The 66,068-nt window shown below is 40.1% G+C and overlaps 2 protein-coding genes across 2 annotated transcripts; both read left to right on the plus strand.

The window, feature by feature from the left end:
• The first annotated feature begins 223 nt into the window (after positions 1-223).
• LOC131640126 (uncharacterized) lies at positions 224-2,128 on the plus strand. The gene is made up of 2 exons (XM_058910530.1): positions 224-307; positions 416-2,128. Exons 1-2 carry the CDS (start codon positions 224-226, stop codon positions 2,126-2,128), a joined length of 1,797 nt encoding a protein of 598 aa, XP_058766513.1.
• A 38,091-nt stretch (positions 2,129-40,219) lies between these two features.
• Positions 40,220-41,330, plus strand: LOC131640133 (uncharacterized). The gene is made up of 2 exons (XM_058910536.1): positions 40,220-40,285; positions 40,375-41,330. Exons 1-2 carry the CDS (start codon positions 40,276-40,278, stop codon positions 40,905-40,907), a joined length of 543 nt encoding a protein of 180 aa, XP_058766519.1. The 5' UTR covers positions 40,220-40,275; the 3' UTR covers positions 40,908-41,330.
• The last annotated feature ends 24,738 nt before the right edge of the window (positions 41,331-66,068 follow it).

A 66,068-nucleotide genomic window follows, 5' to 3' on the forward strand; every position in this document is an offset into this window, starting at 1 on the left:
TCTTCTAACCTTAGCTAGTACTTGCTCTCCTTTGCTCTTCTACTCACTTTGGCATCGGAGTACCTTGCAGGTACAACCCCCCTCTCACTTCACGAAGACCCAGCATCCGAGCAGGCCTTGACGACCCTTCTGATCAGGTACGATCAGTGGCGCCGTTTGTGGGAAACAAGCTCCCCCTTCTTTAAAGAAACAAAGATCAAAGCTAATCCATCCTTCGATCGTAATGGCCGGCAACAACAACAACACCGTCCTCGTCCCGACCCCCGATCCTTTCCGTCTCACGGAAATGATCGAGGAATCCAACCTGGCTCTGCATCGACGGGGAGGACGACGGCGCTCTGCTGAAGGGAATGGGAGGTCAGGTCATGAGACCCCCCAATCCATCAGAAGACCACCGCCTTAGCACGTCGAGCAGGCTCAGAATGACGAGGCCGAGCAGCTCCAACCTCAGAACAACGGAGAGGAAACAGCTCGGAACGATCGGAACGCCGAGTTGATCCCAACCCAGCTTGAACAACCGCAGACTCGCGTCCGACACGAGACTGACCACAGGGACGGGCAGACTGCCTCCTCCTCCACCCGTTCCCTTGAGAGACCGAGAACTCACCATCGGCAAACTCGGGATGCTACAGATGCCCGTGGAGAAACCGACCCCTCAACCCTCGTCATCCTCAAAGAGCTGCAGCGGACCAACCGCCTCATCCGACTCCAAGGCGAACGGATTGAGAAACTGGAGAAGAGGCATCGTCACCGCTCTCCCCCGCGGAGGCACCGTCGATCGCGTTCCTCCTCTTCGCGCTCCCCGCCTAGGAGGACTCGCCGACGCTCACCATCCTCCTCTCGATCTCCACCGAAAAGATCCCGCCGCCAGAGGTCCTATTCGCGCTCCCCTCTGCGAAAGAGCAAGAAAAATCGGAGGCCTGAGCCCGCAGAGGAGGAGAGCCCTTCTCCCGACAGAGAGGAAAGAAGGCTCGCCAGGAAAGGGAGGAAACCTCGCAAGGAGGAACCCGCCCGGCGTAACACACACTCGATTTCTCCGAGTGCCAGCGACGAGGAGGAATTCCGCAGCCCCTTATCCGAAAGCATCAGAAGGGCCCGCCTTCCCCGAGGAATGGAAAAACTCCCGACTTTGGATGCGTACGACGGGACTACAGATCCCGACGATCACATCAGGAACCTGGAGGCCGTCATGGAGTATCACGTCGTCCACGGCTCCATCAAATGTCGGATCTTCCCGACCACGCTCCGGAAGGGGGCAATGACCTGGTACAGGAATCTCCCTCCTAACTCCATCACGTCTTGGGCCGAGCTCAAGGAACTCTTTCTGAGTCACTTCACTGCTTCCCGCCGTCAACCGAAATCAGAGGCAAACCTCGAAGCTGTAGTCCAAGGGACCAACGAGCCTCTCCGAGACTACCTCGACAGATTCAACAAGGAGGCCGTCCAAGTGGAGACGACCGACTACATGAAAAGGTATCTCCTCGAGCGAGGGCTCCTCCCCGGCAGCGAACTCAGGAAAGCGATAAAGATCGAAAAAATGCGATCTATGAACGCCATCTTGAAAAGGGCGCAGGCTTTCATCTCCTTCGAGGAGGGCGAAGCGGCCGCAGTCAAAGCATCAAGGGGAAATGGCGTTACTCGGAGCTCGAGCCAAGACCCGTCCTCCGCGCCCCGAGCAAACGAGAGAAAGAGGGACGACAGGTCCCGCGACACAAAGGAGCGCAGAGGGCCAGCAGGGCGCTTCAACGACTATACCCCCCTGAAAGTTTCACGGGAGAAGATCCTGGCCGAGTGCATAAACGCCGAGTTCAGAAACTCCAACATCAGGCCCCCGAAGCCGAATCCCTCCCGGCCGGGGACCGACAAGTCCAAATACTGCAAGTATCACAAGAGCCACGGGCACCTGACGGACGAGTGCATACACCTGAAGGACGCCATCGAGACACTGATCAAAGAGGGTCACCTTTCTAAGTACACAAAGAGAGGAGACCCTCCCAGAAGGAATGACCGTCGGAGTTCCGACGAGGGCAACTCACCGAATGCCAGGCCGCTGCAGGTGGCGTCATCCGTCACCCGACCAGAAGACTTCATACCCTCGGTCGGAGTGACATCTGCCCTCAGCGTCTAGGAAGGGTTCCCGACAGCAATGCTGATATCCAACGGCGGGGACCCTGGCTCCCTCACAATCGGCTCCGTGAAAAGGAAGTTCGACGAGTTGATCAGCGCCACCACGGACCTGACCCCGACCCTGAGGAGGTTCAAAGGGAGGTCAGAACCGATCACTTTCTACTTGGAGGAGCTACCCGGCGGCGCCCCGAACGCCACAATCCCACTGCTCGTGCGAGCGAGGATGGCGAACTTCGATGTCCGACGAGTCCTGGTCGACGAGGGAAGCTCGGTCGACATCATGTACTCCCACCTCTTCCAAACCCTACAGCTGGACGACTCACATCTCACTCCTTACGTGGGATCCGACCTCCAAGGATTCAACGGAACAACCACAAAGCCGTGGGGTTACGTCGAACTACTCGTCTCCTTCGGGGAGGGGGAAGCTTCCAGGCAAGTCAAGACACGGTTCTTGGTGATAAACTGCAAGACCCTCTACAACTGCATCATCGGGCGCCCCACTTTGGCCGAACTCACTGCCGTTCCCTCAACCGTTCATCTGAAGATGAAGTTCTATACAAAGAGGGGACGAGTAGTCACTGTCAATGCCGACATCGAAGCTGCTAGGAGGATATTCGACGCATCAGTAAAGGGACTGGAGCTAATCGCCCCACCCTCCAGCTCCAACAAAAAACCAATAGCTGAAGATAAATCCCCTCCTGAAGATCGGCAGACGACCACAGACGTCAGCTCAGTCGACCTCGACGCTCGGTTCACAGAAGAAGAGCTCAAGAACGGCGAAGAGCCACAGCCGAAGACAGCTCACCCTATCCGGCCCATTCCAGACGGGGATTTCGAGCTCATTCCTCTGGGTGATAACCCCGACAAGGCTGTGAAGATCGGCAAGAACATCCCGGATACACCGAGGAAGCAGCTCATAGCTTGCCTGAGGAACAACACCGACTTGTTCGCCTGGAGCGCTGCAGAGATGCCCGGACTCGACCCTGAGGTCGCCTACCACACGCTCTCCATCAACCCGACCGCAAAAGCAGTAGTTCAACGTAGGCGTCGGCAGTCTCCCGAGAAAGCGGAGGCTGCCGAGAAAGCTGTAAAAGACCTCCTAGAGGCAAATTTTATTTCCGAGGCCAAGTATTCAACTTGGCTCTCAAACGTTGTACTAGTCAAAAAATCTAATGGAAAATGGAGAATGTGTGTTGATTATACTGATGTTAACCAGGCATGCCCCAAAGATGCATACCCATTACCTAATATTGATAGGCTGGTCGACAACTCGGCCGGCTATAAATTATTGTCGTTTATGGATGCTTATTCAGGATACAATCAAATCCCCATGGCGAGATGCGACAAGCAGTGCACGGCGTTCATGACCGAGTCGGGTAATTATTACTACAACGTAATGCCCTTCGGACTCAAGAACGCCGGAGCCACATACCAACGAATGATGAACAAGGTTTTCCGAGGAGAGATCGGCGACACCCTCGAGGTATACATGGACGACATGATCGTCAAATCTCGAGAAGATGCCGATCACACGGCACATCTTGAACGGGTGTTCGAGCAGGCCAGATCCTGCAAGATGCGTTTTAACCCAGAGAAGTGCACCTTCGGAGTGAAGGATAGAAAAACACTTAGAAAGGGGGGGATTGAATAAGTGTGACTTAAAATCTTGAGCGATAAAAATAAAATGCACAATTATTTTTATCCTGGTTCGCTGTTAACGAAGCTACTCCAGTCCACCCCCGCAGAGATGATTTACCTCAACTGAGGATTTAATCCACTAATCGCACGGATTACAATGGTTTTCCACTTAGCCGCAACTAAGTCTTCCAGAGTCTTCTGATCACAACCTGATCACTCCAGGAACAACTGCTTAGTTCACTCCTAAGACTTTTCTAGAGTCTACTGATCAACACGATCACTCTAGGCTTAGTTCACTCCTAAGACTTTCTGCTCAGCCAACTGCCAAGACTTCCTGCTCAGCCAACTGCCAAGACTTCCTGCTCAGCCAACTGCTAAGACTTCCTGCTCAGCTAACTGCTAAGACTTCCTAGAGTATACTGATCAACTGATCACTCTAGTTCCTTACAACTTAATGTAATCTATTCAAGAGTTTACAAATTGCTTCTTAAAAGCGATAATCACAACTGTGATATTTCTCTTACAATTTAAGCTTAATCTCACTAAGATATTACAACAGCAATGTAGTGAGCTTTGATGAAGATGAAGATTCTGAGTTTAGATTTGAACAGAGTTTCAGCAAGTGAATTTGAATTGTATTGGTGCGAAAATCGTTAACCTTGCTTCTCATCAGAACTTCATATTTATAGGCGTTGAGAAGATGACCGTTGAATGCATTTAATGCTTTGCGTGTTCCGTACAGCTTTGCATTTAATGTTATACGCTTTTGTCAACTACCTCGAGCCTTGTTCACGCTGTGTCTACTGACGTAGCCTTTAGTAGCTTTAACGTTCCTTTTGTCAGTCAGCGTAGTCTGCCACGTGTACTTCCTTCTGATCTGATGTTTGTGAATACGACGTTTGAATATCATTAGAGTCAAACAGCTTGGTGCACAGCATCTTCTGATCTTCTGACCTTGAAGTGCTTCTGAGCGTGATACCATCTTCTGATCTTCAGTGCTTCTGATCTCATGTTCTTCTGATGCTTCCATAGACCCATGTTCTGATTCTGCTTCGACCATCTTCTGATGTCTTGCCAGACCATGTTCTGATGTTGCATGCTGAACCATTTGAGACACATCTTCTGAGCGCTGAATTATGCGTACTCTTTATATATATTTCCTGAAAGGGAAATTGCATTGGATTAGAGTACCATATTATCTTAAGCAAAATTCATATTATTGTTATCATCAAAACTAAGATAATTGATAAGAACAAATCTTGTTCTAACAATCTCCCCCTTTTTGATGATGACAAAAACATATATAAATGATATGAATTTGCGATCAGAAAGAGTAGACGGCAAAAGACAAATTACACAGCTATAGCATAAGCATATGAATATGTCTCCCCCTGAGATTAACAATCTCCCCCTGAGATAAATAATCTCCCCCTGAAATAAATACTCGAAGAACTTTAATAAAAGACTTCCCTGATTATTTCGGTAGAGACGATCATATGAGCTTCTGCCTTCAGAGAATCCATAGCTTCTGACTTCTGCTTCCATTGGACAGCTTCAGAACTTGAATTTCTTTGATCTTCAGAACATTCACAGCTTCTGATTTCTGCTTCCCTCGGATAGCTTCAGAACTTGAATTTCTGGATCTTTTAGAACATTCACATCTTCTGATTTCTGCTTCCCTCGGATAGCTTCAGAACTTTGAATGTCTACTAACATCACTTCATGCTAGATTTGTATCAGAACATTGTTGAATGTACCAGAGCATCATTTGAGCATCTCTACATCCTGAAATGTTACAGAACAAAAACTAAACGACAAAAGTCAGCATGAACGAGTTAGAACATAAAATGTATATTCAAATACATGATATGTATCAGAGCCAAATGTATCAGAGCATTTTAGGCTAAAAACATGTATCAGAGCAAATAATGTATCAAAGCCATAACATTATGTGTATCAGGGCAAATAGAATTTTGTCAGAACAGGAATGTTCAAATTCTATTATCAGTGCTTCTGATTCATTCTTCTTTCTTGCTTCTGATCTCTGAAGCTTGACAGCACTCAGCTTGCTTCAGTTTCAATGGTTTTGCTTCTAGTGTTTGCTTTGAAGATTCACTTCACTTCTTTGTACCTGCAAAACACTTAAACCATATAGAACTTGCAGTTCATGTTAGTGAATGTGTGGGAGCCTTTACCCAGCAACTGATAGATTTAATCAAATCATTTATCATTTATCTTTCTCCCCCTTTTTGTCATAACATCAAAAAGTATATTTAAAAAAGATTCAGATGTATAACACGACAAAAGAAAACATTTACTGGAATGTAAAACACAAAGAAACTTTTTCATTGATAATCAAAAGATATTACAAAAAGTTCCTATGTTTAACAAGATGAAAAACATTCCTAGCAAATACAAAACAAGCAGAAGCAGCAAGGAAAAGAAAACTACAAAGTAGAATTTCCAAAGAGGAAATGACTACAAAAATTAAAAAATACACAAATCGGTCAAGAAACTCAACATAGAAGTTGAGTATATCTTCCCACAACTCAAGAAAGTCTTCTGTCTTTGGATGAAAGTTGATAACAACATCAAAGAAGGATCTGACTTGAGCGGTATTAGAAGAGCCATCCCGAGATGCACAGAGATCTGTCGCCTTTGAGTCATGGAGCTTCAACAGGCTTGAGGTGAATGCTAGGTTTTGAGAGAAGAAAAGAAAAACGAGAGAGAGAGAGAGAGAGAAAAATTTTAAGAGGAAAACAAAGAGATAGGAAACCGAAAACCATTTTGAAGAGTATTTAAAGGAAAATAAAATGAAACGAATGATGAAAAGCATTTAATGTTACGTGACGTGAGGAGAGATAATAAAGACAAATGAAGTGACTGGCACAGTTACCTATGGTCGGCGTCCCTTCAACTGCACGCGCGCTTATCCATGAATAGTAACGGCAGGTTTACCATCCCGAGATAAAGCGTAACAGCTGTTTTGCTTTACAAGATGTTCTGAATCAACTTAGACAATGAAACGTTAGTAATAACCGAATCATAATTTCTAAACGAATTCAATCAGAACTTCTGATTAAAAAAAATGTTCCACATTCATTTCAGAAGATACTCATACATGAGAAATTCTCATCTTCTCATTCTGGGCATAAATCCATACTGATGTTCTTCAGAATGAACTTAAACCTATCTTCAGCCAGGGGTTTTGTAAAGATATCAGCCCATTGATGGTCTGTATCAACAAAGTTTAAAGATATAACACCCTTCTGAACATAGTCCCTTATGAAATGATGTTTTATCTCAATATGTTTAGCTTTTGAATGAAGAATAGGATTCTTAGATAAACATATAGCAGAAGTATTATCACAGAATATAGGAATGTTACTCTCAAATATCTGATAATCTTCTAACTGACTCTTCATCCAAAGCATCTGTGTACTACAACCAGCAGCTGCGACATATTCTGCTTCTGTGGTTGATAGAGCAATGGTTGCTTGCTTCTTGCTGTACCAGGAGATTAAGTGACTTCCAAGAAATTGGCAACTTCCTGAAGTACTTTTTCTTTCAATTCTGTCTCCAGCATAATCAGCATCGCAGAATCCTACTAAGTTGTATTCTTTAGATTTTCTGTAAACTAAACCAACATTAGTAGTACCTTTCAGATACCTTAGAATCCTCTTAACAGCAGTTAAATGAGATTCTCTAGGATCCGATTGGAATCTAGCACACAAACAAACACTGAACAGAATGTCAGGTCTAGAAGCAGTCAGATATAGAAGAGATCCAATCATACCTCTGTATAGCTTCTGATCTACCTTCTTACTTACCTCATCCTTACCTAGGATGCATGTTGGATGCATAGGAGTTTTGGCTTCTTTGCAGTCTAGAAGATTGAACTTCTTCAGAAGTTCCTTCACATACTTGGTTTGGTGAACATACGTTCCTTCTGATGTTTGATTTATTTGTATTCCAAGGAAATACTTGAGTTCTCCCATCATGCTCATTTCAAACTCAGCCTGCATAGACTTAGCAAACTCCTTTCCAAGTGTAGCATTAGATGTTCCAAAAATAATATCATCTACATATATTTGACAAATTAAAATATCCTTTTCAAAGGTTTTACAAAAGAGAGTAGTGTCCACTTTTCCTCTAGTGAAACCATTATCTAGAAGGAAAGAACTTAAGCGTTCATACCAAGCTCTGGGAGCCTGTTTCAATCCATACAATGATTTCTTAAGTTTAAAAACATGATTAGGAGACATAGAGTCTTCAAAACCAGGAGGTTGATGGACATAAACTTCTTCATCTATATAACCATTTAAGAAGGCACTCTTAACATCCATCTGATAGAGAGTGATGTTATGTTGAGTGGCAAAAGAAATTAATAGACGAATAGACTCTAACCTGGCCACTGGTGCAAAGGTTTCTGTGTAGTCAATCCCTTCTTGCTGACTATAACCCTGAGCCACCAGTCTGGCTTTGTTCCTTACCACTTCACCTTTCTCACTAAGCTTGTTTCTGAAGACCCATTTTGTACCAATTATGTTGAATCCATCTGGTCTAGGAACAAGATCCCAAACATCATTCCTTGTAAACTGATTTAGTTCTTCTTGCATAGCAATTATCCAGTCTGGATCTTCTAGAGCATGATCAACAGAAGTTGGCTCGATCAAAGATACAAGACCTAATTGACAGTCTGCATTGTTCCTAAGGAATGCTCTTGTTCTGATTGGATCATCCTTCTTTCCAAGAATGACATCTTCTGAATGACCAGAGATGAGTCTGGATGATCTTCTGACAGATGGTTCTTCAGAAATACTTAGATCCTCCAGAGAAGCTGTTACTTGATCTTCAGATTCTTTGCTTCTGAGGAGCTCTGCTTCTGATGCGTTGCTTCTTGGCTCAACAACTTCTGATATGTCAATATCACAACCTGCAAAATTATCAACTTGCTTTGGTTTTTCAGAACCAAGCTTATCATCAAACCTGATATTGATTGATTCTTCTACAACCAATGTTTCAGTATTGTATACCCTGTAGCCTTTTGAGCGTTCAGAATATCCAAGAAGGAAACACTTTTGAGCTTTGGAATCAAACTTACCAAGATGATCTTTAGTGTTCAGAATAAAGCATACAAATCCAAAAGGATGGAAATATGAAATGTTGGGCTTTCTATTCTTCCACAATTCATAGGGAGTCTTATTTAGAATAGGTCTGATAGAGATTCTATTCTGAATATAACATGCAGTGTTTATTGCTTCTGCCCAGAAATGCTTAGCCATATTGGTTTCATTGATCATGGTTCTGGCCATTTCTTGAAGAGTCCTATTCTTTCGTTCTACAACCCCATTTTGCTGTGGAGTTCTAGGACAAGAGAAATCATGGGCAATACCATTTTCTTTGAAGAATTCTTCAAAGGATTTGTTCTCAAATTCACCACCATGATCACTTCTGACCTTTATGATTTTACACTCTTTTTCAGATTGAATCTGAATGCAGAAATCAAAGAACACTGAATGAGTCTCATCCTTGTGTTTTAAGAATTTTACCCATGTCCAGCGGCTATAATCATCTACGATGACTAATCCATATTTCTTTCCTCTGACAGATGCTGTTTTGACTGGTCCAAACAGATCAATGTGCAAGAGTTCTAATGGCCTTGAGGTAGAAACAACATTCTTAGACTTGAATGCAGGTTTGGAGAACTTGCCCTTCTGACATGCTTCACAAAGAGCATCTGATTGGAATTTCAGATTAGGGAGTCCTCTGACAAGATTCAGTTTGTTAATTTGAGAGATCTTTCTCAAACTAGCATGACCTAATCTCCTGTGCCAGACCCACTGCTCTTCAGAAACATACATAAGACAAGTCACCTTCTGACTCATAAGATCTTGCAGATCTGTCTTATAAATGTTGTTCTTCCTCTTGCCTGTAAATAGGATTGAGCCATCCTTCTGATTTACAGCCTTGCAAGACTCTTGATTAAAGATTATATCATAACCATTGTCACTTAATTGACTGATAGATAAAAGGTTATGTGTTAATCCTTCTACAAGAAGTACATTAGAGATGGAAGGAGAGTTACCAGATTTTATAGTTCCAGAGCCAATTATCTTGCCCTTCTGATCTCCTCCGAACTTGACTTCTCCTCCAGACTTAAGCACCAGGTCTTGGAACATAGACCTTCTTCCTGTCATGTGTCGCGAGCATCCAGAGTCCAGGTACCATGACATGTTGTGCTTTGTCCTTCTTGCAGCCAAGGATATCTGCAATAGGAATAATCTTATCCTTAGGTACCCACATCTTTTTGGGTCCTTTCTTGTTAGATTTTCTCAAGTTCTGATTGAACTTGGGTTTAACATTGTAAGCAATAGGAGGAACAGCATGATAATTCTTAATGTGAGTTTCATGATATTTCCTAGGTTGTGTCACATGCTTCTTAGTGTGTGTAATGTGAAAACTTTGTGCATGTGAGGTGTGCCTAATATCATGTGAGTGGCCATACTTGAACTGATCATACAATGGCTTGTATGTAATTTTCATTTCATTAACAGGTTCAAGTTTGTATGGGGTTTCACCCTCATAACCAATGCCAACTCTTTTGTTTCCAGACACAGCATATATCATAGAAGCTAGCTGACTTCTGCCAATACTTCTAGATAAGAACTTTCTGAAACTTAAATCATATTCTTTCAGAATATGGTTCAGACTAGGAGTGGATTTTTCTGAATCAGAAGGAGATCCAACATTATTGGATAGTTTTAAAAGTTTTTCTTTTAATTCAGAATTCTCCAACTCAAGCTTCTTTGTTTCAAATTCAAATTGCTTTTTCAGCTTTTTGTATTTGAGACTGATCTGAGACTTGAGTTCCAGAAGTTCAGTTAGACCGGAAACTAACTCATCTCTAGTAAGTTCAGAAAATACCTCTTCAGAATCTGATTCTGATGTAGATTCTGATCCGTCATCTTCTGTCGCCATCAGCGCACAGTTGGCCTGCTCATCTTCTGAATCATCTTCTGACTCATCCCAGGTTGCCATAAGACCTTTCTTATTATGAAACTTTTTCTTGGGACTTTCCTTCTGAAGATTTGGACATTCATTCTTGTAGTGTCCAGGCTCATTGCATTCATAGCACATGACCTTCTTCTTGTCAAATCTTCTTTCATCAGAAGATTCTCCACGTTCAAATTTCCTTGAACTTCTGAAGCCTCTGAACTTCCTTTGCTTGGTCTTCCAGAGTTGGTTTAGCCTTCTGGAAATCATGGACAGTTCATCTTCTTCTTCAGATTCTGATTCTTCAGGATCTTCTTCTCTAGCCTGAAAAGCGTTAGTGCATTTCTTGATATTAGATTTTAATGCAATAGACTTACCTTTCTTTTGAGGCTCATTTGCGTCCAGCTCAATCTCATGGCTTCTCAAGGCACTGATAAGCTCTTCCAGAGAAACTTCATTCAGATTCTTCGCAATCTTGAATGCAGTCACCATCGGACCCCATCTTCTGGGTAAGCTTCTGATGATCTTCTTTACATGATCAGCCTTGGTGTATCCTTTGTCAAGAACTCTCAATCCAGCAGTCAGAGTTTGAAATCTCGAAAACATCTTTTCAATGTCTTCATCATCCTCCATCTTGAAGGCTTCATACTTCTGGATTAAGGCAAGAGCTTTTGTCTCCTTGACTTGAGCATTTCCTTCATGAGTCATTTTCAAGGACTCATATATGTCATAGGCCGTTTCCCTGTTAGATATCTTCTCATACTCAGCATGAGAGATAGCATTCAGCAAAACAGTTCTACATTTATGATGATTCCTGAAAAGCTTCTTTTGGTCATCATTCATTTCTTGCCTTGACAGCTTCACGCCTCTGGCATTTACTGGATGTTTGTAACCATCCATCAGAAGATCCCATAGATCACCATCTAGACCCAGAAAGTAACTCTCCAGTTTATCTTTCCAGTATTCAAAGTTTTCACCATCAAATACCGGCGGTCTAGTATAACCATTGTTACCGTTGTATTGCTCAGCAGAGCCAGATGTAGATGCAGGTGTAGGTATAGTCCTTTCACTTTCATCAACCATCTTTTAAATGAAGCGTTTTTCTCTTCCTGAATCTTTTCTAAACACGGTTAAGTGCTTGCACCTTAGAACCGGCGCTCTGATGCCAATTGAAGGATAGAAAAACACTTAGAAAGGGGGGGATTGAATAAGTGTGACTTAAAATCTTGAGCGATAAAAATAAAATGCACAATTATTTTTATCCTGGTTCGCTGTTAACGAAGCTACTCCAGTCCACCCCCGCAGAGATGATTTACCTCAACTGAGGATTTAATCCACTAATCGCACGGATTACAATGGTTTTCCACTTAGCCGCAACTAAGTCTTCCAGAGTCTTCTGATCACAACCTGATCACTCCAGGAACAACTGCTTAGTTCACTCCTAAGACTTTTCTAGAGTCTACTGATCAACACGATCACTCTAGGCTTAGTTCACTCCTAAGACTTTCTGCTCAGCCAACTGCCAAGACTTCCTGCTCAGCCAACTGCCAAGACTTCCTGCTCAGCCAACTGCTAAGACTTCCTGCTCAGCTAACTGCTAAGACTTCCTAGAGTATACTGATCAACTGATCACTCTAGTTCCTTACAACTTAATGTAATCTATTCAAGAGTTTACAAATTGCTTCTTAAAAGCGATAATCACAACTGTGATATTTCTCTTACAATTTAAGCTTAATCTCACTAAGATATTACAACAGCAATGTAGTGAGCTTTGATGAAGATGAAGATTCTGAGTTTAGATTTGAACAGAGTTTCAGCAAGTGAATTTGAATTGTATTGGTGCGAAAATCGTTAACCTTGCTTCTCATCAGAACTTCATATTTATAGGCGTTGAGAAGATGACCGTTGAATGCATTTAATGCTTTGCGTGTTCCGTACAGCTTTGCATTTAATGTTATACGCTTTTGTCAACTACCTCGAGCCTTGTTCACGCTGTGTCTACTGACGTAGCCTTTAGTAGCTTTAACGTTCCTTTTGTCAGTCAGCGTAGTCTGCCACGTGTACTTCCTTCTGATCTGATGTTTGTGAATACGACGTTTGAATATCATTAGAGTCAAACAGCTTGGTGCACAGCATCTTCTGATCTTCTGACCTTGAAGTGCTTCTGAGCGTGATACCATCTTCTGATCTTCAGTGCTTCTGATCTCATGTTCTTCTGATGCTTCCATAGACCCATGTTCTGATTCTGCTTCGACCATCTTCTGATGTCTTGCCAGACCATGTTCTGATGTTGCATGCTGAACCATTTGAGACACATCTTCTGAGCGCTGAATTATGCGTACTCTTTATATATATTTCCTGAAAGGGAAATTGCATTGGATTAGAGTACCATATTATCTTAAGCAAAATTCATATTATTGTTATCATCAAAACTAAGATAATTGATAAGAACAAATCTTGTTCTAACACGGAGTACGGGCGGGCAAGTTCCTCGGATTCTACCTAACCGAGCGAGGAATAGAAGCCAACCCGGATAAATGCCAAGCGTTCTCGGAACTTCCTACCCCTAACAATAAAAAATCTATCCAAGTACTAAACGGAATGCTCACAGCACTATCCCGCTTCGTCGCAAAATCCGCCCAGCATGCCCTCCCATTTTTCAAGTTTCTTCGGAAAGAAGCGACCTTCGAATGGTTCGAGGAGTGCGAACGGGCATTATCTCATCTCAAACAGGTGCTTTCCAAACCGCCCGTCCTATCCCGACCAGATGGCAACGAGATCCTATATCTCTACCTGGCTGTCTCAAACGAGGCGGCCAGCGCGGCCTTAATCCGAGAAACGGAAGACGGACAGAGGCCCGTATACTTCACGAGCAAAGCCCTACAAGGGCCCGAGGTGCGATATCAGCAGATAGAGAAAGTCGCGTTGGCCCTAATAACGGCCGCCAGGAGGCTGAGATACTATTTCCTCGCCCACACCATTGTCGTCCGGACAGACCAACCCATCAAGCAACTCCTCAGCCGACCAGACATGGCCGGGAGGATGCTAAGATGGTCCCTCGAACTATCCGAATTCGATATCCAATACGAGGGAAGAAAGGCGCTTAAAGCTCAGGCGCTCGCCGATTTCATTGCCGAGATGACCTCAATTTCTAGCTGCCCGGCTCCCGCCAAAAACAAATGGACCATCTACGTAGATGGAGCCTCGAGAAACTCGGGAAGCGGAGCCGGAATAATACTAGAAAACGACGAGGGGCTCGTCATCGAAGTATCCCTGGTCTTATCTTTCACCACGTCAAACAACCAAGCCGAATACGAGGCTCTCCTGGCAGGCCTACGCCTCGCCGAGGACGTAGGTGCTCGCGAAGTCATGATCTACACTGACTCCCAGCTCGTCGCATCCCAAGTCAGCGGCGATTACCAAGCCAAAAACGACACACTAGCCGAATACCTCATGCTCGTCAAAGAAAAAATGAAAAGATTTGCCGAAGCGGAGGTTGAGCATATTCCCCGGGAACATAACTCACGCGCCGACATATTATCCAAACTCGCGAGCACAAGGAAAAAGGGTGGAAACAAGTCGGTGATCCAGGAAATCCTATCCAAGCCGAGCATAGACAAAAGCGCCCAAACTCCACAAGTATTCGCTATCGGGGACGACCGCTGCTGGATGACCCCGGTATACAACTTCCTCACGAAAGACGAACTTCCCGCCGACCCAAAGGAAGCTTCAGCCATTAAAAGGCGAGCCTGCTCGTACACTATCATCGAAAACAAATTATACCGACGAGGCTTCTCCATTCCTCTCCTTAAATGTGTCGACGCCTCCCAAGCGCTCGAAATACTCCAAGAGCTTCACGAAGGGATCAACGGTCAACACCTCGGCGGCCGATCACTAGCGAGGAAGGCCCTCAGGGCCGGCTACTATTGGCCGACCATGCAACAAGACGCCAAAGAACATGTCCGTAAATGCGACAAATGCCAGCGTCATGCCGACATGCACTTGGCTCCTCCCAACGAACTTAAATCTCTATCATCACCTTGGCCTTTCTCCACCTGGGGAATGGACCTCCTCAGACCATTCCCGGTCGGCTCGTACCAAAATAAATATCTCGTGGTCGCCGTCGATTACTTCACGAAATGGATAGAAGCCGAGGCGCTCGCCAAGATCACATCTCAAAACGTGCTCCGTTTCTACAAGCGAAACATACTCGCCCGGTTCGGGGTGCCTCAGGCCATAGTCACTGACAATGGCACCCAGTTCACTGACAAAAAGTTCCAAGAGTTTGTGGCCAAGCTCGGCACGAAGCAACATTTCACTTCAGTCGAGCATCCACAGACGAACGGGCAAGCCGAGGCAGCCAACCGAGTCATCCTCCGAGGACTGAAGAGGAGACTCGGCGAAGCTAAAAAAGCCTGGGTCGAAGAACTACACAGTGTACTATGGGAATATAGGACGACGCCCCACTCGAGCACAGGCGAGACTTCATTCAGGCTAACTTACGGCACCGAGGCCGTGATCCCCGTAGAAATCCGCGAACCCTCTCGGCGGACAGAATTCCCCCTCGAGGAAGAGCTCAACGACGAAGCCATGAGGGAAGAACTCGACCTGGTCGAAGAGATCCGAGCAGCGTCTTCCCTCCGAGAAGCCAAATTAAAATAACAGATAGCTCTCCACCACAACGCCAAAGTTGTCAAGCGCGAATTCGAAGTCGGCGCCCTAGTGCTCCGCAGAAACATGAAAGACTCGCGCGAGGGCAAACTAGCCCCCAATTGGGAAGGCCCATACCGAGTTTATGATAAAACCGAGAATGGCGCGTATTACCTCGAGAATCTCCTCGGAGAAAAACTTGCTCGACCTTGGAACGCTGAAAAACTCAGACGCTACTATAGTTAGAACACGACCTAACACTTCCCGAATAGACACACCGAACACAGGCGGTAGCCGGGCACGGACCCGCGTCATTGGTACGAACGCGAGGCTCCACGACAGCAACGGTCGGATTTCTTAGTCAAATGGAAAAACCGACTACACGGCGGATTCTACACCTAGGTCCTCCGCGGCAGTACCTGCACGGCAGAACCCCAGCTCGCGATGGGATCGTTCACGCCGCGAGCACTTGGCCCCGACCGCGGTCTCGTGCCCGCTTATGGCGCACACCCGCTCTGCGCACCCCGGTCCGTACACCACACGCCCGGGCAATCAACCTTGGTCCGAGCAGAAGCAATAAGTAATTACGAAAATTCCTAAGTACTGAAATATCTCCCAGGAACAAACATAACCCGGGTCCACAAACAAGCAACAAAGTAGAACACTAAAGGAACAAGACGATAATCAAACATAAAAGGCATATTAATAAAAGCCGACCAGACCGGCCGGTGATGTCCAAATGTTACAGCAAAATGTCGGGCACGCAGGCCCCAAATATATCAGGCATAAGCCCCAAAAATCTTAAAAATCAAAAAACGGCACGCAGGCCGAGAAGACAGAAGGCACGCAGGCCCCAAACAAGATTACTCGTCATCGGGTGTCCCGGGCACCAGATGGCCGTCCACGATCCTGGTCGAAATTCCAATGTTGTCCGTCTTCAGACCCGGATTCAGAAGTTTCAACTGCTGAACGGCACATTTGAACCCCTCCTCGGCCATGTTGGCAAGCTCGATCTTCAAGTCGTCAATCTTCTCGACAAACTCGGCCCTCGACCTCAAGGCCGCCACATCCGAGGATTCTTCGGCAGTCGGCTCCCAAGCCTGTTCGAGTTCAGCAACCTTCTTCTTCTCTTCCTCTACCTCCTCATTTTTCTGCTTCAAAAGATCCTCCATCTTTTTCTTTATCTTCTCCCGAAGAGATTTTTGCCGGGCAGCTTCCTCCTCGGCGGCCTTCTTGTCGTCCTCCGCCTTCTGCAGGACCTCAGCAGAAGCAGCACCCCCTTGGGCAAACATTTGAGCCATTCCGACAACCCTCATTACAGCAGCGCTGTCGCTGGCCAACTGCCTTAGCCGGGCCGGGGAAGACATCTCCTCAACTCGGCGAGTCTCATCCGGAGATATGGATAGAGGAAACTTCTCGAAAAACTGACCCTCTTTGAAGCAAGGAGGGAGTACAAATCCGCGCTCAGCTCCCGTGACTGGTGGATCTTCCCGGGACATCTCCGACCGACGCTGCCTCTTCGGCGTCCCCCCTTCCGGGATCACCAGAGGAGAACCAGCAGAGCCGGAGTGTTCACCTGAGCCCACCCCCCGATTCTTGTTTTTTAACGCCCGGATCCTCCTTCCATCCTGGGCCGCCTTCAGGACCTTGTCCTCCTTCACTGGCATAGCATCTGAAATACAAAACAAACAGTTAGCGAAGAACATTAACTGAAAAATCAAAATAAAGGATGAAACATCCACCTAACAACGCCTTGGTTTCCGCCGGCATCCTACACGTCAGGAGAGCCTTAGTGTTAATGGCCCGAACCTCAGTCTTAAGCACGCCCTCCTCGTCATAAATAGGCTCCCCCGTCCTCGTCACCCACTGGCTAAGACTAAAGCTGTCCACCCACTGACAGAGACGGAGATACGACGCCGTGTCTTGCTCGTCTAGATCCCCGTCATCCCGAGCATAGTACTTAGGGGGGAAGTTGAAGTGGCCTTTCCACCAGACAAAAGGGAACACACTGCAAAGCCTAGTCCTGACTTTCCCTTCCTCGTCCCTTTCCGGGATACCATTCTCGCCGCACACTGTCATCATCTTCGACAGCGAAGTATACGCTGCCCGACTATGCAAGCGGATAATGTAATAACGGTCTTTGAAGTCCTTGACCGAATCGACATACATTTTGAAAAGCTTCCGATCAGCGTTCCTAAAGGAAACCCAGCTAAAGCGCCCGCCCGCCATCTTCCGTTGGACCCAGAAGCAACGCCAGAACAAGTCGGTCGTAGCTCCGATACCCAGGTAGTCGCAGACAATCTCGAAAGCCCGCATGAAAGCAAAGGCGCTCGGATGCAATTGGGACGGAGCCAACGCAAGACGGGCCAATAGCGAAATTTGGAAACTGGTGAAAGGCAAGCGAAACCCTAGCTCCCTGAAAACATACTCGTACATAGCAAAGCTATCCCCAGGGAAGTGGGAACAAATACGCTCCTCGGCCCTCGGGCAGATCACCTGGAAATTCAACTCGTCACTGGGCCCTCGATCTTCGACCTCACGGAAAGCACCGACCAGTGATTCAGTATATCGGGACACCTCGAGCTGAGGCTCCTCGGCCACCCAATCTAGGTCCACCTCGAAGTCATATTCAAAAAGCGGAGTTAAATGACTCTCCTCATCAGATCCCGAGGGCACCCCTTCCTCGTCGCCCTCTTCTATCCCGGTAAGGTGCGAGCTCTCAACCTCCACTACCTCAGCTTCAGAGCTGCTCGCGGTCGTGGTATGCGAACCACCCCACGAGCTAGAACTAGAACTGGACCCCGAGCTGGACCCCGAGCCTGATTCACCTGCACGCAGAAGGAAATAGTGAATTCGATGATCATCAAATCCACCCTTCCACCGCGATGCAAGTGAAAGGGTGAAACGGTGAGCGATAAAGCCACCGACCAAACCCCCTCGAAGAATTCGTTGATCCTCGGCCAAGGTCATCGCCCGAGAAAAGATTAACTTATCGAATGAAACACGAATGCTCGGATCTAGCCCGGCAAGGCACGAAGAACCCTAGAGTACATCGGGCATAGTTATGAATAAGCCAGCCAACAACTCAACGTTACCGGCCAGTATATGAATTTGACGGGCTAGGGCATAAAGAGGTCGAACAGAATCAGTAAAAGTACAACGTCTACGTTGACATCCCCCGGGCATCGCATGAATAACCCGAGGAGAAAGTCAGGTTCTTGCATCTGTTTGCCGACTTAGACGGCAAAAACAGTAGAATCATTACGTAGATCCTCAATAAAATTAAACAAAAGACATTCTAAACTAGAAAGAAAACTCAAACGCACCTGATTGAGACATGATCTCGGAGAAACTCGATTACTGAAGAAACGCTGGCAGAAGCTGGGTTTGCAGATTGACCTAGATGCCGAGCATACAACCGGGAGCAGAAAAATTCCCAAATGAGGGATTTTACTCCCTTTTATAGGGGGTTTTTCCCGGAATACGAAACGTCACCTCGGCTGACACAGATTCCCTAGGCGCCGCCTCCTACCCCTAGGCAATCATTACCCTGCCACGTCAGCGAGTGTCACCCACGCGCGACTTATCGACCCCTCCTCGAGATGATGACGCTCGGACAGTCAACGGCGGACGAGGACCACCACGGCTCCGACTTGGGGGGGCTCCTGTTCTGGAATGGGCCAAGACTTGGCCCAATCCAATTTCGGCCCACTGGACCTTCGAGGCCCAAACCAGGTTGCACCCTCCATCACGTGAAATGGTGCTCGTCACCCCCTTGCTCGGCAAAGGTGCTCCTCGCTGACATCCCTATCGAGGACCATGCTCCCCGCGAGCACCCTCCTCGCCAAGGATCCTGCCCCTCGTGGGACTCCTCCATATTCAATCCTCCGAATACTACGGAGTACACGTGGCCCCTAAAAGACCGCGTCTCCCTTGGATTCCGGAGCGGTTAACCAGGACAGGGGGCATCACGCACCTCCGATATTTCCGCCTAGGAAACCTGGCAGTCTCCTAGTTGGGCCTGGAAATCCAGTCCACTAGCGTGATCATGGCCCAGCGCTGGGGGCTATAAATACCCTCTCTCAGTAGAGGGTCAGGTATTCAATTCTCTTCTAACCTTAGCTAGTACTTGCTCTCCTTTGCTCTTCTACTCACTTTTGCATCGGAGTACCTTGCAGGTACACCCCCCCTCTCACTTCACGAAGACCCAGCATCCGAGCAGGCCTTGACGACCCTTCTGATCAGGTACGATCACAAACCTTAAATACAAATAATTTTCTACTCTTGCAATCCATCATAGATAACTCTTCATGGCAAATACTTTTGCAAACCTTAAAGTGGAGGATATAGATAATTCCAAGTGTTTCATGATGTTTCATTAACAATTTTTGATATTTATAATGCTTTTATAATGTAATTTTATTATGTTTCACACGGATCACTAATTTTTTAAGGTCGGTGATCAATATCCTCAATTATAACACTAAATTATCCTCTCATTTTGTTATAAACTGAGGCGAAAAACTTTTTTTTACAGTACATAGAGAATATTAAAATACAATATTACAACAAATCCATATTACACAATATTACATTATTAATTATTTTTATAATATTTTAAATTTTAATTTCAATCTTAATTTTTTAAAGAAAATATTAGTTTTACATAATATCTTTTTTCTATTACGATGAAAATTAAAAAATAAGGTTAAATATACAACAACTTCCGGTAATATTCGCGAGATTTAATTTTAACTTCTGATAAAGTTTTTTTGTAATCCCCCTTGCAATTTTCAGATTCCTTCAAGTACTCCTCATTGCCACATTGCAATAAAGATTCTCTCTAATTGCCTATGTGGTATTTTCTTTTAATTTTTAATTATATTTTAAATCCACGTGGAAATTTTTTTATAAAAATTTTTTAAAATTTTAAATTTTAAATTTTTTTATAATTTTATTATTGTTTTTATGATGAGGGAATAAACTTATACAACACCCCTGTAATATTAGCGAATTTTTATGTACCCCTTATAATAAAGGCAAAGGCAGTAACATAATTATTAAAAAAATTAAAAATTAAACAAAAATTCTTCCGCATGGATTTAAAAATTAAAATAAAATATCACGTGGACTGCCACACAAGCAGTTAGAGAGAATATTTGTTGCAATGTGGCGGTCAGGGATACTTGAAGGAATTTGAAAATTGCAAGCTAATTATAAAAAAAACTTTACTAGAGACTAAAATCAAATCTCGATAATATCAAATCAAATTGTATATTTAACTCTAAAAAATATAAGCTTTAAAGCACATCTTTCCAATAGAACTTTATTCGTGATTCAATTCTTACACTCTCAAACGAAACTATACACATATGTTTTCACATTTTTTAAGGCTTGAACATGAAGATGTCAATCTTCTTGAGGAGATCTATTCACAAGGGGTAAAGGTAAATACTTCTATCTTTGACTTCTAGGAATAAACAATGTGTAACCTTTCTCCTAAATAGTTTACCCAAACAGGATCTACATATTGTTTGTTTGAGGAATAACTTAGCTACATATCATTGTGTGTGAACTCATTACATTGATAATTTGCTTTATATTAGTAACTTAGAAGCTTATAATGACTAACATGAAATTTACATTTTCTCTAATAATTCTAATTGTTTTGGGTCATTGCGAACAAAATATTTTTAGTAATGTGTAGCCATTACTCAAATGAAGATAATTTGGTTATGATTTTATAAATCATTATATTGACATTTTATTGACGTTCAAACTGAGCAAAGGAGATGAAATTTGTTTCTCGAAGGCAAAATGGATATCATATGAGCCTCTAACAGTTCTATTTCTGGAATAGTTCTAGGATTGTTTGAAAAAGGGAGCGGTGGTGGCCCATTTCGGGTTCTGGCTCAGCAATGTCTGGAATTGGAATTTGGATTGTGATGAACATATGTTGATATCTTGAACAGCATGGACTGTGATAAACATATGTTGCAGGTTATAAAATAATTAAAAAGAGCAGGTATCAAGGGGAAGAGAGATGAAGCATTATGGCTAACCGTTTGCTGGTGCATCTGAAATTGTTGGAATGATATAATCTTTATTGGAGGAGGTGTGGATATAGGGGAGATGTTGTACAAAATTAAACTTTTTTCTTGAAAATGGTTAGCAATAGGTTTAAAAAGGAAAGTTTATTGTAATTTTTTTTTTTAATGGTGTCAAAATCCAGTAGATTGTATCCTTAATAGGTAGTGTGCTTTTGGCCGTGTAATTTTTCCTATTTTATATTTTGGATTCGAGTACCCCTAATACTTGTATTATAATACAGTTGCTTATTAACTATGAAGCACGGACATCTTTAAGAGTTAGCGTGTCGCGGTGTCCGACACTTGTATGACACCCGTACAACACGTGTCGGAAAAATCATACAAATATCGAAAAAGTCAGACAAGCGTTGTCAAATAAATGATGTATTTTCTTTGTTTCGACACTGTTTAAATCAGTGTCACACATCCATACGACACTCATATAACACATGTCGGACAATTTAAACTAGTGTTTAAACAAGAATTTTATTGTTTGCTTTGATTCAACACGCTTTATACATTTTTTAAAGACAGATGTCACACACATCTAAAAATAATTAAACATGTATTGAAGCAATGTTATAAAAAAATTAAAGACTATTTTTTATTAAAATATTTTTAACTCTTTTAATAATAGATGAATCAATTAAGTTCAAAAAACTCATAAAAATAGCGGTGTCGGTGTCTTGATATTATTGGTGTCTGAGTGTCTTGTCGTGTCATGTCTCAGTGTCTGTGTCGGACTTTGTGCTTCATAGCTTAGTAAAAAAAATTATGCAAACTACATGTTGAAGGAGTGTCATACATACATGTGAGTTACGCCTTTCCGCTAATGATTTCGAGATGTGATGATGAAAAATGTGTCTCTCACCAAACATAAATTTTAAGAATTGCTAGTACTGTTGTCTCATTTCCTAGATATTCAATAATGTTAGGTTCTAGTGGTTCAAGAAAAAAACTAGACATTTTAAGGGAACTGGATCGTTGTCCTGTTTTTTGTAATTGAATTTAAGTTATACATAGTCTACTTGATGTCTTTAACTGTGAAAGTTTATATACTTTTGTGGTTGATATGGCAGGCAAGGAAGGGATCATTTGGCTTTGGTTTTGGCTCCAACTAGAGAACTTGCGAAGAAGAATGAAAAGGAATTCTATGAGGAGGCGCCTAATTTTGATACTATCTGTGTTTATGAGGATACACCCATTTCTCACCAGATGACGCAGCTTGATTATGGTGTTGATATAGCGGTTGGCACACCAGGGAGAATTATCAATTTTAACAGAGGTGCTCTAAATTTGAAGGAGGTTCGGTTTGTTATTCTCGATGAAGTTGATCAGATGCTTCAAGTAGGCTTTCAGGAAGATGTGAAGTAGATCTTTTTTAAAAAGATTCTTCGCAGACTTCCAGCGGCGTGAAATTCGGGTTTGATTTTGGTTAGATGCCTTTTATTTCAATTTCTATTTTCGAACTCAGTTAGGGTTTGATTTTGGTTAGATGCCTTTTATTTCAATTTCTATTTTTGAACTCGGTTAGTTTGTGAGGTAATTCAATTGTTGAGGTTTTTAGTACTGATTTTGTTGTTGTTAAACTTGTGGTGTCGAAGTTGAAAACGGAGTGAGGTTAAATATTTCTCATACTTCTATGTTTTTTATTGTGTTTGTGTTGTAGAATTATAGGCTTTCTAAATATATAGCTTAAAGGGAGTATATTCCACCCAGACTAACATTGTACTAGATAAGTTTGTTGTTGCATAAAAGCCTTCAAGTAAGAACCCCTGTTTTTTATCATCTTTGCTACTGTTAGATAAGTTCTGGGTTTGAAATTGCGGACCGCATGATCTGATGCGGCCGCAATATTGCGGTTGCGGTTAGCAACACATCGGCAACGGACCACAATTGCGGTGTGAACTGAAATCACACGCAACAGCCGCATCACCACCGCAACAGAACAGTTAATAATGCATTATAACGGTGTTTCGACCGCAACGGACCGCATCGAACCGCAACGGTCAAATGTTCCATGTTCAGTTCAGATTCGTCTTCAATAAAGCTAAAGCAGAAGAATCTTACACATAACAGAGCAGAAGAATCTTACACATAACAAAGAATCTCATACACAAGCAAGCAAAAGAATCTTACACATAACAGAGAATCTCGTACACAAGCAGAAAATTTTCAGAGTTCAGACATTAGAATAAGAATCTTATGATCAATTTAGAGTTTACCTTCACTTTATGTCTCTTCTCTACTGCTCTGAGATTCCAAATGCATATAATACTCGTATTTAACTTGCTTTTGCTTCATTGTTTTTCAATACTTAATCAGAATTTCTCTCTATTTCACTGGGTGTTTGAATCTGATGCAAGTTTCTTCCTCTCCTTTCCAGCTTCATTCATATTGCTAGCAGTGTTGGGTATGTAATTTTCTGCCTCATTTCACTCATTATTGCAGAAGTATTGTAATGTTTTTAGAAATGAAGAGAGATTTGGAGAATCATTTTACATCTTTGAAGTTAAATGGCTTGTTTTTAGTAACTGTGTTGTTGTTCTTCTTCACCGCAATGTTATTATATTTATTGAAAAAAGCTCTAAACCAAGTAAGTAATGGATATTATATTTTCATATGATAAATTATTTATTGAAAAAATTGGTATTGTATTGATATGTTTTGATACATTACCTAGTGTCATACCCCAAAATTTACCCGATACGATTCGCATCTTTTAATTTATTACAGGTGTTAAAACTAAGGGCTAGGGGGTTTAACATATCTATTGTTAAACCTGATCTCTTATAAAACCTTTAATTAAAATTAGGTGTGCAATTAGCAGGTATTTGGGCTCAATCATTTGGCCCAATCTATCTAACTGTGGGTTTTTATCGCTTCTAATAAACTATTGATTATTCATATTTTGGTTATCAATGATTGGGACATTATTCAATTTAGGGTATTAGGTTCAACTATTTATTTGGGTTTTCTTAAATAATTAGGATAATTGGTTATTTTTTTAAAATATAAGGGTTATTAGGGTTAATCACTGTTAGGGTTACTAATATTACCGTTAATTATTATTGTTAAGAGTAGTATTATTAGTTTCGATTAATATTATTATTATTGTTTTAATATTATTATTAACAGGTTAATTATTAGGATTATTTAGGATCAATTTTTGTTATTACAATTTTGTGGGAAATTATTGAATCAAAAAGGGCCTTTAAATTCATACTTCATCATAATTTTTATTTCCTATTTATTAATTATCATTTTGATTTTCTTATTTTTTTTATTGAAACTCGTAGATAAATTAGATAAATCATGAGATAAAATATTTAAAAACACATGGGCTTAAATTTGAGTGATATTGGAGGACCAAAATAATTTGCAAACCGTGTGAAGAAGATTCACTAAAAAAAATTTTGGTCAAAATTGGCAAGTTTTATGGGATTGGAAAATCAAATCTTTTCATGATAATTTCAAAGATTGATCTTAATTTTGTTAACCTAATATGCTGTCATATATATGTACAAAAGATTGTAGAGGCAAGAGAGGTTTTTGCTGCAAGGGAACCCTATACAAACTCTAAAAAAAACGTGAAGGAGAGGGGAGGTCGCAGTCCATGTTTTAATATGGTTGATGCCAAACCAAACGCGCAAAAAACAATTCCTTGAAGCACTCTGAGTGATCCCAGCCACTCGCAGCATCTCAAACGCTCAGAATCGTAACATCACCATTGTTGTTTTCAAGCTTTCTTTAATTTCTTTGATTTACATATAGATGCGTGTACTGTCGAATTTGATTGCATATAAGTGTTTATAATCTTGTTGTTATGCTTTCTGGATGATTAAATTGAAGCTTAAGCACAGGTAGAGAGCTTTGCCATAGCTAGGGTTTTCGGATCTTCAAATTGGGAACCATGGATAGAAGCAAAATTGGCCAAAATTAATAGTTCCATCGCATTCAGAGGGTGTCTTTTAGTTAATCTGGGTATTTAATTGGGATTTATTTGGATTGTGTGACGAATTTAATTTTTTCAGACCTGTAGCAACGCACATAAACCGTAGGCAAAGGGTTTCAGATTTCCAGAAAAAAAGTTGCGTGAGGAAGACGACGCAAAGCTAGGCGCGGTTGTTTTTAATTCAAATTTCTCTATTATGAGATGGCTAAGGCGCGTATTGCGTATCAAGAAAACCTGGGTTCGATCCCCAGGAAAACAATTTATTTTTAACACTTGCCACTTTGCGGATCCAGTGCTATTCATCTGAAATTGATCATAATACACCCTCGGCGTTCCACCATTGGATGGACAGATCATCAGATCTAACGCTATCAAGGAGCAGGTACACCACGCACCTTCAATAGCTCACCACACAAAATTAAAAACCAGGTTTTATTTAATATTTTTATTTATTTTTTAGTTAAATATTTAGGTTAAATATTGATTAATATTGTTTAATTTAATGGGTTTATTTAATTAGGATTAGAATGTGAATTAGGGTTAGGGCTATGACTAGGGTTTAGGATTTCACGATTATTCAATTATTTCGATTAATTTATTTAGTTAGTTTAATTGTCAAAAATCACAAAAAAAAACCTATCAATGCATTAGGGTTTGCCCAATCCCATTGGCCATTTGGCAAAGACATTAATTCTGATTTAATTGATCCTTGGTTAATTTTCTCCTCGATCCGACTATATCTAATGGTCACATTGGCGAGAAATAAATTAAATCTAATTAATTTATTCGTTAATATTAATTCTAATTCGACTGATCCTTAATCAATTTTCTCTTCGATCCGATTATATCTAATAGTCGCATTGGTGAGAAATAAAAAAATACATTTTATTTTGCTAAATGGTTTCAATCAAATCTATTGGTTGCGATGATTAGCATATTCAATTCGTTATCGTGTAATAATCAAACCTATTGATTATGAGGGATAACGATAAATAATTTATATAAAATTAAAACACACTTTATTTGTTGTTTGTGACGATCGAATCTATCGGTCAGAATGGTTAGCAATACCTTATCTCATCCGTTAACTATAATGATCAAATCTATTGATCATCGCAACTAACGGAAACATATCAAACCAGGGTTGTACGCCAAATTCAAACACATTCAAACACTTCCAATCAAACTACGGATTTTCATCACTTCGATAAGGTAATTCAAAATGCCTTGCAAACCACAAAAGTCAAAACTACGATAAGGTAACTCAAAATACCTTCAAACCATTCATATCTAATTCTAAGGCGTACAACTCTGTGCCCCGAACTACGTTGACTCTGATTCTCCCTAAGGAGATACGTAGGCACTTGGCAACAAGGCGAGTCCCCTTCCCCTAAATTCTAATTCAGTTTAAATCTCACTTTTCCCCCTATTCATTTCCTTAGCTATTAAACCTTAATAATTTTAGTCATAAACCTCCGCCTCTCAATTCAAAACCTTAGGAAAGGGTTAAGGGTGCCTAACACCTTCCCTTGACCTGAATATAATTGTAGCAACCTGCCTAAAAATTTATAACTTAGAGAGTCGCCACCTATTCTGAAGGGCGAATAGGAAACCCTACGCAGTATAGAGATCAGGGTAAGATACTATAATCAGGCTGAGGGAAGGTGTTAGGCACCCTCAGCCCTTTCCTAAAGGCTAATGTTCAAAGATTAGGGTTGCATGGCAGGATTTGTAAAGAAATGTGGCAAATAGAATTTTAATGACATGATTGAGACTTTGAAGAGGGGGACTCGCCTTGTTGCCAAGTGCCTACGTACCTCCTTATGGAGGATCAGAGTCTACGTAGTTCGGGGGACGGGTTGTACGCCCTTAAGGTTTGAAATTTGATTTGAAGGTTTGAAGGCTTTGAATAGCCTATCGTAGATAAAAATCTGTATTCGGAGTTTGAAAAATGTTTGAAAAAAAGTTTGAAAAATGTTTTGAAGTTGTTTTTGGTGTTCTGGGCGTACAACCCTGATTTGGCACAATTAACCGCGATGATCAATAGGTTTGATCATCATAGTCAAAAGATTAGGGGTTTTGCACCATTACCAATTCAAATCGATTGATTCGATTATCACTAATAACGGATTATTGTATTTTATTATTTTTTTGTGAATTTTGTTTTGTATTGTTACCTCTCATAACCGATTAATACGATTACAAATAATAACAAATTGATGAGGTATGCTAATCATCATAACCAATAAGATGGTTACAACCATTTAACAAAATAATTATTATTTTAATTTATAGGATTTGATTAATTAAATTAATCGATTATTAACCATCGCGACCAATAGATTTAGTCGGAACGAATAATAAATTGAATCCTAACATCTTTGGCCAAATGGCTAATGGGATTGAGCAAACCCTAACGTTGTAGTTTTAATAGGGTTTTTATTGTGATTTTATAATTTAAATTAATTAAGTAATTAAGTCGAATAATCGGGGAAAATAATCGAGAGAATAATCCTAAGTAATTAATCCTAATTATATATAAGTCATTAACTTAAATCTAATTAAATTATTAACCTAGTTCTAACATAATCAAATTATGTGGCAAATATATTAAATTTGATATAATTATATAAAAATATAATAGAACCTGGTTTTATTCCTGTGTGGGCAAGCTGAGAGTCTATGGTATGCATCCTTCGTCCTGGTACGTTAGATCTGGAAGAGAGGAGATCATATGGCTGATAACGAGTGTATACGGTGCGCCATACATGGGACGGAGTAGTAGATCATGCGCTATCTAATTTGTTAAAAATAAAGTGTCATGGCCAGGTTTCGAACCCAGGCCTTCAAAATCACAAACTCTCCGCCTTTGCCAGTGAACTGAATCATGTTAGTTGTTTAAAAATATACATCAAGCAAAAATAAAATAAAACAAGATTCAATGGAAATTCCAAATTCCAGTCAACATTGGGCCCACGAGTTATTGGACAGGCGAATCAAAAGCAGAGAGAGAACTCGGTTTTGTTGACCACCCAACCGGAATGCACAAACGTGCCACGCCAGCATTGACCGCCCCTGCAATTATCACACCACCGCCGGCGCCGGATTCATGCTTCTTCTCCGGCGAACCCCTTCGTGAAACCTGCAACACTCAACCAAAATACACAAAAAAATAGTCCAGATCTACTGATTTGATAGCTGCGAATGCAATGGTGTGGTTAGTTTCACGTAATACTGTACGTAGCTATGAAACCGAAGCTTCAAGGACTTCAAGCCCTAAGCATGGCAACCTTTGATTTCTGCGCGTAAACTTGAAAACGATGGATGTAAACTGTCCTAAACATCATTCTAAACACGAATATGTACAGATATGCAATAGTTATCGTGTAACATGAGAGTTTGAAAGTGAGAAATTCTTACAACCGGTGCAACGCTGATGAAGATGATCCGAGACACTTCCAGCCTCAGCAATGGTGCGGTTACACTCCTGGGAGCATCAGGGACAAGATTGAATACTCGGGCGTTCTTGAAATTTGCTCGTGAAAGCTCTTAGCTATGCCCTCCTTTTCTTGATCTTTTGGCCACGTGAACCCTTATTTCCCTTTGCCAAATTTCGGTCCCCCTACTTCTAAATGTTTTAGGAATATATATGGCCCCTCTTAGGTTTAACATGGGCTTTTTCTTTTAGGTCATGAGGCCCCTTGGTAGTTTCACATAATTTTCATATATATATTTTTCAAAATAGATGATTTTTGTTTCTCCATCAACTTCCACATTTTGGATACTTCATGGTGTATAATATGGGCCTTCAATAAGATAAAAATCAAACCCAAGTAGATTAATTCAATTATTTTCATATTTTATTTATTTTGCATTTATATGAATAAAATTCAAATAAAATATAAATAAAATACAAAAAGAATTAGAATAGTTTTATAGGCTCTTATACATATCATGGATGAGTTTGAAATATAAGTTCTAGGCCCATTAGTTAAAAAAACCAAATTTTGAGCAATTAGGCCTTCATGCATATCTTGAAAATCGCCTAACTTCAACCATGCGTATCTCTCTCAATTTTAATCATGTGAATGTGTTCTTTATCATTTTAGAAAGCCCAGAGTGTCCTCTAAGTGACCCTTTTTGTTTCATCTCGATTGAAGCTTCCATGCTCAAGTTATGAGCTTTGACTCAAAAGGTGTTTTTGTTGACCCTTGTGGAGGACCTATAATCTTTTTGTCCATATCTCCCAAATGGTGCATCTCTTGACTTCGGGCCCAACATCAAAGTTGTAGAGGATGAAATTTCCTTGAGAATAGACTTTGGTTGGGGAATTTTTGATGCCCCATGTGAAAGTTATGATTAGTCAAAGTTGCGTTGACTTTCTCCTAAAGAAACCCTAATTTGAACCTTTTGCATTCGTTCATTTCTGAGTTTCTATTGATGGATCATGATCAACCTTTGATAAAATGATGGATATAATCTCACATACTTGATGTCGACCAAAAATCTTGAAGTTTGACTGTATTTTGACTATAGTTGACTTTTAGGTCAACATAGTCGATTATTGGTCATCTGAGCCATTGAATGAGCAGTCGTTGGAATATAAGGAGAGAGTAACTTGAGAAAACCTTAGAGCCTTGAGTTATGGGAGATGAAAAGAGGAGGGCAAATTTTGGGGTATGACAGCTGCCCCTGTTCAATCTTCTTAAACCTGAAGAATCAGATAGGCACGTCTGCCTATCGTGATCTAAAGGTAGAAGATGATTGGACACTGAAATGCCCTAAAATTTGCATTTGTCGAGAAGGACTTCCGAGGGAGATGGGCTTACAGATGCCATCCGAGGTGAATACCGTTTTTCAGAGTGCGGAGCAAACGCTTTGGAAAGGGACCACTGTGTTTTTTTTGTAGCACGGCCTAAAAAGGCAATCTGAAATTTATGCAATGCAATGTATGATGCGATGAGCCTCTCAAAATAAATGAGAGTGATGCATGTATATGCATTATGTATGAATGAGGTTAGTTAGTTGAAATGATGCATGATTGTTAGTTACGTTAATCGAAGTATGTTAGTAATTCTGAAAAGAAAGATATCACCTTTGATTGTTATGGGTGAAGTTTTGGAGAGTATCACTGCCGAGGGACTAACGCGATAAACCCAGTTGAGGAATCGTTTGAAAAATCTTGTATGCCTGGAAAAGCTCCTAGAAAGGATGGAATACGTCTTGAAGAAGACTTCCTGGAAATGTTCCTGAAAAGGAATAGCGAGGACCTTCTGTTGGTTGTGTAATTGGCTTGCTATGGTCAGCAAGCTTCCGCAGTTTGTGAACCCCTACTTACTATAGTTCTAGTAAGTCTTCGTAGTTTGTGAACCCCTCACTTACTATAGTTCTAGTAAGTCTTCGTAGTTTGTGAACCCCTCACTTACTATAGTTCTAGTAAGCTACTCGCAGTTTGTGGATTTCTCACTTACCATAGTGCTGGTAAGCTACGTCGCAGTTTGTATCTCTCACTTACCATAGTGCTGGTAAGCTACGTCGCAGTTTGTATCTCTCACTTACCATAGTGCTGTTAAGCTACTCGCAGTTTGTATCTCTCGCTTACCATAGTTCTGGCAAGTTACATCGCAGTTTGTACCTCTCACTTACCATAGTTCTGGCAAGTTACATCGCAGTTTGGACCCCAATAGGATTGCTTGCTATAATTCTAGCAAGTTCACCTGCACCGACAGGGTTATCAGCGAATATCATCGCAGAACTTACCTGTTTCACCAGGGTTATCTGCGAGTGTTATCGCAGAATTTACCTGTACCACCAATAGGGTTATTCGCGAGTGTTGTCGCGAAATTTACCTATGTCACCAGGGTTATCTGCGAGTGTTATCGCAGAATTTACCTGTACCACCAATAGGGTTATTCGCGAGTGTTATCGCGAAATTTACCTATGTTACCAGGGTTATCTGCGAGTGTTGTCGCAGAATTTACCTGTACCACCAATAGGGTTATTCGCGAGTGTTATCGCGAAATTTACCTATGTTACCAGGGTTATCTGCGAGTGTTGTCGCAGAATTTACCTGTACCACCAATAGGGTTATTCGCGAGTGTTGTCGCGAAATTTACCTATGTTATCAGGGTTATCTGCGAGTGTTATCGCAGAATTTACCTGTACCACCAATAGGGTTATTCGCGAGTGTTGTCGCGAAATTTACCTATGTTATCAGGGTTATCTGCGAGTGTTGTCGCAGAATTTACCTGTACCACCAATAGAGTTATTCGCGAGTGTTGTCGCGAAATTTACCTATGTTATCAGGGTTATCTGCGAGTGTTATCGCAGAATTTACCTGTACCACCAATAGGGTTATTCGCGAGTGTTGTCGCGAAATTTACCTATGTTATCAGGGTTATCTGCGAGTGTTATCGCAGAATTTACCTGTACCACCAATAGGGTTATTCGCGAGTGTTGTCGCGAAATTTACCTATGTTATCAGGGTTATCTGCGAGTGTTGTCGCAGAATTTACCTGTACCACCAATAGGGTTATTCGCGAGTGTTGTCGCGAAATTTACCTATGTTATCAGGGTTATCATCGAGTGTTATCGCAGAATTTACCTGTACCACCAATAGGGTTATCCGCGAGTGTTATCGCGAAATTTACCTATGTAGAATTTTGTTTTGTAAATGCGTATGCATCATGCTTATGCGTTATGCACATGCCCCTGTTGTTTGTATAATGCGTATGTGTGAATGCTTACACATGTATATGTTGTATGTATACTGATGAAACGGTCAGACGAGGACAGACTACCAGACGGGAACTGGACTTTGTAATGGTTTGGATTGCCAATAAAATTGGGCTTTTGTGATATGTATATGCTAATGCTAATGCGTATGCATGTATGCTAATGCTGATGCAATCTCATGGTTTTATCTCCTCAAACCCTTTGAACTTGTTTATTCCATGCTTGCACTTATACCCTGACTATGCTTATGCTGGCTTTGTAATGTTTATGTATGCTTATGCATATGCGTATGCTTGGTTGACGTAATGAGTGGAACGAAGTAATGTCTTCTGTAAGATTACCCGAAAAAGGTCTTTTGAATGGATGTGAATGTTTGTCTTGAAGAAGACCACATAAAGAGTTACGGTGTAATGTATCAACCAATGTATGTAATGCGTGATTTGTATGTATTTGTGTGATGCTCCAACGGTAGGTTATTAATAACCAAAGCGTATATATTTCGCTGGAGTTGCAGGTCTGTTTGCTAAGGTGGGGTGTGATGCTAGCGCGATTCCCCGATACATGTTTTTGAACTTTGATGATCGTAGTTAGGAGAAATATTTGTTCGAAGTTGTAAAGTGCGAGAACGCCTTTTCCTTTTGTTGTGTGTCTTGCCCCAGTTTGATTTTTTTTTTAGAAGTACTCCACGCCTTTAACCTTTGGGGGTTCTCCACACCTTTAGCCTTTGAATTTTTCGCCTTATGGGTTTGACACCCCATGCCCCAGTGCTCAGCGGAAACATGGCGCTTATGATCTCCAAGTTATGAAGGAAGTGCCCCAGGAAATAACCTTGTCATATGCGTTGACGTTTGAATTGAAGGGTGTGCCCCTGATCTCCAGGTTATGGAGAACTATCCATAGTGTTCTATCCTTTTGAATTTGAATTCTTCCCCTGTCTGACATGCCCCTGTTTGAGATTGCTTTGAGATGTGCCCCAAGTCGATTGAACCTTAGGAAGACTGCCCCTAGTTAATAGGATGTTCGATTGTATGCCCCTGTGCTCCTTGAAATTTTTGCCCCTGTTTAGGAGAACCCTCTGGATGTGGTTCCCCCGACTCCAGGGTCTTTATTAGAAATGATCACCTTTGATTAAACCAATTTCGAGATTTCCTCGATGCTAAGTGTATAATCGTAGATGGTGTTGTACTTTTTGAGAAGTAGCTCCAATGGAATGCGTATGCAAGTTTTGAAATCGAAGTCCGTTATGAATTAGGACTGGATGGTTTTGAAAAGAATGCTTGAAGAAGCATAGTGATTAGAAGTAGTTTTAACAAACATAGGAGTCAGTATAACAAATTCCTGCTTAATATGCTTTCGTAGTTAACCTTGCCTCAATTAGGACTTTTAAATGTTGTAACTTGGCCTGGTTCATGTTTTAAGAAACAATGGATATAAGGCTCAAAATTTTATTTATCCCACCCCTTTCTCCTTGATGTTCTCCAGATCCTAAAAATTCTACTAATCCAATGGATGTGCTTTGTTTGCAAGAGAATCGTTTCAACTTCGATGTTGAGCAGAAGCCTTAGTAGAGATCCAAACTTTGATGACATATGTTGTAAAGATCCAAGCATTGATGTGAAGCTTTGATGGTTTAGCAGTCACAAGATTATCCTTTGTATTTCGCCTTTGTTTTTTATTCCTTATTTTTGCATGAGCTAATTCTTTTGAATTTGACCCATCGGGATGCCCCAATTTTGCCTAAGTCTTTTTGTTTCCTTTTATGGAATTTTCATTTTGACTTAGCGGGCGTTTTTTATTCTTGAAAGCTCCTTTTGAGATTGATTCTTGGATATTGCATGTTGTGACTGCTATGTTGATTTTGATTCGCGAGCTTCACCTTTGATATTTCCTCTATCTTGAATGATCTAATGAGGAAGAAGATTGTTGTGAATGTCATCTCCATTACTTCCTCAATCTTTGATGAATGCGAGGAAGAAAATATGCTTGAACCTTTGCTTTGCTTGATCCTTTGCTTGGATTGAGTGATTCTCTTGACAACCAAAATACACCATTGAATTAATTGAAATCTACCCTGCCCCTGGTTGAAATCAAGGTTTTTTTTTAAAAGTAGAAACAAACTCCAACTCCTGGATCGAGGGGGTAACGAGGGATTAACATCCTTATATCTCCACTGTTTGGGAATGGAAAAAATGCCTGTACATCCTCGGCTCGGTCTTACCTTGAAAGCATATATTTAGCTGGAATTAGTTTTTTGTATTCGTCATTCTCCCTCAAGTTTGTTAATACTCTTAGATTTGAAATTTGAAATAGAATAGAAGTGTACGAATGAAAACTCGTGGTAGTGGGTGAATGAATTGACTCCAAAACCTGCATGGTCATCCCATTAGAATTGCTAATCCGAAGGTACAGCTTTTTATCTTGAGTAACACTTAGCGGTTGTAAGGGTTGAGATAGTGAGCATGGTAAACACCTATTGATCCTAGGGATAATCTCCTTTGTAGATCCACTGACCTTGTTTCACTCCTTAGATTCTTAAACTTGTAGAAGTGAGGGCAACCTCGAATTTTCCTTGGACATGTCAAACCTGGCGGGAATAAATCGTTAGCGGTGGGTTTTCGTCGTATCGGAACTTCATGAATTTCCTTTGACTGAACCTCTTTTGCCTTTCCTAAGGATAGTATCTCCTATGACCCTTTTTTCTTGGTGTGGGGCTGACATATGTCGAATTCCCTCCATCGTAGTTATGCCTCTTTGTTCAGGGTATTGCCCCAGTTGGACTAATCCTTGCCCCCAGGTTATCGTAGAGCGTCCTCGAAAGTTTGATATGTTCTAAGATGAACCCCTTTATAACTAGATACATCTTGAGTGTATCTATGAGGGAACTCTTTGTTGAACTAATCCTTGCTCGATGACAACCTTCATTGTATTCATAATCCTGTTATGACAAGGCATGGACATGCGGCTGGCATGGCGAAAGGCATCTTTTTTCTCTTTAGCAAGACTAAGATCTTTTATTCTCCTTGATCCGTAGTCTACGATCTTTTGATTTTCTTGGGAGTTTCGGGAAACCGGCTAGCACGGTTGGTATGGATGCGGGCGAAGATAGAAATGCAAATGTGAATGTATGAATGCATGAAAATGCAAATGCACGCGTAAGCGAGAGACTCCTTATATTGTAACTCCGTGTATGCAATGCAGACGTGTAACACATGATCCTAGGGATAGCCTTAGAGGCGACATTAGACCCTCTTGGAATCTTTGCAGGATAAATGTTATGACACGCCAATGGAAATCCTTTGGATTCGAGAGTATGCAGAAGATAGCGGCTAGTGACCGTTCAAGACAGTCACTAAATCTCATGGCCATCGAGAAGCCAATTGACGTGTACCAATGAATTTGTCCCTCGTGGGAAGGTTCTCTATGCGGAACACAACCTATCTAAGGACGATATGGACGAAAAGCAATCCCTACAGGCTAGGGATGTGATGTGTAAATGGAGATCCAAACCCTACAAGTTAGAAGGTGCGCGGGAATAAGCATGGAGTGACCGTTCAGGACAGTCACTAGATTTCATAGCCATCGAGAGGCCAATCGAACTCATGCTAATGAAGTTGTCCTTCGGGGAAGGACGTGTCGTTGTGAAAACACACGGGTGTGAAAGAAAATCCCTATAGGCTAGGGAGTGCGTAGGTGTAGGCACGAGGTGACCGTTCACGACAATCACCGAATCGCATGGCCATCGAGAGGCCAATTGACGTGCGTTAATGGAAATGTCCTTCGTGGGAAGGACGCGTAGTTGTAAGAATACAAGGATATAAAAATAAAATCCCCACAGGCTAGGGGATGCATAGATGGTGATGTCCTTCGTGGGAAAGACATGGTCTTTAGAAATTAGAGTCCCTACAGGCTAGGGACCACGTGGGGATACCTGCAAAATCGAAACGCATAGATATCCAAAGCAAATAAATTGCAAACATATAATAAGCACAAGAGCACGAAAGTCCTAGGTTCATAGGTTCAACGTAGGGGGCTCTAGGGAGCCAACCTTTTTATGGGGGGTTCTAGAAGGTCTCATGGGGTCGTTCGTAGCCTCCGAGACTTTTTGTCTCTTCGGATTTTAGAACAACTCATTTTATCCATGAGGTTCGAATTTTTGGGGTAGGTTCCCGGAGAGATCAGCTAAGTATCCAGTCCAGCCCTCCACAAAGTCAAGCTTCGTTTCGGACCTTTCCAAATACCTAACCCACTCCGAGTGGAGTTATCAATGAGACTCGTAAGCGATTCATACTCCCCTAGTGGTCTCAAAGTTAACTCCCACACTTAGGTTTAACAACAATTTATATTATCCAGAAGATGCAATAAGAATAGCAAATATTCACATAAATAAATATTTAATTAAATTGCAGTAATGAAATTGCAGAGGAAAATAAATAAATAAATGAAATTTAAATATTTATACTAACCTCGAAATCCGGCTGCTTACGATTCAAAAATGCAAATAAGCAAATATTTAAATATACAAATATTATTTAAACAAACAGATAAATACTTTAAATGATTTAAATAGATGAAATCATAGATAAATAAAATAAATAAAAAATAAAAAATTTTATATATATATTTTTTTTAAAAAGATGAACCTTCCCCCAAACCCTGAAAAATGGCAGGTTTGCCAAACCCAAAAATGTGCCAAACCTAAACCCTGCCAAAACCTAAAACCTATAGGAGCATAGTAATTCACCGTTATGGTTGTCCCCAGCAGAGTCGCCAGCTGTAGCAACCTGCCTAAAAATTTATAACTTAGAGAGTCGCCACCTATTCTGAAGGGCGAATAGGAAACCCTACGCAGTATAGAGATCAGGGTAAGATACTATAATCAGGCTGAGGGAAGGTGTTAGGCACCCTCAGCCCTTTCCTAAAGGCTAATGTTCAAAGATTAGGGTTGCATGGCATGATTTGTAAAGAAATGTGGCAAATAGAATTTTAATGACATGATTGAGACTTTGAAGAGGGGGACTCGCCTTGTTGCCAAGTGCCTACGTACCTCCTTATGGAGGATCAGAGTCTACGTAGTTCGGGGGACGGGTTGTACGCCCTTAAGGTTTGAAATTTGATTTGAAGGTTTGAAGGCTTTGAATAGCCTGTCGTAGATAAAAATCTGTATTCGGAGTTTGAAAAATGTTTGAAAAAAAGTTTGAAAAATGTTTTGAAGTTGTTTTTGGTGTTCTGGGCGTACAACCCTGATTTGGCACAATTAACCGCGATGATCAATAGGTTTGATCATCATAGTCAAAAGATTAGGGGTTTTGCACCATTACCAATTCAAATCGATTGATTCGATTATCACTAATAACGGATTATTGTATTTTATTATTTTTTTGTGAATTTTGTTTTGTATTGTTACCTCTCATAACCGATTAATACGATTACAAATAATAACAAATTGATGAGGTATGCTAATCATCATAACCAATAAGATGGTTACAACCATTTAACAAAATAATTATTATTTTAATTTATAGGATTTGATTAATTAAATTAATCGATTATTAACCATCGCGACCAATAGATTTAGTCGGAACGAATAATAAATTGAATCCTAACATCTTTGGCCAAATGGCTAATGGGATTGAGCAAACCCTAACGTTGTAGTTTTAATAGGGTTTTTATTGTGATTTTATAATTTAAATTAATTAAGTAATTAAGTCGAATAATCGGGGAAAATAATCGAGAGAATAATCCTAAGTAATTAATCCTAATTATATATAAGTCATTAACTTAAATCTAATTAAATTATTAACCTAGTTCTAACATAATCAAATTATGTGGCAAATATATTAAATTTGATATAATTATATAAAAATATAATAGAACCTGGTTTTATTCCTGTGTGGGCAAGCTGAGAGTCTATGGTATGCATCCTTCGTCCTGGTACGTTAGATCTGGAAGAGAGGAGATCATATGGCTGATAACGAGTGTATACGGTGCGCCATACATGGGACGGAGTAGTAGATCATGCGCTATCTAATTTGTTAAAAATAAAGTGTCATGGCCAGGTTTCGAACCCAGGCCTTCAAAATCACAAACTCTCCGCCTTTGCCAGTGAACTGAATCATGTTAGTTGTTTAAAAATATACATCAAGCAAAAATAAAATAAAACAAGATTCAATGGAAATTCCAAATTCCAGTCAACATTGGGCCCACGAGTTATTGGACAGGCGAATCAAAAGCAGAGAGAGAACTCGGTTTTGTTGACCACCCAACCGGAATGCACAAACGTGCCACGCCAGCATTGACCGCCCCTGCAATTATCACACCACCGCCGGCGCCGGATTCATGCTTCTTCTCCGGCGAACCCCTTCGTGAAACCTGCAACACTCAACCAAAATACACAAAAAAATAGTCCAGATCTACTGATTTGATAGCTGCGAATGCAATGGTGTGGTTAGTTTCACGTAATACTGTACGTAGCTATGAAACCGAAGCTTCAAGGACTTCAAGCCCTAAGCATGGCAACCTTTGATTTCTGCGCGTAAACTTGAAAACGATGGATGTAAACTGTCCTAAACATCATTCTAAACACGAATATGTACAGATATGCAATAGTTATCGTGTAACATGAGAGTTTGAAAGTGAGAAATTCTTACAACCGGTGCAACGCTGATGAAGATGATCCGAGACACTTCCAGCCTCAGCAATGGTGCGGTTACACTCCTGGGAGCATCAGGGACAAGATTGAATACTCAGGCGTTCTTGAAATTTGCTCGTGAAAGCTCTTAGCTATGCCCTCCTTTTCTTGATCTTTTGGCCACGTGAACCCTTATTTCCCTTTGCCAAATTTCGGTCCCCCTACTTCTAAATGTTTTAGGAATATATATGGCCCCTCTTAGGTTTAACATGGGCTTTTTCTTTTAGGTCATGAGGCCCCTTGGTAGTTTCACATAATTTTCATATATATATTTTCCAAAATAGATGATTTTTGTTTCTCCATCAACTTCCACATTTTGGATACTTCATGGTGTATAATATGGGCCTTCAATAAGATAAAAATCAAACCCAAGTAGATTAATTCAATTATTTTCATATTTTATTTATTTTGCATTTATATGAATAAAATTCAAATAAAATATAAATAAAATACAAAAAGAATTAGAATAGTTTTATAGGCTCTTATACATATCATGGATGAGTTTGAAATATAAGTTCTAGGCCCATTAGTTAAAAAAACCAAATTTTGAGCAATTAGGCCTTCATGCATATCTTGAAAATCGCCTAACTTCAACCATGCGTATCTCTCTCAATTTTAATCATGTGAATGTGTTCTTTATCATTTTAGAAAGCCCAGAGTGTCCTCTAAGTGACCCTTTTTGTTTCATCTCGATTGAAGCTTCCATGCTCAAGTTATGAGCTTTGACTCAAAAGGTGTTTTTGTTGACCCTTGTGGAGGACCTATAATCTTTTTGTCCATATCTCCCAAATGGTGCATCTCTTGACTTCGGGCCCAACATCAAAGTTGTAGAGGATGAAATTTCCTTGAGAATAGACTTTGGTTGGGGAATTTTTGATGCCCCATGTGAAAGTTATGATTAGTCAAAGTTGCGTTGACTTTCTCCTAAAGAAACCCTAATTTGAACCTTTTGCATTCGTTCATTTCTGAGTTTCTATTGATGGATCATGATCAACCTTTGATAAAATGATGGATATAATCTCACATACTTGATGTCGACCAAAAATCTTGAAGTTTGACTGTATTTTGACTATAGTTGACTTTTAGGTCAACATAGTCGATTATTGGTCATCTGAGCCATTGAATGAGCAGTCGTTGGAATATAAGGAGAGAGTAACTTGAGAAAACCTTAGAGCCTTGAGTTATGGGAGATGAAAAGAGGAGGGCAAATTTTGGGGTATGACAATAATATCTTACCCGAATCTCTTAACTGCGTAGGGTTTCCTATTCGCCCTGGTAGAATAGGTGGCGACTCTAAAATCTTATTTTTTAGGGCGGGTTGCTACACCTAGCTAACACGTTTTAGAGAAAAGAGTGAAACATTTGGTACGCCTATAGCTCAAAAATCTTGGTCTAAGATGGATGCAGGTAAAATATAAGTTTTTTTTATAACTTTTATAAATAAACTTTTAAATTTAATATAACCAATAATTTTCTTTTTTTTCTTCTTTAAAAAGCTCAATGGTGGGAATACCATGGTTCATGCGCTCCTGAACTTCAACGTTTGGCTATGAAAGTTGTTAGTCAAACAACCTCTGCGACAAACTGTGAGAGGAATTGGAGTACATTTAGCTATATCCACACAAAGACAAGAAATAGATTGAAGTACAAAAAATTGCATAAGCTTGTCTTCACACATTACAACATGAAATTGAGAATGAGAGATAAATTAAGGAAGAGTCAGGAAGAAATAGAAGCAAATTTTGATCCGATAAATCTTGACTATATATTTCAAGAAGATCCATTATCTCATTGGATAGAAGAGAGGGAAAATCCATTATTGGATGGAGTTCAAAATGCAGAATGGTTGCCGATAGTTGATACAGATGATGAAAATGTTGATGATAATAGTGAATCTAATGAAAGTGGTGGTTGTTTAAGTCCACCAAGCGGTAATAGTGGTGATGGAGGTGGTAATGAAATGGATAATGAGGGTGAAGGAGGAAGTGGAGGCGGTGAAGATGAAGGAGAAGATGATGATCAATTATAACTTGATCCATATCATGAAATACCACCAGGTTATAGGCGTTATAGGAACTTGAATGATATGGTTTGAGCTGATAACTCACTACTTGAGACAAGAGGAAATGTGTCACAATTTGGAAGAAAGGGGAAAAGAAAACAAAATGTTCCACTTGAAGATTCTTCCTCTTCTAGTATTACTGATAGTTTTAGTGATTTTGGGATTGGCGATTCTTCACAATGTAGTCAACAATCTTATCCACCTGTTTACCAGTATCCATATTTCAACTCTTATAACCAATATCCTATTGATCAAGCTTCTTCGTACTACCAACAATCAATTAATGATCACAATCCTTATCATCAACAATCAAATGGTGATTTTTTGTTATGTCTTTGGACAAGAAGCTACACAAGATGATAGTCAGAGTGAAAATGCAAGTTATGCTCCTTCACGGCATACCACTATGTGGTAGCAAGAGTCATGTAAGTTATATTTCAAACATTTGAATTTATATTTAGTTAAATATATGTGATGAAAAGTCTTAATACTAGATGCAATTTAAATATACTAATTAGGAGTTTCATCATCATCTTCTTTTCTTTTCTTTCTTGCAGTGAAGACATTTTTGAGGAACAAAATGATGTTGTTTTTCACAACCAAGATTGCAACATAGGACATTAGTCCTTTTATTTTAAATAAATTGTAACTTATATGTATTATGTACTTGAAAAATTACTTTCAATGTTTGTTTAAATAACTTACAAGATTATTTGTGATAATATTTGTTTCATTATAATTCAACTTAAATTATACATAAATACTATACAATAGCCTAAAAATGAATTGAAACTATTACAACATTATAAATACAAGAAACATAAATAGTTATAATAACTTTATATATTTTTTTATATTTTGTGCGTGTATAAAATAATTTCACACCGCAACAGCCGCAATGCACAACGCAGCGACCGTATTGGCCACAACCGCAACATCCGCAACCGCATCCGCAACCGCAATTTAAAACCATGGATAAGTTATATGCTATTTAACTAAAGTTATGCATATCTCTGGTGGTGAAGCTTGCAATGTTCTATTTTGTGAATAATGTAGGGCTATTATATGATAATGGGTCTTTTTGTTTCAGCTTAAAAATTTTTTTGAAATTCTGATATTTATATCACAAATGTCCTAAGAGATGTCGAGACACTGATCTCTTAACAAAACACAATGACAAGGTAAATACAATTTAAAACTGTTGAAAAGTAAAAGTCCTAGGATTATATAACATTCCCAGAATATTTTGCACAAACTAACATCTTCCAAAAGTCCATCTGTTCACAGACGCGATGTCGTATGATCCTGCATAGGACATCTCGCTCGACATGTTTCTCTAGTTGATAGAGCTTCTTCTTTGACATGTTTCTCCATAAGTTAGTTTTACCAAACATAATGTCAATCATAAAAATAGATAATTAACAATCTCCCCCCTTTGACTTATTATGGCTAAAACAACTTAATACTCCTTGCACATACAAGCAAGAGAACAACTAAGGTTTGAAAATAAATCAAAGACATAAAATTTTTAGCCCTATAAAGAACAAAAATATACAAGAGATTCCACACACTCAGAGGCATTAGCAGCAGAAAAAAAAACGTTAGTCAGTGGAATCTGCAAACATAACGATCATTGAGAAATCAGATTCTCAACCAGTCAGTTTTATGTCAAGACATTATGTAATTATGTCAACCTTGCAACTTTTTATCTCATTGGCTTACCAATTTCATGTCTCCTCGGATTTAAGACCAATCTACAATATAAGGTAAAATATTGACTTCATCTAGTTTTAAAATATAAGCAAAAACTGGGTACAAATATGTAGTCTAAAGTTAAACCAAATACTTGCTCGTGTCGATGCCGAGAAAAATCATCTTGATTTTGCATTCATTTGTATATTCATCGTGTTTTTTGTTGAATTTGGTTTATATATAGGGTTTATGAATCGATCTGATTTATGGTCTTGTGTGTCAAATTGGGACACTCTTACTTTTGACATGGCGTGTCAAATGGAATAAATTGAATCTCTCGGAGAACAAAGTTAAAGACCAACCTATTGTTGTTTAAAAAAATGAATGCCTCCAATTAGAATTCAATAAGTATGTGTTTGGAACCACAATGACATCTGCGTTTGATTACACGGTGTGGGTGAAACTATAACTTGGAGCTTTAGGTTCAGCGTCCAGTGAAGACTCTTCAAACGTATTAACAAACACTTACTAAAAAGATGATTACATCTTCGAATAATCATGAATTTTGTATCTAAAATTATGTTGCAAATAAAAATACATTTTTATTTCTGTCAAAAAGTATTCTTTCTCACATATACTAGTTTTCATTTATGACTTTCCTTTGTAAACACTTGCTTGAGTTCACTTGAAATGAGGCTTAAGCTTGTATTCCATTTGGTTGTCGTCATAGGATAGTCCATTCTATAAACTTTAATACTTAAGTTTGCATCTTTAACCGGCGCTTATGCTTGAATTGTTATTATTAGTTATCATCGTTAGACAAAAGTTGTCATCATGAAAAGTAAAATAGTTGTCTTTCTTAAAAGCATGTTAAGGTTTCATACAAGTTTTTAAATTGGTGATAAAAAAATTAATTACTAATTTTCTTTGAAATATAAAACAAGGTTTTATCATTTATAAAAATAATTATGGTCAGCAGATTATAAATAATTGAAAATTATTAATTTTTATTGTTCTTTAGTTCTTTTCTCCATGATACTCCTTTTATCTTCCTTGAAGAAAACACCTGCGATAAGAAACTAGGAATAAAAAAATAGGAGAATAATTTGCCATTGTTTTACAATCTTGTGGTGTAAGGATTTGTTGTTGATATTGCTACAAAGACTTGTAAAATAAAATCGGTGAAATAATTTGAGATGAACATATCGCGGTATCCTCAAAGATTTTCTGCATAACACACTAATCTTCTCAGATTTAACATATTCTTTTGATAAAACGAGGATACTAAACTCGCAAGATAAATATTTGAGATTTTATTCCAAAAATTTATGAAAAAATAAAAGTTAAAGAAGCCTTTTTTAATGAGAAGACTTTCACTTTTTTAAGCACTATTAAATATCATAAAAGAAAAATAAAATACAAAGAAAACTGGGGGACATAAATGGGAGAAATAACAAAGCAAAACAAATATGGTAAAGAAACCAATGTTGTTGTGGAGTACCTACAGTAGTTATGTGCCATTTTGACTCTCTCCAAAATAGTTTGATTAAACCTTTTAGCTAAACCATTTTGTTGTGGAGTACCTACTATAGTTATGTGCCTTGCAATACCAAAGGCAACACAAAAACTGTCGAACGCCTCATTGCAAAATTCAAGACCATTATCAGTTCTCAACCTCTTGACCTTTATGCCAGTTTGATTTTCGACTAGAGTCTTCCAAATTTTGAAATTCTCAAAATTTTCATCCTTACTCTTCTGGATGAATACCCATAATTTTCTAGAATAATCATCTACTATGGATAGAAAATACCTTACTTCTGGATGTGATGGACACCTTGTCGGTCCCCAAAGATTAGTATGGATGTAATCAAGGGGATCCATGTGTTCTTTGTTTTCCTTTGTTGAACTTCATTCTGCAAGACTTTCCAGGTACTCATGGTCCACAAAACTTCAGCTTTTCGAATTTGTCTCCACCAAGCAGTTTTTTTTTCCAATTCGACTAGACCCTTTTCGCTAACATGGTCAATCTCATGTGCCAAATTTTTTTCTTTAACAAAAGTTTTGTGGATGCAACATTTGTCGAACCACTTACAACTTGAGTCTCAAGGGTATATAAGCCTTGCTTTTTCACACCTCTCAAGACTTCCTTCGCCCCCTTCATGACTCCTTGGATACTTTTCTCTCCTTGAAAAACATATCCTTTCTTGTCGAATTCACCAAGAGAAATCAAATTTCTCTTCAAATCAAGAGCATACCCGACTTCAGTCAACAACCTTATTGGTTCATCGTGGAGCTTGAATCTCACATATCCAACACCTGTAATCTTGCAAGCTTTGTTGTTTCCTAACAATACAGATCCAACATCTTGATCACTTAATTCCTCTAATTACAAGTCTTTGTTTGGAGTCATGTGCCAAGTGCAACATGAATCCATAATCCACTCCTTACTCGAGTCACTGTTTGAAACCACAAGAACATCAGATGATTCAAAATCATCTTGAACAATGGTTGCGTTGCCATTATCCTCACCTCCATGATCTTTCAGGCGTTCAGGGCACACCTTCCTTGTGTGACTCTCCTTCTTACAAAGATAGCATCGAATACCAGATGCTTCACCACTGTAAGACTTCTGCTGACTTTTGCCCTTCTTCTTATCGAACTCACCATCCTTTCACAAGAATTTTCCCTTAACGGCCAAACCTTCACCAATAGTCGAAGGTTTATGCTGCTTTTGTTCGTTCAAGTCCTTATAATACAGAGCTGGTTGAACTTCTTCAAAGGTCAGGGACTCCTTTCCATACAAGAGAGTTTCTTTGAAGTGACCATGTGTTCGAGGTAAAGTGCACAACAGTAACAACGCTTGATCTTCATCGTTGATCTTCACATCAATATTTTCAAGATCAATAATCAGCTTGTTGAACATATCCAACTGCTCAGCCAACACTTTATCTGCAATCATCTTGAATGAATACAAAGTGTGTTTCATGTAGAGTTGATTCACCAGCAATTTGGTCATGTACAAACTTTTAAGTTTTACCCATAATCATGATGTCTTCGTCTCCTTTGATACCTGTCGAAGAACCTTATCACTAAGGCTCAACAAAATAGCATTGTGGGTTTTCTCTATCATGGCCATATTTTCTTTTTTCGTTAACGCAGCATCCATAGCCGCTGCTCCCTTCGATGCTTCCAAACAACCCTGCTGAACCAGTAGGACTTTCATCTTCAAGCGCCATAGACTGAAATCATTCACTCTGGTGAACTTTTCAATCTCATACTTTGTTGAAGGCATCTTCTCCATGCTCACTGCAGCAATTTGTTATGAAAACGATGCCAAGAACAAAGTATAACAGGGAGCACAATAGGATGGCAAGAAGAACAACAAGGAATTGGTTATAACTGCTATTCTTTACTTTCTCTTTAAATAATATTACAAGTGTTACAAGAATAATAAATAACTCTCTCACCTTAAATTAGGATTTGTTGTATGCAATGATGAGAAACTAGTATTCTATTTATAATAAACCTAACATACTAAACTAATGGGATTTTCACAAATACCCATTACAAGATAACTTTGGGTACAAGCTAACTTAAACAGTTGGACATTACAAACAGGCCCAATTTAAAATACTAACAACCCTAGCATTTCGACTAATGTGTATTAGAACACCTTCGACTATAACACGCACTACTTCGACAGCAGCATGCAAACAAGCTTCGACCTCATCCATCAATCCTGTCAAACTATAGCTACTCTTCGACTTACTAGAGTTCGATCCAATTCTCACAATAAGCAACTGGATCTGGCATTCAGACCCAACTTCAGACAACATGTATAGCGTGCTACGGGCAGCTATTGGCCTATTTCGGTGAGTCCCTCAAGCATAGCTTGGGGCGAGTCCCTCAAGTGAGATTTTAGTCAAGTTCCTCAGAAGAGACTTCAAGTTGGGTCCTTCAGGCGAGACTATAGTTGAGCCCCTCAATCAAGACTTTAAGTTGAAACCCTCAAGCGAGACTTTAAGTTTAGTTTCTCAGGAAAGATTTTAAGTTTAGTCCCTCAAGCAAAACTTTAATTGAGTCTCTCAGGCAATACTTTTAGTTGTAACAACCTACTTTAGGAACTATACTACAAATACTTCAAGTAATAATGCTAACGGATGACAAGTTTTACAACTAAATCACATTAAAATGCAAAAATGCAGTTTATTATAATTGAAAATTACAAAAGATAAGACAAAGAATATGTTGAATTAATGAAATACTTTTGGAGTCCATTGACCATTCAAAATGGTTATGTTTTGGTTAGGGTTCCTAAAACTAGGGTTAAGATTCTTTAATGTGCTAGGGTTCTAAGGGTTCTACCTATGGTTCTAAGGGTTTTGCATGACGGGTGTGGTGGTTTGGTTTCAGAGCCGGTGGTTTAAGGGGTGGTGTAAGGGTGTGGTGTCGTTTTCTTTTACCTCCCCGTTTCACTTGGGAGGACGGCACGCTAGACCCTTCACGCGAAATTTGGAAGGAGAATGCGCCCGTGGCGGGATGAATTTTATTTCAGTTCTTCCTACGATATCACACGAACTTTCTTATTTGTCCTACGAGTAGGAAAGGGAAAAAAAGATCTCAACTAAACCCTAGGAGTTTGCTAAGTGTGGGGATTTCACCTAGACTAGAAATTCTGGAGTCCGGGAGGTCGGTTATACATAGGGAAGTGTTTAAACACCCTACATATCTGTAGTACTCTACAGGAACCTTCTCTGTGTCATTGTGATTGTGTTTGCTGCTAATGATTGGGAAAGTTTCTCCTTTGTGTTAGGAGAAGGAATTGAATTGATTTTAAAAGACAGACAGATAGACAGACTGACTATTTTTGGTATTTTATTAGCTCGCTGAGATTCCTTGTGAACCTCATGCCTACATATCCCTAGTGGAAGTCAGAGCTTAATGTAGTTCGGGGAACTAACTAGGGAAATTAATTGTTTTTTTTGTGCCTTGCTTGAAGCTCAAGGTTGAAGCTTGGAATTAAATCTCTGTTTACAGTAAAGAGACATGAAATCATCTCTACAGAGAGGTATTTGTACTATTCTACCACAAACATTTTGAAAGAGTGACAGAATAACTGGATTCATTTCATTCAAGAGGGGGACCTTACTTGTGTGTGCAAGTATGCCAGTCAGATGCCTCTTAAATGAAAGAAAGTTGCTCGTCCAAATTAGGGAAAGTGTACAAGTCTGGGGATGTGCCAGAGCATGTCTTTCAGAGTCCTAAATGGGAGACTTTGATTGAAATTGAAGTTGAAATGTTTGTTTGTTTGAATGTGGTAGAGTAGTAAAAATATCTCTTTATAGAGATAAGCTATGTCTATCTACTGTATAAAAGATTTGAATTTAGCTGGCTTGTATGAGGCCCAAGCTTGAGGCTTTTTGATTGATTAATTAATATTGACTCTGGGAGATGACTCCATTGAGGATTAATTACAGGGTATTTTTGTGTTCTGTACAAAGCCCAGAATTGAGGCTGACTCTACTTAGGGAGACTCTATTTGTGTGCCTTGTACAAAGCCCAAGGTTGTGGCTAACTGTTGAGTATAATTGAATGAATGACTCTATTTTATGTGCCTTGTACAAAGCCCAAGGTTGTGGCTGACTCTAGCTAGGGAAAACATTATTTTCTGCCTTGTACAAAGCCCAAGGTTGTGGCGGACTCTTAAATGAATTAAGTATGGATGACTATATGGGGAAAGATCCTAAGTGTTAGGAATCTTTGACACATGAAAAATATGGTTTATCTGCCTTGTACAAAGCCCAAGGTTGTGGCTACTGAGTGATGAAGGACTTACTGGGGAGACTCTATTATCTGCCTTGTACAATGCCCAAGGTTGAGGCTGACTCTTGACAGGGGAGTTTTATTGTTTGGTGCCTTGTATGAAGCCCAAGGTTGAGGCTAACTATTTTTGTTGGTTTTGACTCTACTGAGGAGATTTTATTTATTAAAAGACTGTTTTTCTTTGGAAGCTAACCCTTTCCAGGGATTTTGACTCAGCTGGTGAATTTGTCTGTTAAAAGACTGACTTTATCATGTTTTTTGGAGGCTGACCCTTTCCAGGGGTTTTGACTCTTTTGGGGAAATTATCTCCTAAGAGAAATGAATCTTTATCATTTGACATTTTTATTAATTGACTTTGGAGGCTAACCCTTTCCAGGGGTTTTTATTGAAATGAAGGAATGTGTGGAAGCTAACCCTTTCCAGGGATTTTGACATTTTAGACAGATGTTGGAGGCTAACCCTTTCCAGGGGTTTTGACATTTTAGACAGATGTTGGAGGCTAACCCTTTCCAGGGGTTTTGACATTTTAGACAGATGTTGGAGGCTAACTGATCGGTCACCATTTCTAGTAAGTTTCCACACCTTTTTCCGATCAAAAGTTGTAATCTTGGTAATACAAAGTGGCATTGTTTTAAGTTTTTATATAAGTTCCTTAGTTTTTCGGTTGTTTGAGCTTTTACATTATTAGTGTGTTTAAGCTTCATAAAAATGCCATTTTATGCGTTGGTTGTTAGTATGTTGTTGGCCAGGTTAATCCCGAGAAAGATGGCACTCCGAGGCGAGAAAAAGGAGCTGAAAGAGCTAAAGAAGAGGCCAACACGGGCACCCGTGTGCACCCACACGGCCGTGTCAAAAGCTGCCTGGAAAGTGGATTCTGGAGAGCAAAACAGAGGTTTTACACGGGCACCCGTGTTCCTGCACACGGCCCGTGTGGAAAAGTGCCCAGAAAGTGAATTTTGAGGTGAGGGCCAGATGGACAACACGGGCACCCGTGTTCCTGCACACGGCCCGTGTTGTTGAGCGCGGGCAGATGTTCTAATTTTGATATTTTGGAAACCTTGGGCCTCATTAAGGGTATTTCGGTCATTCCGGATACGGAGTGAGTGAAGCAACACTACTAAAACCTAACAGGAATAGAAGAGAGGCATCTTGGATCATCGAGGAGAGAATTACAGAGAAAGAAGAGTCAAGGGTTTTGGAAGAAGATCTTCAAGAGCACTGGCGATTGGAGATCATATCAACCACTAATTTCTTGTAATGACTTCAATTACTCTTGTTGTTTTCTTTATCATTATGAGTAGCTAAACAACACTATGCTAGGGGTGATGTCCCTGAATCTTTTTATGTGATGAATTGTCACAACCGTTGTTGATGAATTTGATGTTTAATTATAAATTGAGTTTTTGATTCATTGTTCTTAATGCTTTATTATATTGGAAAGTATCTTATCGTTCTATGGTTAGGGTTTGGCGTGACAAACCTCCCTAATGCTTGTGAATCAAAACACTTCCGGCAAATCGCTTAGGAATAAGGATTGCACTTTAGTGATCATTCATTCTAGACTCTAATGCATAAAAGACCTAATACTAAATTCAGTTATTGAGGAATTGAGATTGTCTAATTAGTGTTAAGGGGTTCTTCACTAAGGAATTAGGGAGAACTATTTATAGAATTGATACACAGTTATAATTAAATCATCTCATGAACACGGTGGTTTCAAGGAGTTACATAGGATTCATACATCTACCTTAGCATATCTGCTCATATTTGCACCAAGCTATCTTTTATTTAGTGTTTTATTTATTTCTAGTAATTCTAATTAATCAAACAAACCAAAACAACCCCCATGATATTTTTGTTCAATTGAATCATTGTGAAACTTGTAGTTTACACGCAGTCCGCGAGTTCGATACTGGGTATTTACCCTTCTTTACTACTACATCGAGGAAATAGTACACTTGCTATAATTTCCCGATCAAGTTTTTGGCGCCGTTGCCGGGGACTGCCAAACTATAAGCCGAACTCTAAGTCAATTGAAATTTTGTTGCTCTGCGACCAAAATTTTATTTTTATCTGTTATTTTAATTTCGTTGCAGTCTTGTATCTGTTCTAACTGTTGTCTAACTGTTTATGCGAGGTCAGACCTCAGCTAAATTTTCCTTTGACACAGAACCAGAAAGAGCTCTGCACGAGAGACGCCGCAAGGCAAGACTTGAAAGACTGGCAGCACCAAGTGCAAGTCTTAGTGTTCCACATCAGGAAAGCGACGACGAAGTGTCTGTGCACTCGGAGCACAGCGACTCGGACTTTGACAGGGAGATAGTTCAGGAACCAGTTAACATGGCTGGAAATCAACCCCCTGCAGAAAGATTGTTAGGGGACTATGGAGGGGCAAATGCTCACCCCAACCGGATGACTATTGTTAATCAACCTGTGAATGTGGCACATTTTCAATTGCATCCATCCACCATTCGCCAGTTAGAGAGCAAGCCGTTCTCCGGAAGAATTAACGAGGATGCAAATAAGCATCTTCAGAGATTTCTCACTACGACAACTTCATTGAAGATCGAAGGTCATTCAGAGGAGGCTAAGAGACTTGTTATGTTCCCGTTTACACTTACTGATGACGCAGAGGAGTGGTTTTACTCACTTCCGGCTGCAAGTATCACGACATGGCAAGAGATGGAAACGGCATTCCTCAATGAATATTTTCCTGCGTCGGTGTTTATCCGAAAAAGATATGACATTGTCAATTTCAAACAAAAAGAGGGGGAATCATTGGGGGATGCATACAAGAGGTTCAAAAGGTGTTTGACTGCATGTCCTACTCATAACATGGACGCTACCGAGCAAATGCAGAATTTTGTGAATGGGTTGCGACTCAAGACAAAGCAGCTTATTGATACCGCTGCTGGTGGTTCAACAAATTTTGCTACAGCCACAGTTATGAAAAGGATCATAGAGGCAATTGCTGCTAACGAGCATCTTGAGTTGTATGATCGAACCGTGAACCAACCGGAGGGTAAAATTGATTTGAAATTGCCAGAGCAGGTTGTTAAGATGGAGGATCAGATTGCTGCAGAGGTAGAGAGAAGGTTAAAAAAGATGAATATTGGAACTCAGACAGTAGCACAGGTAGAACCAGTTAAAGCGGTTCTTTGTGAAATATGTGGTGGACCGCACTTTGCTATGCATTGTGTAGCAACTCAAGAACAGGTTGAGCAAATTCATATGTTGAGGCAAAACAATCCTTATGCCAACACATATAATCCGGGGTGGAAAAATCATCCGAATTTCTCATGGAAAGACCAGCAAGGAAACGTCCAGAAGCAGGTTCAAGGACAACAACCATATCAGCCTCAGACTCAACAATACCAACCACAGGGACAACAATATCGTCCGCAACAACAACCATACCAGCAACCTCAACAACAATACCAACCACAGGGTCCAAGAAAGGCGGATTGGGAAATTGCCATTGAAAAGATGGCCGCTCAGAGCTCCCAATTCCAAGAAGAGACACGTAGCAATTTAAGGAACACCGGAGCCTCAATTAAGAACCTTGAAGTACAAATGAGTCAAATTGCTCAACACCTTGCAATTCCGCAAGCACCAGGAGCCCTCCCAAGCGCAACTGTTACTAATCCTAAAGACAATCAAAAAATCAATGCCGTCACCACACGGAGAGGGAAACCACGTGAAGTGGTGGAAAAGGATTCGGAGAGTGAGGATCAATTGCTTGAGGTGGAGCTGGACATAAGAGAGAATGAGCAAGTGGAAGAAGAAGTGGTAACACCAGCACCAGTTACGAAAGAAAAAGTATTAACACCAACACCAGAAGTCAAGCTGCCTTACCCTCAAAGAAACAAGAAAAAGGGGCAGCAAGAAAAGAATTTTGAGAAGTTCTTGGAACTATTCAAAAAGCTGGAGCTGAACATTCCGTTGTTAGAAGCACTTGAGCAAATGCCCACCTATGCCAAATTCATGAAGGACATCATCGCTAAAAAGCGAACCATTGCAGACCACCCCATTATTCTAACAGAAACTTGTAGTGCTATTTTGCAGGGCATGAAGATACCAGTGAAGAAGAAGGATAGAGGAGCAGTTACTATCCCTTGCACTATTGGAGATAGATCTTTCAAGAGAGCTCTAATTGATCTGGGGGCAAGTATCAGTCTCATGCCTCTATCCATCTACAAAAAGTTGGGAATTGGTGCAATCCAAGACACTCGGATGACTCTCCAATTTGCAGATCATTCGGTCAAGCGACCTTACGGAGTCGTCCAAGACGTCCTTGTGAAAGTGGATAAGTTTGTGTTTCCGGTAGATTTTGTAATTCTTGAAATGCCAGAAGACGAAGAGATGCCAATAATTTTGGGACGACCATTCTTGGAAACGGGGAGAGTCATGATAGATATGGATGGTGGCACTCTGACTTTGAAGGTTTATGATGAAGAGTTAAAAATCAATGTTCATAATACCATGAAGCATAAAGAGGATATTGGCACTAGTAGCAATATACAAGTGCTCCAACAAGTGGAAGAAAGTGATCATGTGGAGAGTGTATTGCAATTACCTCTCGAAAAAGTTTTGAGCATGTCAATTTTCGGAGAAAATGAAGAAGCCGATGATAATGACTTGGAGGTAGTATCAATGTTGGAAACTCAACCTATCTTTAAAGGTTCTCGAACACATAGGTGGGAAGATTTAAGGCAACCAATAGCATTGGGTTGCAATGAAGAAAAGCCAAAAAGTTCAGAATTGAAACAGCTTCCGGAGAATCTTAAATATGTTTTCCTCGATTCTGAAGAAAAATGTCCCGCCATCATTAGCTCGAGCTTGAAAAATATACAAGAAGTCAAGTTAATTGAAGTTCTGAAAAAGTTCAAGGGGGCTATGGGTTGGAAGATTGAAGACCTCAAGGGAATAAGTCCTACGATGTGCATGCACAAAATTCTCATGGAAGAAGATCACAAACCGGTGGTGCAGCCTCAAAGGAGATTGAACCCAGTTATGAAGGAGGTAGTGAGAAAGGAAGTTGTGAAGCTGTTAGATGCAGGTCTTATTTACCCGATATCAGACAGTTCATGGGTGAGCCCTGTTCATGTGGTACCTAAAAAAGGAGGTACAACAGTGATAGCTAATGAAAAAAATGAGTTGATTCCTACCAGAACGGTCACTGGGTGGCGAGTATGCATAGACTACAGAAGACTAAATCTGGCCACAAGAAAAGATCATTTTCCATTGCCATTCATTGACCAAATGTTAGAAAGATTGGCCGGGCATGACTACTATTGTTTTCTGGATGGGTACTCTGGATACAACCAAATTGCGGTTGCACCGGAGGATCAAGAGAAGACAGCCTTTACTTGCCCATACGGTATCTTCGCTTATAGAAGGATGCCGTTCGGGTTGTGTAATGCCCCAGCGACTTTCCAAAGATGCATGACTTCTATTTTTGCTGATATGCTTGAAAAGCATATGGAAGTCTTCATGGATGACTTCTCGGTTTTTGGTTCCTCCTTTGATAATTGTTTGGCTAACCTTTCACTTGTTTTGCAGCGATGTCAAGAAAGTAATCTGATCCTAAACTGGGAGAAGTGCCATTTCATGGTACGAGAAGGCATTGTTCTTGGTCATAAGATCTCCCACAGGGGAATCGAAGTTGATCAAGCTAAGGTGGAGGTTATCTCAAAATTACCACCACCTGTGAATGAGAAAGGTATTCGAAGTTTCCTTGGCCATGCGGGATTCTACCGCAGGTTCATAAGGGATTTTTCTAAGATAGCCAAACCACTCACCACTTTGTTGGTTAAAGACAGGACTTTTGTATTCGATAAAGAGTGTGCCGATGCATTTGAGACACTGAAAAATAAACTAGTGTCGGCACCCATTGTGATTGCCCCTGATTGGTCTCTACCCTTTGAGATCATGTGCGATGCTAGCGACATTGCAGTGGGGGCTGTACTTGGACAGCGAAGAGAAAAATTGCTTCATGTTATTTATTATGCCAGTCACGTTTTGAACCCTGCACAGATCAATTATGCAACCACCGAGAAGGAGTTGCTAGCTGTTGTGTATGCCTTTGATAAATTCAGGCAATATCTGTTGGGTTCAAAAGTGATTGTTTATACTGACCATGCTGCTTTAAAATATCTCTTTGCCAAGCAGGATTCAAAACCCAGACTTCTGAGGTGGATTCTACTTCTCCAAGAGTTCGATGTAGAGATTCGCGACAAGAAAGGGTGTGAAAACACTGTTGCAGATCACCTTTCACGAATGTCACCCATTGAGGAGACAGAAGAGCGGCGTCCAATAAAGGATGAGTTTGCTGATGAACACATCCTAGCTGTTATTGGAGTGCCTTGGTTTGCTGATTACGCAAACTACCTTGTTGGCGGTATAATACCCGACGATTTTGATTCTAACCGCAAGAAAAAGTTTGTTCATGATTGCAGGTTCTATCTATGGGATGACCCTTACCTATACAAGAGAGGAGTAGATGGGCTGATAAGACGATGTGTGCCTGAGGAGGAGCAGAAGGATGTGTTGAGAGCATGTCATGACTCGGAATATGGAGGGCATTTTAGTGGGGATCGTACTGCCTCCAAAGTGTTGCAGTCAGGATTGTACTGGCCATCATTGTTCAAAGATTCCCAGGAAATGGTAAAAAAATGTGATAAGTGTCAGCGTACTGGGAACATTTCAAAAAGAAATCAAATGCCCCAAAATTTCATGTTAGAGGTGGAGCTATTCGATGTTTGGGGAATTGACTTCATGGGTCCGTTTCCACCATCATTCGGGAAGAATTACATCTTAGTTGCAGTGGACTATGTCTCAAAATGGGTGGAGGCGGTAGCTTTACCAACTAATGATGCAAAGGTGGTAGTAAAGTTCTTGAGGGAGAACATATTTGCTAGGTTTGGAGTACCAAGAGCACTTATTAGTGATGAAGGAACGCACTTCCTAAATCACCTCATGGAGAAACTCCTGCAGAAATACAATGTGAAGCATCGGATAGCCACCCCTTATCACCCTCAAACAAGTGGTCAGGTAGAGGTGTCTAATAGACAACTCAAACAAATTCTCGAGAAGACGGTGAGTTCATCGAGAAAGGATTGGGCAACAAAGCTAGATGATGCGTTATGGGCTTACCGAACGGCGTTCAAAACACCCATCGGGATGTCACCATACCAACTTGTTTATGGAAAAGCATGTCACTTGCCTTTAGAGCTTGAACACAAGGCATTTTGGGCAACTAAATTCTTGAACATGGACTTGTCTCTAGCAGGAAATTCTAGAATCTTACAGTTGCATGAATTAGAAGAGTTCCGGAATCGTGCGTATGAAAATGCCAAGGTTTACAAGGAACAAACTAAGAAGTGGCACGATAGGAGGATTCAGCAAAAAGAGTTTTGGGAAGGACAGCTGGTCCTTCTGTACAATTCCCGTTTGAAGCTTTTTCCGGGAAAACTGAGATCCAAATGGTCGGGACCATTTGTGGTTCATAAGGTGTTCCCTTACGGTGCAGTTGAAATAAAAAATCAAGCTAATGGAGACACCTTTAAAGTTAATGGGCAGAGATTAAAGCCATATTTCCAAGGTCAACCAGTTGGACAGGTTGATGTCATTCGTCTTGCTTAGTAGGACGATTGACCGTCGAGCCATGCGACGTTAAACGCAGCGCTCCGTGGGAGGCAACCCACGTTTGTTTCCGTTAACTTTCATTTTCTTTGTTTTATTTCGTTTCCTTTGTAGGTGGTAGAGTTTGGACCGGTAGGCGCTCTCCGCACCGAGCAAACACGACAGGGTGTTGAGTTGTTCAGGCAAGGAGCTGTGATGGATGATGTCCAGGAGATGATGCGGCGCCTCATGTTGCAATTTCCTCAGGATCCTCCTCCTCCACCGCCTTATCAGTGAGATTGGTAATCTCCGTCACACTAGAATTAAAACATTGAGACAATGTTTAGTTCAAGTGTGGGGGAGGATTTATTTTGCTTTGCTTTCTGTTTCTTTTTGAATTCATAGTTTAGTTTGTTTAATTTGAAATTTTTTTTTCTTTTGTCTTCTGTTTTTATGTTTATTTCAAGTTTGCAGTGCTGCCATTGTGTTACCTGGTTGGATACAAGTCGGAAGGGGGCGAATGACTAGATAGTGGTTGAACAACACAACTCACACTTAATCTCTACAGGCACCACAGAAGTTGACACAACCAAGAAAAGAAGGTAGGACGCAAGGAAGCACACTGAACCAAGAAAGAGTATGGTGAACTTTTGATGAAAGGAAATGGCAAAACACTTAGAGTACGTTGAAGCATGCAAGCTTAACCGACCCGGTGAGACATCAGAGCCAAATGCATAACATCCATATGAGAGTCAAGTTCAGGTATGGCACTATTCACTTTGATTTTGCGTATTTTCTCATAACACAAGCACACTATGAAAGCGCACACTGAGGCAAGTTTTTTGTTTTAACCCCGAGCCTTTTTAACCATCCCGTTTGCATGTTATCCATTGTTAACCCCCTTTGAGCCGTAATTTTTATTTTTGTTCATCGTGTTATTTTTCCTCCACTTGCCTTCTCATTGTTTGTATCATTGCTCGGCATTCATAATAGATCACTCGAAAGACATAAAAAGATCTAAGTGTGGGGTTGTAAACCATTGAAGAGTGGAACAAGAAAAGAGTACAAGAAAAGAAAAAAATTTTTGAATATAGATCTTATGAAAACAAAAAGAAAAAAAAAAGAAAAGAGAAAAAGAATAATGCATGTACCCTTGTCCATTTTTAGCTAAAGAAGGTTTAAACCCCATTCTTAAGATACAGATCAAAATGAGTGAAGAAGTGAAACCTATGTGATGCCGAGCACTTAAAACCAATCGTTATCCCATTCCTTGTTAACCCACCAAACCTAAGCCACGTTACAACCCGAAGACCTCATAAAGTGTGTGTGATCCTTGTGTGTAGTGATTTGAGAATTTATTCAAAGTTAAAAGTAATATGCATGCCTTGATACTATGAGTGTAAACACCGTAACCCGGAGAGATTTTGTGAGAATGTGAAAAGCTTGCAGGTGATAGACGTGCTCGAAGGTGGGAATGCCATGGATAGTCGGAAGAAGGGAACCTTACACTTGATTGCTAAGTGTAGGAACCTTGCGAAAAACCTGGTTGTGTTGTGGAGAAAAGAATCTTGTCGGTGACCTTTTGTTTTGACTCGATACATCACTTGAGGACAAGCAATGAGATAAGTGTGGGGTTGTGATCGGTCACCATTTCTAGTAAGTTTCCACACCTTTTTCCGATCAAAAGTTGTAATCTTGGTAATACAAAGTGGCATTGTTTTAAGTTTTTATATAAGTTCCTTAGTTTTTCGGTTGTTTGAGCTTTTACATTATTAGTGTGTTTAAGCTTCATAAAAATGCCATTTTATGCGTTGGTTGTTAGTATGTTGTTGGCCAGGTTAATCCCGAGAAAGATGGCACTCCGAGGCGAGAAAAAGGAGCTGAAAGAGCTAAAGAAGAGGCCAACACGGGCACCCGTGTGCACCCACACGGCCGTGTCAAAAGCTGCCTGGAAAGTGGATTCTGGAGAGCAAAACAGAGGTTTTACACGGGCACCCGTGTTCCTGCACACGGCCCGTGTGGAAAAGTGCCCAGAAAGTGAATTTTGAGGTGAGGGCCAGATGGACAACACGGGCACCCGTGTTCCTGCACACGGCCCGTGTTGTTGAGCGCGGGCAGATGTTCTAATTTTGATATTTTGGAAACCTTGGGCCTCATTAAGGGTATTTCGGTCATTCCGGATACGGAGTGAGTGAAGCAACACTACTAAAACCTAACAGGAATAGAAGAGAGGCATCTTGGATCATCGAGGAGAGAATTACAGAGAAAGAAGAGTCAAGGGTTTTGGAAGAAGATCTTCAAGAGCACTGGCGATTGGAGATCATATCAACCACTAATTTCTTGTAATGACTTCAATTACTCTTGTTGTTTTCTTTATCATTATGAGTAGCTAAACAACACTATGCTAGGGGTGATGTCCCTGAATCTTTTTATGTGATGAATTGTCACAACCGTTGTTGATGAATTTGATGTTTAATTATAAATTGAGTTTTTGATTCATTGTTCTTAATGCTTTATTATATTGGAAAGTATCTTATCGTTCTATGGTTAGGGTTTGGCGTGACAAACCTCCCTAATGCTTGTGAATCAAAACACTTCCGGCAAATCGCTTAGGAATAAGGATTGCACTTTAGTGATCATTCATTCTAGACTCTAATGCATAAAAGACCTAATACTAAATTCAGTTATTGAGGAATTGAGATTGTCTAATTAGTGTTAAGGGGTTCTTCACTAAGGAATTAGGGAGAACTATTTATAGAATTGATACACAGTTATAATTAAATCATCTCATGAACACGGTGGTTTCAAGGAGTTACATAGGATTCATACATCTACCTTAGCATATCTGCTCATATTTGCACCAAGCTATCTTTTATTTAGTGTTTTATTTATTTCTAGTAATTCTAATTAATCAAACAAACCAAAACAACCCCCATGATATTTTTGTTCAATTGAATCATTGTGAAACTTGTAGTTTACACGCAGTCCGCGAGTTCGATACTGGGTATTTACCCTTCTTTACTACTACATCGAGGAAATAGTACACTTGCTATAATTTCCCGATCACTAACCCTTTCCAGGGGTTTTGACATTTTAGACAGATGTTGGAGGCTAACCCTTTCCAGGGGTTTTTATTGAAATGAATGGCAGAAAGATTATCTAATGGAGACTTCTTGTTTAAAGCCCAAGATGAAGGCTGACTCAATGCTGAGGATGACCAAACATGGATCCTAGACTCTGCTAAGGAAGATTGATGAAGATAAGGGTGACAGAGACTGTCCATGTCTCTCATTCCAAAAATGTACTCAATGTGAAATTGAGACAAACTTAGCTTGTTTTAAAGTCTGGTTTAAATTGGAAGAAACTCACCAGGGTAGGCTAAAAGGTGACTAAAGACCTGTTCCTATGTTTATAAGAAACCTGATGGGTCCTTGTATACAAGCTCAAGAGGAGGCTAATCGAGGGTCCTTGTTATAGCACAAGAGGAAGCTATGTGGTTTTGAACTTATTTTGGCTCTAAGCAAATGGGTAAGAGGTTTCACCGGGAATAATTCCTCTTTGGGTGGATGTGTCCTATATTTTGGATTCTAAGGTTTTTACCAAGATGTTTCACCGGGAATAATTCATCTTGGGGGTTTGAACTACAGATCCCTAATTAGGAAAGAGCCTTCACCGGGAAGACATTCTCAATCCTAGGTCATATTCCTAATATATATATATAGTTTAACTATCCTAAGGTTTATACTCAAACGCAGTTCTAAACTAATATATGCACAGTTTATATTTGACAGTAATTTAAATAAAGACTGTAAATTGAAAGCTTGTAAAGCCTAACCTGGATGGAGTGGAGGCCATTGAAGAAGTATGTACAGAGCCTCAACAGTAATTGATGGATAACAGTTGAATATATATATATGATAAACAGTTAAGGGTTTTTGAAAACAGAAGAAGTGAAGATGGACAAAGGTCACATAGGTATCTGAAGAGTTTCACCGGGAATAATGCCCTTCAAATACCAGAAGAATGTTTTGAAAATAGAAAGAAGATTTTGAAAATACAGTTTTGAAAACAAGCTAAGAAGAGAAGGTTTTTTGGGACTTACACTCTATTAGAGGCCCAGTACTTTACAGTACTGGTGTAAAAACAATTTGAAAAAAATGATTTGGAATGATACAAGGTTTTGTTGTTTGAAAACCGTAATCATTTGATTTTATCAGAGATTGAAAACAGTTTTGAGATTTGACAAAAGTCAACTTAATTAAAGTAAAAATAAAGATTTTTACTTAATTAAGACCTAAACAATTAGGGTTTTATCATAAAATTATTTATAAAAATGATTAGGTTAAATCAAAGTGAATATATATATTTAAAGTATTTAAGAAAACACTTAAAAAACATACTATTTTAAACCTAATTAAAATTCAAGAAATACATAATATTTTTATGATTTTTTTGACTATTCACAAAATAGGTATATTAAATAATAGGTGTATGAAAGATGAAGTGAAAATGATTTATTTTGATAGGTTAAATAAATATGTGAAGTTGTGAAGAGAAATGAAAGAAATTAGTGTTAAAAAAATAAGTTTTGGCCCTTGGAGGGTTTGAACCCACGCCCTTGAGGTCACCAGTCCAAAACAACACCACTGAGCCAACGCGCGCTCAGTGTTAGTGACTTGCCTTCATTTGGTTATGTTTCAAAACAAGTTGTAAATCTTTGAAAAATAAAAGAATCAAAAAGTCTGGGGCGAGGGGGATTCGAACCCCAGACTTTGGGCATGAGGAGACTAAGAGCGCATGTGTGGCCACTAGGGCAAGTTATTCAGTCGTTAATAAAACGCACACCATTCAAAATAAAATAAACTCTCCCCTGAGAATTCAAATTTGCGCGCCACCACCATCTTCATCTTCAACCTCAAGCTCTCCATTTTTGAATTTCTGAACTTACTCGTTTCTCAACCATTTGCAACGATGTAAACATGAAACTTGCTCTAAATTCACTCACGATTCTAAATATGTAACTAACATGAACTATCATTAACTACATCTAACTAATTTACCAGAAATCGTGAAGAACCCTAAAATTTCAAAATTAAATTAAATGACTATACTGAAAGATAAATGGATGATGATAGAGGGTTTTCAATCCTCTGATGATGCTGAACAAGATAGAATCGAGCTATTTCACAAAGAGTACTTAAATTAAAGAGAGGGAGTTCAGAAACTTACCTCTGAAAATGGAGATCGTGAGGATGATAGAGAGCAACTGGGCTTGTATGAATGATCCCAAAAGCTTCCTTGTGGCTCAGTGATGCTAACTGAATGCTTGTAGTGACCTCAAACCTCCTGAATTGTTCTATGGACCTCCCTCGATTTCAGCTTCAAGTGAACATGGAGGGTGTTGATTCTCGAGTTACAGATGAGCTGCAGCCATCTGGTTAGCTTCACTATGACCTGAGGAGTGTGTCTGGATGATTGGCTTGCCTTGAAACCTTCTGAATCACTCCATGGACCTCCAACTGCAGATGCTCCAAAGTGAGAGCAACAATGGTGTTCCTCCACCTACAGAAGTGATCCAGGTGCTTGGATCACCTCAAATGACCTCCCTTGAGATGTTAGAATGCTCACTTCCCAAAGATAAGCTCTGGTTTGAAGAAATCGATTCTTCTTGCCAAAGAACTTTGAAAAACAATGAACAAGAGAAGAGAAAGAGAAAGCAAGTAATATGGTTGCTTTGGTGTGTTTTTCTACTGAATTGTGCTCTCCTATTTATAGGCAAATGTCTCAGTACTGAGTGAGAGAGTGAGCTTGCTTAGTGAAGCAAGTTTGGTTTCTTAGCCATGAAGAAATTTCAAAGAATATCCAAGTGTGATCATTGCATTTTCGAGCCACCTCCCCTATCCATTGATTCTATCTGATCTTAGGGGACAATTCAGATGCAAAGTGAGCTCTAATTGGTTGATGAGAAGATTCCTTGGGTGATTCATCAATTTGCCATAAATTCTCAAATGTAATCATTACATAATCACATGTTCTTGTTTTAGGAATCTTCTTCAATTATCATGGCATGGTGAAAATGAATGCATGGCATGTTTGCAGATGTATTATGGGTCATGTAGCATCTGTATTTGAGGTCATGTGCACAAAACTTCAAAGTTCCAAAATGATGCATGACCTATAATTTCACTTCATGAGGCCAACTTTGAACAAGCATAACTCTTAGCTCAAATTGAATTTTGAGAAGGTTGAACACAATTTGGAAAGCCCTAAACATCTACTTTAAATCATTAGTTTATGTCTTCTTCAGAATCCTTTGGGAAATTTGTGAAAAATGAGGCCAAAGTTGGAAGAAAACTAGGTTAAAACACTTAGAAAAATTTCTAAGTGTTTATGACCTAAACCTCAAAATTTCCAAAACTTCATAAATGGTTGATCTTTTGAAAAAAGTTCCCTTGTAAGATGTTGTTTTATTTGGCAAGATCTACAACTTTCATGTTGGAAGTTTTTTGAGTTGTGTAGGTGAAATTTTGAGATCTCACCATGCCCTCAAAAACCCTAATTCCCGACTTTTCGCTCTTTGATGAATTTCTTTGAATTTCTTTGGCCAAATGACTTTGACATCCATATATTGATGATATTGATCTTTGAAAGTCATTTTTTGACCAAAAACCTTAAAAGTCAATGATGATCCTTCACAGTTGACTTTTTCCTGACAAAGTGAATTTTTGGGCTTTTGTGTAGAAATAAGATCTTCTCCCCAAATGGATGATATAAATGGATTATATGGAGGTAGTAGAGACTCTTGAATCATGTCTTGAGTTTTGGATTCATGCCCTGATCAGAAGTCAACTATCTTGGTGAATTAGGTCAAAACCCTAATTTGTCGACCATGTGAAAATAATGACTGTAGACTTTGAATTGAAGTGTGATGTCCAGTAGATCTTGTCATATGAGTTATTTGAAGATGATTGATGTCTTTGAATGGTTCCCTGGGGCTTTTTAGGGTTTCCCAAAAGTGATCCCTGATTTTAGTCCTTGATAGGCTCAAAACCCTAGTCTGGTGACCTGAGTAAACCTGTACTCATATGACTGGATGTCTAATCAATCATAGATGAGAAAAGTGAAGTTTTTGAGCCCCATGATTGTATTAGAGACTAGTCTTTGTATTGATTGATCCTTTGCCTGAGTTTTCTTGTCTTTGAGCATCCTCGATTAGGTACCAGATGGAGAAATGACTGCTCTGGGTACTTGTCTTGACCTGATGAAAAACCTGAAGATATGTCATCTCAGGGGGGTCAAAAATTAGGGTATGACAGATGCCCCTATTTAAGTTTCTTTTATCTGGAGGGAGAGAGATTGAGATCTCGATCTCTCCTGCGTAAAAGAGACTTAAATATCAAAGAATGCCCGAATTTTGGGCGCTCCTGAGATGTTGTAATTGATAAAATCTTTGCATGATTTGATCCTGTTGTCGCACTTGGCGGGGGATGAGGAGACAAACTCCTGCAGAAATACTTGATGTGGATTCTGGTGAATGGATGGCAATGTAGGATGCGCAATCCATCTTCTTTAACTAAGTGCTGATACTTAGAAAAAGGTAAACAACCTCTCCTTGTTTCGGATGTCCATATCTCGAAACTGGTCTCGGCTGCGTTTGGACAATATCTCAGATAAAGAGAAAATCTCCAAAGGTTTGTTTCCTCATCAAACTTCTCATCAGCACTTGGAGACGAGACGCCATTTGATGGTAGTAAAGAAACTTCAAGGGTTTGTTTCCTCATCAAACTTCTTATCAGCGCTTGGAGATAAGATGCCATTTGACGGCTGTAAAGAAACTTCACCATCTTCCCTTTTGACTTGACGTCTTTGAAAGAATGTCATATGGCCTCATGATCTTTTGAGGGGCTAATGACTTTGTTTGAAGGCGGACGAACTGTTTTCGGGGTGAAAACTGCCATTCGTCAACTGATGCCTGGGGAATCAACGAACTGTTTCCCTAAGAGGAAAACTGCCATTCATCGACTCTGTGGGGAGTTAAACATCCCAGAAACAGACAAACTGTTTGAAGAAACTGCCATTTGTCGATCTCTTGAGTATTTAACAGACAAACTGTCTTTCCTTGGGGAAAGGCTGCCATTTGCCAATTGCTCGGGGAGCAAACTGTCTTCTGCTGAAAGAGACTGCCATTTGCTGACCCTGTCATGAAAGAAAGTGAGCAAACTGTCTTCTGCTGAAAGAGACTGCCATTTGCTGACTTTGTTGTGATAGAAAGTGAGCAAACTGTCTTCTGCTGAAAGAGACTGCCATTTGCTGACTTTGTTGTGATAGAAAGTGAGCAAACTGTCTTCTGCTGAAAGAACTGCCATTTGCTGACTTTGTTGTGATAGAAAGTGAGCAAACTGTCTTCTGCTGAAAGAGACTGCCATTTGCTGACTTTGTTGTGATAGAAAGTGAGCAAACTGTCTTCTGCTGAAAGAACTGCCATTTGCTGACTTTGCTGGAGAATCTGAACTATCTTCTGGACGAAGACTATCATTCGTTGACTCCGCTGGGGAATCATTTGTCGATCTGCTGGGAGATTCTGAATTTTCCTTTGACAAGAAGTGGCACCTCTTGACCCTGCTGGGGAAATACCAAACCTGTAGGGAGTTCCGGAATGTGAAGCAGACTATCTTATCTGAAGAAGACTGTCGAATGTCGCTCTGCAGGAGATTCTCGGCTGAGGAATTCCAAAAGTGAACAAACTATCTCTTTGAGGGAGACTACCATCTATTGACTTGCTTGGGGAATTCTCTCTACATGGATCGTTGTCCTGAAGGAAAAAGTTTCTCCAGGACTTGCAGGGGAAACTTGAGTTCATGCCCTCATGACTCGGGCATTCTCATGATTAAAAGCCTAATTTGACTATGCAGTTGTGATGTAATGTATGCATGAATATTATGACAATTATAAAATGTAAAGTGAATGTGAATAGAATTGTCGCGGATGTAAAATCCTAATGATACGACTTGAATTCTTGTTGATCAGAAGATGTCCTCTTCTTGTAGTTCGAACTCTGTTTGGAATATCTGGCTATCAGTTGTCCGCTGTCCGAAGTAAAAAATATGAATTGAAGTAAAGATCCGTCATAGGGAGATGTTCGCAAAGCGACCTCATGGGGAAATATTGGTTCCCGGAGTCTCAACCATTCTCGGAGCGACTGTTTGCATTCTTCCTATTGTTTGTAAACCTTAGAAAGAAATTTCACCTTTATTTTTGCAAGTAAATTCATTTTTATTTTATGAAAACATTTGTTTCAAGAAAATGACTGTTTAAACTTAAAATGCATTTCAAGAAACTGAATAAGACTAGATTGCAAAGGAAAAGCACAAGGCTCAAATTATTATATATGGAATGGTAATCAGCCGAATGCTTGATTCCATGGAGTATTTACAAAGTTGGAAATTGGTAATTTTTGGGAAAAGGGCTACGATGAAACGTGACGACCGTTATCTTTCCTTTCCACTCCGAGTTGCGCTGTATTCGTGCTTCGTAGAAGATGACCTACTGCTGATGAATACTCCACTATGGATTTTGAATGATCAAGTTTGTCCTGAACACAGTTACTTGCCATATATCCCTAACTTTTGCGTAAACTACCCCTTTCGGGTTTTAAGTTTACCGGGATTGATTGTTTATTTTTTATGTCTCTAACTTTTGCCTGAATCGCCCTTTCGGGTTTTCGATTCACCGAGACGCTCTTTTTTGCCTAAGCTGCTCTTTGCGAGTTTTCAACTTAGCGAGCTGTTCTTTTGATTATTTAGGCGAAGTATTTCTTGACTGCGTCGACGTTCACAGGACGGGTGAATTCTTCTCCATCCATAGTTGTGAGTATTAAGGCTCCTCCTGAGAAAGCTCTCTTGACCACGTAGGGGCCGTCATAATTGGGAGTCCATTTCCCTCTCGAATCTGTGAGAAAAGATTGAATCTTTTTGAGTACAAGGTCGCCTT

Source organism: Vicia villosa, unplaced genomic scaffold (assembly GCF_029867415.1).
Source record: "Vicia villosa cultivar HV-30 ecotype Madison, WI unplaced genomic scaffold, Vvil1.0 ctg.002954F_1_1, whole genome shotgun sequence".
NCBI lineage: Eukaryota > Viridiplantae > Streptophyta > Magnoliopsida > Fabales > Fabaceae > Vicia > Vicia villosa.

What these genes read in the sequence shown, in the direction of transcription:
- LOC131640126 (XM_058910530.1), top strand. Translation starts at nt 224, where the DNA reads ATGGCCGGCAACAACAACAACACCGTCCTCGTCCCGACCCCCGATCCT. An exon ending in TGATCGAGGAATCCAACCTG is followed by an intron (nt 308 to 415) that starts GCTCTGCATCGA and finishes CACGTCGAGCAG; the next exon opens with GCTCAGAATGACGAGGCCGA.